General features: G+C 41.5%; 2 protein-coding genes across 3 annotated transcripts in view; both read right to left on the minus strand.

The window, feature by feature from the left end:
• Positions 1 to 7,218: 7,218 nt before the first annotated feature.
• Positions 7,219 to 51,777, minus strand: LOC145402894 (neither inactivation nor afterpotential protein C-like). Of its 2 annotated transcripts, XM_080274801.1 has the most exons (31): positions 51,755 to 51,777; positions 50,278 to 50,396; positions 43,513 to 43,655; positions 40,534 to 40,712; positions 39,080 to 39,184; positions 38,560 to 38,659; positions 35,503 to 35,643; positions 34,663 to 34,810; positions 34,085 to 34,175; positions 33,393 to 33,491; positions 32,851 to 32,922; positions 32,493 to 32,606; positions 29,740 to 29,928; positions 28,350 to 28,549; positions 27,709 to 28,013; positions 26,278 to 26,491; positions 23,425 to 23,566; positions 22,519 to 22,672; positions 21,763 to 21,900; positions 21,327 to 21,478; positions 19,346 to 19,623; positions 18,287 to 18,436; positions 17,825 to 17,943; positions 15,733 to 15,792; positions 15,007 to 15,084; positions 14,242 to 14,372; positions 13,579 to 13,781; positions 11,498 to 11,685; positions 10,065 to 10,311; positions 9,053 to 9,197; positions 7,219 to 7,444 (listed from the first exon to the last, which is right to left on the minus strand). In XM_080274801.1, exons 3-31 carry the CDS (start codon positions 43,643 to 43,645, stop codon positions 7,307 to 7,309), a joined length of 4,413 nt encoding a protein of 1,470 aa, XP_080130927.1. In that variant the 5' UTR covers positions 43,646 to 43,655; positions 50,278 to 50,396; positions 51,755 to 51,777; the 3' UTR covers positions 7,219 to 7,306. The 2 variants fall into 2 exon arrangements, with proteins under 2 accessions (XP_080130927.1, XP_080130928.1); XM_080274802.1 differs by lacking the exon at positions 15,733 to 15,792.
• Positions 51,778 to 63,831: 12,054 nt separating this feature from the next.
• Positions 63,832 to 72,089, minus strand: part of Oat (Ornithine aminotransferase precursor) — an 8,496-nt gene continuing 238 nt past the window's right edge. The window contains exons 2-8 of the mRNA XM_080274839.1: positions 71,480 to 71,704; positions 70,389 to 70,612; positions 69,150 to 69,243; positions 67,870 to 68,027; positions 67,292 to 67,384; positions 66,067 to 66,226; positions 63,832 to 64,933 (exon numbers count right to left, since the gene is read on the minus strand). Coding sequence (XP_080130965.1) covers positions 64,773 to 64,933; positions 66,067 to 66,226; positions 67,292 to 67,384; positions 67,870 to 68,027; positions 69,150 to 69,243; positions 70,389 to 70,612; positions 71,480 to 71,704 — 1,115 coding nt within the window. The 3' untranslated portion in view covers positions 63,832 to 64,772. The remainder of the gene's footprint in view (positions 64,934 to 66,066; positions 66,227 to 67,291; positions 67,385 to 67,869; positions 68,028 to 69,149; positions 69,244 to 70,388; positions 70,613 to 71,479; positions 71,705 to 72,089) is intronic.

A 72,089-nucleotide genomic window follows, 5' to 3' on the forward strand; every position in this document is an offset into this window, starting at 1 on the left:
ACCTATCTGCCTACCTACCTGCCTCACCACCTATCTCTCTATCGACATTCCTTGTAACCTATCTACCTCCCTACACACATACCTTTCTACCTATCTGCCTACCTACCTACTCACCCACCCGACTCCCTAATTGTTTCCCTTTCAGCCTATCTCTCTGTCTACTTGTATCTTTACCTATCTTCCTATCAACCTCCCTACCTACCTCTTTACTTACCTAAGTTGTACCCTCCTCTCTGACTCTATACCTACTTGCTGCCTTCCTCCCTATTTACAGAACCTACCTGCCTCCCTAACTGCCTTCCGCCTATCTGCTACCTACCTGGTCATCCGATTCCTTACCAGCTTCGCTACCTACCTACATATCTACCTATCTCCCTTCCTACTTCTCCCTGCTTCATCACCCCTACCTATCGCTTTATCTTCCTGCCTATTTGTCTCCCTCCTTATTTACAATGCTTACTTACAAGTTACATACCTCGCTGCCAGTGCTTCCACACTCTGAAATCACTGTTTCTGAGTTGAACCTCTAAAATTCCTGAGATTCTTCAAAAATTCCTTAGATGAGCTTCTAAAATTCCTGCGATTATTCCTTACATTGTTTTCGATTGTACTGTGTTATACATACCGGTATATATTTTCGTACAGGCAAATTTATGAATCAAGTAACAGTATTACACTGTACATTTTAAGATAAATGATTCCCAAATCTTCTAGCCACAGAAACTAGCAAAGAACTAATACTGTATATGACTTACCTTGCCTCGACACCAAGGTTGTTGATTGTACTCAAGGAAAAACAAAAGCATTGCATACCCTAGGGCATAAAAATATTGGCATTATATGTGCTGCATAATGTGCATTAACAAAATCCAGATCTGTACGGTGTACAGATTTAAGGAGATCTGTATGGTGTACCCAAACAGGTAGTCCTAGCAGCAGCAAGAAACACATGCAATCCATTCAAAATAAAACCTTCATAATAATCATAAAGCACCAGCTGCCAGCATCTAATAATATTATTAATCGATCTACATGCTCCACACACATTCTGTATATCGCTAAACAATCATGGCAACACATAATTAATGTAAAATCATAAGTAAGATATAATTATTGATAACTCACCGCAAGCTACAGGTAACACGTCGCTCAGCTGAAGAGGGATGACAATGGTCCCTCAAACTCTGTTAATTGTATGATTCATTTTCTTTAATTTCTGTATAGAAGACTTACCTAGTTGTTATCCTAAATACAGTTTACAAGACAAGGCGAAAAAGAATTAGTATAAAAATAATTTTTTCACTCTCTTCTTCAACATACGGATGATATGGACAAATTAGTTATGACAAAGCTGTTTTTCCTTAAAATTCCTTAGATAATACAAATTCCTGAGAAAATTCCTGATCATGCTTTGCAAGACCAGAAATTCCTTAATAGTGAAGGGATTAAAAAAAAATCCGTTCACTCTGAGGGAGCATGTATTGGAGTGAGATGCCTTCATATGGTGGCACTGATAAAACTGAACAGTTCTGCTGCCTGGTTGCACAAACATCACTCAACTCCCTCCATATCTTCTGAAAGTAGAGTGGTGGACTGCAGAGGAGAGATGATTTCAGCCTGCAGTCCATAAGGTTCACATTGAGATAAGCCTAGGACCATAAGACCACCACCACCAACAACAACAACAACTCTGAAGGCAAAGCAAACTCCAAAAGTAAAAGTGAGAATGAGGATGTGTTCACACTGAGGGGAAAATCGATGGAAGCTGAGTGGGGATAATGACTGTTGTTGTTTTTGTGGCCCCAGGCTTATCTGAGTGCAAACCCAGTGACCTGCAGGTTGAATTGCCTTTCTGCAGTCTATCATTCTCCTTTTGGGGGACGGGGAGTTGAGGAACGATTGTATGATCAGACAGTGGAGCTTCCTCTATCTCAGTGCTACTGCATTAAGGTGTCCCTCTCCAACAATGATAGTATAGGTCCTTAGCTTGTGTCTACTATGGAATGTTGATTGTTACATATTGACTTCACTGGCGTTGTCGTCTGCTATTAAAACCACAGTACATTATAGAAAAAATGTCTGCTGAAGTTCCATTCTTACCTATAAAGCTGATTTGGATATTGGGGGAGAGAGAGAGAACTGAGCAACTCCTCTGCCTGGCAATACAAATATCCCTCAATCCCTCCCCCATCCCTCAAAAGGGGAATGGTTGAGGGACATTTCAGATCGCAGTCCACTGGGTTCACATTTCAAGTGATTCCACTGGGTTCACATTTCAAGTAAGACGGGTTACAGCTACTACTGCTCATACTACTGCTGCTACTACTACTGCTACTACTACTAAAGCTACTGCCACTACTACAGCTACAACGACAATAACAACCACTGCTACTACAACTAATACTACCACCACTATTATAACAACAAGAACAACAACAACAACTGTCACAGCTTCCAGTATTACCACTACAATCACCATCACCACCACAACAACAGCAACTACTACTACTGCAATTAATCCTACTGCAGCTGCTGCTGCCACAAAACAACAACAACAACTACTACTACTACTACTACTATTACTTCTACTACTACAACTGCTGCTGCTGCTGTTTCTGCTGCTGCTACTACTACTACTACTACTACTGCTGCTGTTGTTGCTGCTGCTGTTGCTACTGCTGCTGCTGTACTGCTGCTGTCACTACTACTATTACTACTACAATTCCTTTACTTTAACCTGACGGAAGTCTTCGTCCCTATGAGGTGCCATATTCTGTTCTTATTCTAGTGTCACAGGTCAGTGGTAGCTCACAGGAGAAGGCAGAGAAGGAAAATTGCTCCACATTATTTCTATACTACTTATCTATGCCTAGCACCACATTCTACTGAGAGTCTCTACCTTCAAGATGGAGAGATAACAATTACATTTACTTAAAAAGAATAGAATACGTGTCCCCGTCCCTCCAACGTACAGCAACAGCCATTGCTGCTGCTACTACTACTACTACTACTACTACTACTACCAGTACAAAGCCAATCAATGAATTTGTTTACTATAAAAAACAGTGTGTGCGGTACATCGAGTAAAATTAAATGGCAAATGAATAGTCTTTAACGGATGTAGTAAGTTGTAAGGTTTATGAATGAATGTACAATGCTGTAGTTCTGTCATATATCGCGTAAGTTGGTCAGTTTCTTAAGAGCTGAATAAATTCACTCAACTACTTATAAATTACTTGAAATCAAGTACTGAACACCAACAATAAGAGAAATTAACTTGTTTACACATTTTTGAAAGAATCCATTCATAACTCCCTCCAATCAATTACTCTGTTTACTAGTGTGTACGGTGTAGTAAAATTAAATGGCAAATGAATGGGCTTTAACGGACGGTAACGTTTATGAATGAAAGTGCTATGCTTATTTTTCCACCATATATCGCGTAAGGTGATCGATTTTTTATGTGCTGAATAAACCCACACAGCTATTTGTACATTTAGAATGAGCTTATACTCTGAAATCTAATGTAGAACACCAAAAACAAGAGAAAACAACATGTGCTTGTATTTTTGAAAGAACCCATTGATAACTCCCGCAAGAACCTTGCCATACGGGAGTCAACATTACTCTCACTCAGATTTACGTTAACTCCGAGGTCTTGTCATTGTAGCAAGTATTTTATTATGTAAATACACGTATTCTGAGTGTATTTTTATTAGAAACAGGTGTTTCTTTGCCCTGAATACTTACTATAAAAACCCTCGTATCTATTTTCCTGGAAGTATCTGTTGAGTACGGCGGCCATTGAAGCCGTCACAACTGCCTTGGCAGACGTAGGAGCAACACCCATACTCGCTCAAATTTAAGCAGTCTGAGGTAGTTGACGTAAATATTTTAATGTATAAATAAAGCTCTACTGAATACGGTATAAGAGTAAATTATTTTGCCACGAATACAAGCTAAAAAAGCCATAGAGATAAATAAGAAGGAAGGTATATGGGAAGGCAGCGAGCAGTGTTTCCACTTTTAAGGAATTTTCCTGATTTTAAAGTGTTCTCTTCATGTAGATAAAACTGCTTGGTTGGAGCTAGAATACATTATCTGTCTTCAGACTGAAGAGGTGACAGTATACAATACCAATGTAATTCATAGTACACAAGTGCAATTATGCATCAATACAAGAATGTCAATCTTGCTACTATCTGAATATGTTAATTAGCACTAAAGAGACCCTTACAGCAGATATTCAGGACAGAATCCAGAATTTTGGAAAAGCAGGGGGGCATAATTCCTAGCAGAATCATTTAGTGCAATTGAACAACCAAAAAATCAAAATTAACTTTCATTTTACTTGTCTTACCTATAGAAGTACAATAATTTAGGTACATATAAGTGCAACTGTTCTCTTACATATAATCATTGATCAGTTGTAAATATGGGGGATGTGCAGCCCCCCCATGCTGCCCCACCCCCCTGAAATCTATGCCTCATATTTGACTGGGGAGAGAAAAATACATGTAGTGTGTGAATATACATATATATTTTTTAGGAACAGTGGTGCTACAATTCTCTTGAAGGTGGAGGGAAAAATTAACCCATTAAGAAATATTAACAACTACGTAACCACAAAACACAGTGAGATCCTTGGGTCATATTCTCATCAGCTAAGGAAGCTCCCTGCCACATCTTCTTAGCCATTTTACTTCTTATGACATGCTAGTATTCTCTTGCATGTTATCCATGTATTTCTTATACTGACACAGACTGGATAAATCATATCTATCAGCTGCCTTTATCCTGGAAGAGGTGGCCACAAACAAATCACATCCATCTCATTCTTTCTTCCACCCTCACCCTCATGCTTTCGTCTCTAACTCTGACACTATGTACAGTTGCTCAGAACAAACATAACTAAGCGAGACTGCACTTGTAGCTGAACATTTCCAGCCTATGAGTAATGATGGTGTGGCTAGTTGCCAAGCTTGCATCCATACTTCATTCTCAGGGTAGTACCTCTCAGGGTTGATGGCAGCCACCCATCTACTACTTCAAAGCATTTCATATGGACAGGTAGTAGCAGTTTTATGTTAGGTGAGAGCAAGCATGCTATAGTGTTTCCCATCACACTGTAAATTCTCCTTTACAACTCAATGAGCTCAGGAACATATATTTCATTACACTCTTGCTGTTTTCTCATACTTTTATTCAGCTTAGGATAGACTCTTCATGGGAGGGGTGATAACTATAATATAACCAAATGACATCTGATGGGTTAGTGTGGTAAGGCACTCCAGCTGGATGGAGCCTGTATGGGTTCCATATGAGGAGTGGATGGGGTTTCATGCTTGTGTAATACCACTCAGGGACAAGTGAAACTGACTTGAATATTGAGGCTGAGTAGCCCAGCCCTGGGCCACTAGGCTCCTATTTACATGGGGTGAAATGGGATTGAATGTTGCTATTGCTAGCTGGATACAGCCTTAATAAACTCCAAAAGCTGAATAAAATAATCTATTAGCAAGAGGAATTGTTAAAAAATAAATAAATAAATAAATAAAAGAATATCAGCCTGTGTCACAGAGTTAATGATCCCTCACTCTCAAAATGAATACCAATGTTCTGTACTGCATTTAGCAAGTCACTACAATTTTCATCCCATTTGTTGTTATTTATGTTTATACAGGACATAACACATTCTTAACCTATCAGTATACCTGTATTATAATCAAAATAATAAACTCTAATTTAACAACGAACACTGTCCTTGCAGAAGGTATAATAACAATTAATCTGTTATATTCATTCAACTTCAAATACCAAGTTCATGACGCTTTAGCCTGAATAAATTACATTACATTAAAAAGTGATATACGTATAATATTAAAATATCTAGTAGTTAAAGATGACTCTGCCTACTCTCCTGCCTCACAATAAACTCTCAGACATACAACCATCATAGTGAGCAGATGTTCCAATACCTACCAGCAATATCTTCGACTCTTACATTTGGGTAACTTCTTAAAAGTTATATAAATTTGCCCCTTTCACAATTCTTATATGCCCAAACATACCTAGTTCTAAAATACTGAACTACATTGCATTCTTTACTTGAAAAAGCTACATCAACTTCTATTATAACATCCTTATAATTATGATAAATACATTAATTCATATAAGAGGATAATTATACGCAACAACAATCATCTAATGAAACAGGAGAGGTCACAATGAGTCTTATCTGTCTATCTATCCATCTATCTGTCCATCTACAGCCAGACCCTTGAATCACATTGATTGTTTAATTTATTTGTGATATCTACTAATGATTTTATTCAGCTTTAGGAAGCTTCTTTGAAGAGATGTTACCCTTCATTAACTTTTCTGAAGACGCTCTCCTATCTGTCTATAGCCAGTCGCATTTAATCCTGGAATGGGTGGCCACAAATGAATCACCTCCACATCTCTCCGTCCTCCACCATCAGGCTGCCAACTCTCCAATTCACACTCCTTTTGATCTACCTAAAGCAAGACACATTAATCTTGGGATGGGTGGCCACTAACAAACTCCTTTGCCACTCTTTTTGCTGCCATTAGTTTGCCCTCTCTCCAACTCCCTCCCTCATCATTTTTATATTTTTCCACCATATCCCTTCATCTCATCTTTAGTCACCTGAGTAATATCACCTGACAGCAATAATTTTACAAAACAAAATAGCATACACTGGCTGATAGGGTTAAGGCTTGGTTAAGGACAGACAGACAGACATACATATTATTAAGCTGATAAATGCTGCACTATCAAGTTTCAATAACTGCTCCACTCCATCACTCCAACTATACAGAATGGTGATTCCATAATGAGCAATAATTTCTTTTTTTTCTCTTTTGTTCACTCCTTATCAACTCACTCAATAATCTTTTTTTTTTTCTTATAATTTTACCCCTAAATCTTTCATCTTTCCAAGCTTCCTCCCTCTCTTAACTCTTTCCTTCATTTTTCCTTCAACATTTACATAATTAAATTCACTTTCCTCCTCTTTGACTTTCCCCCCCAAGTTCTCTCCTTCTCCCACCTGTGCCTTTCCCCCTTTTCTCTCTTTCCCTTGCTCTCTCACTCTCTCCCTTCTTTTCCATCCCTCTCATGCCTCTTTTCTCTCCCTTCTCTACCTCCTTCCTCCCCTTCTTTCTCTTCTCCCTTTTCTTGTTTTCCTCCATGTTTCCTCCATTTTTACCTTGCTTCCCTCCCTCACTCCCTTGGTTCTCTCCATCTCTACCCACTTTCCTCTCCCTCTTTCTCACCTCCTCCCTACAGCATAGCCTCCTCAGTCTCCTCATAGAAGGTAGGTGACTGACATGTTTCATCCCCATTGGAATAGCCACTGGATCCACCACCCTCCCCTCGCTTCATGCTCTGGCGGGAGTGGCTCGTCTTGCGCAGCATCCCCTATGGAGGAGGTAACATTAATGTCATCATTAACATCATCATCACTGTTACTAGCCTAACAAAACTGACCAAAACACACTACAACACTACAGATCATACAGAACAAGGCCCTAAAAATAATCACAGGCTGCACAGCTACCACACCCACAGACCACCTACATCAAGAAACCAAAGTCCTCAAAGTCAAGGATCACCTAGACATGAGACGCACCCAGTTTCTTGCTGCAGCCTCCACAGACCCACAACATCCACTACAGTACATGGCAGCACATCCACCCACACCAAGGAACATCAAAACAACACCCAGCACACGATACCATACACAAATACTGTCATCTCTCCCCCCTCGCCCACCTCAGACCAGCATCCAGAAGGATATCCACACTCAGATCACTCGCCGCTCCATTCAGTCATTTAAAGACAACACACAGCTGCATGCATGGCCTCCTGACATCCACCCTTCTGAATCCTATCTTCCTCGTGAGGACAGGGTCCACCTGGCCAGGCTGAGATGTGAGCACCATCCAGCCCTCTTAAGCTACCAGAAGAGGCTGGATGACTCCGTCGCTGATGCCTGTCCAGGATGCAACACAGCACCCCATACTATTAAGCACATTATGGAAGACTGCATTGCACACAATCACCTACGCCAACAACACAACATACTCTCTTTGAGAGCTCTGTGGGAAAGCCCGGTCTTGGCCATGGCCTTCCTAAGGGGCTCGGGGCTGTTCGGCCAGACTGCCTAAGGAACAACTACTACTACTACTACTTGTCACTCAGTGTAGAGCCAAGGTGAAGAAAAAGAAAAAAAAAATCACCGTAAGGTATTTTCACCAGAACGCATCTCTCTGTGTGTCCTGATCTGTAGTTTCTCCATCTTAACTTGGCTCAGATTTTCATCCTTTTACAACTTATTTCTTAGGGCCATGGCAGAAAAAGACAATGCTATAGCTCTACCTTCTCTCCATTGCATTTTTTCACAACCAGGATCATATTCGAGTGTTGTTTTATTGTTACAACACAGCTTCTGTGATGGAGAGAAGGAAATATTATACACAGAGCCATTTCAACTCTTAGTTCATTATCCTAGCTCAGGACTGGACCACAAGGACAGTTGCCATTAAATGAGAAGACCTACACACACTATACTATTTTCGCTTCAACTTGGCCTACAATTACCATCTCTCCATCTTCAATGCTCGGTTATAACATTATATTAACAAAAGAATATGATGCTATACTGCTTTCACTTTAACTTGACCAAAAATTAGGGTCAAGTTAAGATGAAAAACTATAGCATGATCAGTGGTCTCTAAGTGTAAATATTTCTGAAAGCAAGTTCAATAACCTCTGAAAAAGCATTTTTAGGCAACCCTAACCCCAACTTACCTGCTGCACTACAAATGGCTTGTAGCCCAATGCATAAATTATTGCTGTGGGAACCCTTTTTTACAGGCTTTGTTAGTACTGTACACAGAAATTCATTTCTCACAAGCATCCATGGGATGTGACCCCTACAAAGGATGAAGGCTTACTGTACCAGATAATTTTATAAAGTTGACGGTAGGTCACAGGGGTCTGTGAGTGTTAATACCACCAACCCACCTGGAAGTTAAAGGAGCCATCCCCTTCATGTCCGCCCGCTGCCGCCGCCCGCTCTTCCATCTCACGTATGGCTGAGCGGTTGGTCTTACGCAGGTTCTTGCGGAAGTCATGGGTGCCCTGATCATCTTCCTCTGTGGCTGTGTTGCTATGGAGAGAAGATATTTATTTGTCTGAGTTCCTCTTCATCATCATCATAATCATCATCAATGTCATAATCATCATTATCATCGTCACTGTCTTTCTCATCCTTATCCTCATCCTCATCCCCCTCGTCATTGTTGCTGTTATCACTGGCACCATTATCATCATCATCATCATCAGCCTGATCTCTTTTTCCTACCAAAGTATAGGCTGAGGCAGGGTCCTGAGAGCAGGGGAAGAGAAAAACACAACAGAGGGAAAGCTAATCAGCAGCACACCCATCCATCTTTCCTGGCTCCACCTTCATCTCTCAGTTTGTGGAATCCTGATTGCACCACTGCCTCCACCCACCCCCAGTGAGTGTGATATAAACACCTGCAACCAAATGGCTGTCACTGGCTCCATGAGTTAACATGCATGGGTACAGGAAATCTGAGGCAACAAGATAAAAAAAAAAATACAGCATAAGAATGAAGTAGTTAACTGTACCTGTAATCACTGTACATTAGTCTGGCTAGGTGTACTCATGTCTCTCTGGGTGCAGTAGTTTCTGGGGAGTGGAAATTTGTTGGGGATGCCTGAAGAATGCTACCTAGATGCAGGTTATGAGTGGCTGTGGTGGATATGCGTTTGTATGAGTGTGCCTGTGAAGTGTAGTATTGGGTGGAGGAGAGATGTGATTGCATGAGTCATGCTGTGAGAGGCAGAATAAAAAAGCCTTGGGAAGAGGTCATAGAGTGTGACCTCAGGGATACGGGACTGAACATAGAGGCTACTAGAGATTAAGAAGAGTGGAAAGCCACCATTAAGTGACCGAGGATATGTTGGAGCCTTTATAAATGAAAGAAAATTAAATGATGCAAGTAAATACCTGTAACCATTGTGTTGTCGTTCACTCCACGAGTTAACCACCACAGGAGGCTTAGCTGATGGAGGCTTGAGATAGCTGGTTGTGTACTGGCTATAGTTTGGTGGTGACCTAGCATTGGTACTGCCAGCAAAACGGTTGTATGGGGTGGATGGCTTGTTACTGGAGCTGCCAGCAAAACGATTGTATGCCGATGAACCAGTTGGCATGGAGGTTTCACCGTATTGGCTGTAGTCATTGTAGTTTTGGCCTGTGGAATGGTTCAGAAGAATAGACTGGGAGAGGTACACTACAGTAATTCCTTGTTATAAATTATCTATCAAGACATTCTCCTTTGTCATTTAGCCATCATCATCATCATCATCATCATCATCAACATCATCACAACCTTTTCTCCCATCAATGCATGGGGTGAGGTAGGATCCAGAAAACAAAGAAAAAAGGAAGTACGAAAATGGAAATACCATCAACAGCACATCCAGTGAACTACAGTGCATTTACTCCAATCTGAAAAAATCCATAACCTCCTTCAGGTTAGCTGACAATCAAGTTATGTTTGGCTGGAGTGCAAATTTGACTAATAACCAAGATGATTCATCCCTACCTCATAACTAAGACTAATCGTATTTCAAGCAACGACAATTTTGTATTTACTGGCCCAGGTCCCTCAAATGAAAACAACTTCAACTACAGGTCACACAATCTTCCATATATCATTTAAGCACAGAGTATCCTGACTCAGCCTCACAGGCAGAACACCTGTACATATTTGGGAGTACATTTTTCCTTATAAATAATACAGTACTTCAAATACATCTGCCTCAGAGAAGCAATCCATCAAATATCCAAGGAGAAAAGCAGTGCCAAATCCTTACTGTGTGTTCCTCTGTTGTTGTTGTTGTAGCAGTATCAGCAGCAAAATCAGGCTCATCTAAATGAGAATCCAAAGGACAACAGGTTTAAATTGCCCTTCTAAAGTAAACCATCCTCCTTTTGGGTGATAGGGAGGAAGCTGAGGGACAATTGAGTAACAGGACAACAGAGGCAACCAGTTACATCACCACAAGAAGGCATCCCTCTTATACAGAGGATTAAGTGGGTAAATGGCTAAAGATTACAACACACAGACAGCTAGCAAAGAAAACTAACACATGCTACACTCTTTTCACCTTCATGTGGCCTAGATTTTCATCAATTTGCAGCTTATTTCATGTACTTCAGTGGTAGAAAAATGCTGGTACAGCTCTACATCCTCTCTATTGCATTCCTTCATGACTAGTGTCATAGTCTAGTGTTAATCTAGTGTTACAACTCAGCATTCAGTATGGGGAGATGGCAATTTTAGGCCAAGTTAGAGTAAAGGGAGTATAGCACAGTTAATGGTCTAAGCATGAATGAAGACAATAAGAATAAAATTGAAAACAGAATCACTGTACCCTGATCAAACATGGCCGTCCTGGATCGCACATCAGAGGGCACATATCCTGCTCCACCAAAGTCTCGCTTGCCATGACCCCCCAGCCCGGCTCCATGCTCCTCATCTAACCCCATGTTGGCTGCTCGAGCTGCAGCTGCCCGGGACTTGAACGGTGCCTCCCAGTCATCATCTTGTTGACGGCCCTTCCTGATGGGGGAACTATCAATCTATCTATCTATTGCCAGACGCCATTATTCCGTGAGGGGTGGCCATTTGACTTTGAGTTATTTGTTTTACGGGGAGGGACACTAACCCTCCACCAACCCACTTGTTGACACGTAGGGAGCATGTATGGTTTGGTATGAGGGAACAAGGGATTAAAATAAACAAAAATGTTAAAAATACAAAGTGTTGTGAAAATATAACATATACTGTAATTATGTAAGAAGTATGAATAAAAATTTCACTGTTTTTATCATCATTATCATCATCATCATCATCATTTTTTTTTTATTATTATTTTGTTGTCTTGATGGGGGAACAAGGAATAAAAATAAATATAATGAACAAAAAAATAACAAGAATAAATAAAAATATGAATAATTAAAAGTAAAAACTATCATAACGTTGGGTCTGGTTAGTACTTAGATGGGTGACCACCTGGGAACACCAGATGCTGTTGGCATAACGTTCTCCCTACGTGTCAAGTGGGGTTGGTGGAGGATTGGTGCCCCTCCCTGTAAAACAATTAACTCTAAGCCTTGTCCACCCCGTTTGGGATACGTGGCGTCTGGCAATGAATGAATGAATGAAAAACTATCATCGTCACTATCACCAAGTCATGGCACTGATATGACCAGACACCAGTGCTGCCTGGTTATACAAATGTCTAACCATTCCCTCCCTATCCCTTGACAGGAGGATGGTGAACTGCAGAAGAAGTATTGCTATGGCCTGCAGTCCACTTGGTGCACATTCAGATAAGCCTGGGACTGCAAATACTATACCTACTTATACCATCTTCATCATCATCATCAAATTTTATTACCATCTTGTTAACAACCTTTTCAAATGGAGGACAAGCAAGTACAAAAAATTTATCACCAATATCATTATCAACATCATCATCATCATCATTATCCATCCATCTCATTCTTGCCAACTTCTCCTTCCCTTTCCAACTCATCCACTCTTATTCATTACCATCTCTCCACACTGTCCATAATCCACCTCTCCATCTTCCATCCATCTCACTCACACACCCTCCATCCAATATCATCCCTCACTTTTCTGCCATCTTGTTATCACTCTATCTCTCATTCTTCTTCCAAAACCAAACTCATATACCCTCATCTCTCTCTCTCCACTTCACTCACATAAACTCTCATAGTCAATTTCTCATTCATCATTCTCTCTCCATAACCATACATTTCTGGGTACTTCTCCTAATACCACACTGACCCCTATTTTTACTTGAAGTCTAAACCATCTGGATGACTTACTTAGCTCAGCTGGGGTCAGAGAGGAGAGAAAGATATATGAAAATGAGGGAGGGAGGGAGAAGTACGAACGTACGGTAGGGAGAGGCAGGAAAATAAGGAAGAGACAAAGAGAAGCATACATATGAAAGCTATCATACAGACCCTTCTTTTTATTCTTGGTCTAAACCTTCTCCTCACTCACTGGGTTCAGTTGAGGTTGCAGAGGAAGACGGTATCGAGGAAAGTTATCATGTAGTAGAAAGCGGGTTTAGGTAATGGCAGCGTCTCTCTTACCAGCAACTGTTTGTTTGCCTCTCCTACTCAGTTTCTTATGTGGCCTATCTTGGTCTACCTCATTACCTGGTCTACCTACCAGACTCACATATGACCTCCTAGCCAATCTCTCATTCATCATTCTCTCTTCATGACTCAACATCTCAGGGTGCTTACCACACTGGCCTCTCTTGTCATGCGTGATTTAAGCCATTTAAAATTATAAGAAGAGAGGATAACTGCAGTAGGACAGCTGGCCCAGGCAGCTCATACAAGAGTGTAACTAAACTACTGGAATAACACAAGAGAAGAAAAGAAGAAGGCTCTCCTCTCATGGCTTACTCACTTGGCTCTGCCGGGGTCGCAGAGGAAGGTAGTGTCAAAGTAAGCATTTATCATGTGATCGAGAGCTAGTTTAGGTGGTGGCAGCTTCTCTCTCGCTAGCAACTTTTTGTGTGTGCCAGGAGCCTCATTCCGGACATTGGATAAGTCTAGGCGATCATTTAGCCGTTGTTGCTTAGCCTGCATCTCCTGCCCATACAGGTGGACCTGAGAAAAACATGGAAAAACATGCATTAATCATCACCAACATCATCATCATCACAATCACCATTACTGGCATCGTCATCATCATCATCATCATCATCATCATCATCATCATTGTCATCCCAACCTCTTTTTCCCACCTAAGGATAGAGTGAGGTCGGTTTTGAAATCAAGGAATGAGAACACATAACAGATGGAGAACTGAGAACAACATGCCCTATAATAACTATTTATATACCTACCAATCAATCTATCTATCTACTAACTATTTTTATCTACCTATATACCTAGCTTTGCATTTAAGTCAAGAGCAACCAATCATTCACACCTTGAGTGGTATTATCTAATAAATCCCAAGTATCCCTGGCATTAAACATTATGGACTACATCTAGCTGGAGCATTTTTAACTCACTAGAATGCCAGGCATCCAATAACACTAAAAAAACAGTGACATATGCTTACCTGTTGTGAGAAGTATACAAGATGCTGCTGTTTATCTGCTCGGTATATCTGCAGCTGCTGGAACATAGTACGCATCTTCCACTTGCGGTAGTAGTACTGCACATACCGCGCTGCCTCACCCTCTATGGTCTCTGTTGGAGTGAATGTGAGTTAGAGTGAGTCTGAGTGAGTTACAGGAAGAGGGAAGCTAGCAAAGTTAGGTTAAGTTAGGATGTCTAGGTTGGATTTGGTTTGGCAGATCTGCTGGGTTAGTGGAACGAGTCAAAGGAATGAGGAGGTTTGTGAAGTTAAGTTAGATCAAGTTATGTTATCTTCCATTTACAGTCATAATACTGGACATATTGAGTTGTCTCACCCTTTACAGTTTCTGCTGGGTTGGTGTAGAACGTCAGAGAACAAGAAAAGTTAGCTGCAAGTAATGTGTGAATAATAAGAAGCTTAATAACAACTCAATAAAGAATTAAATAACTACAGTAGGTGCACAGATCCAGCCAAGTAATGCACTCTCACTGCGTTTCTCTCCAGCTCTCTAATACAAGAGTTAGCAGAGTTGCTCTGTCAGTTTTGCAGCAAACTCTGGTACTGTGTTTCTCAAGCTATACTGATTATAAAAACATAATAGGTCCTTGCATCTCAAAATTAATAAATCTTGATTAGATCCTGTTTTGTTTCTCCTGAGAAGAGCAACATTTGCAGGATTCCAGCCTTTTCTTTGTGTCTGGAATTAAAAAAGTAAAAAAGAATGGAACATGTACATGTACTCACTCTCACCAAACCTCCTACGTTCTCTGATCCTGTTGGCTATTTCAGGATTCTCTTGTCGAGCCTTGAAGCCTCGGAAATCTGTAAAACGGAAAAAAACCTTAACTCCTTGAATACAATCACATATTTTTTTTCTTCTTGCAATTATGTATGAGTATTAAACATGTTTTTAATCTTGCTATCATCAGACTGTCTTACTCTGCTTTGGGTGGACTTTTGAACTAACCAGTACTGTACTAAGGAACTCTCCTGATCTTACTGGCTGTACATTTTACAATACAGAATAACACACACATCATATACCAAAATGCATATATTAAGAGAAAATCTGGAAAACAAAGGCATAATAACAATGCAACTGAGATGGGAAGCAATGGATATGGAATAGAAGGTGAGAAGCAAGGAAATATTACTACTAAGAGGAAAACTTACATAAAACAAAATATAATAAGTTATAAGAAAAGAATGGAAAATATTTACTTATAAAAGGAGAAAAAGAAATAGCACAAAAAGCACAAAAGAAAGTCTACAGCAATATGAAAGGCAAGAAAAACAACTAATAAGAAAATAATATGACTATAACACAACTCTACAGCACTATGAGACTGCCTGATCCTGACGCCATTATGAAACCTCTACGAAACTAACATGAATTCAGTATGAAACTGTTACAAACTAAAGTAAAACAAAACTACTATGAAGCTATCATGAAACTAATATGAGACATACTGCTCTGAATCTTAGTAGCAGCCTCATCTTGCGTCATCTCTCGGGCACGTTTCACTTTTTCTACCGCAAAGAAAAGAAAAAAACATAAAGAACTCAGCGTTGCAAGAAAAAAACACAATAAATGATACAGTGAAATGTCTTTTAGGGCTGCCATCTTGAAATAACACTTACATTACGTATTTAGTGATGGTAATGAATTGCAAAAGAAATGGTTATCATGGTGTTGGTTGTTGTTCTGGATATGAACCTAGTGGACTGCAGACAGTCCACCATCCCCTTGACAGTGGACTGGGAGAGAGATGAGGGACATGCCCATTTATATCAGTGCCAGCACATGAAGGCATCTTTCTCCAGCACCAAATGGTACAAAATAAGACAGCATCCACATATCTGCCTTACACTGAAGCCTGTGACTGAAAGCATTAAAAGAAATACTCTGAGGAGGTTTGGTCATGTGGAATGGGTGGAGAATAAGAGACTGACTAGGAGAGTGCATGTGAGTGATGTGGAGGGAAAGAGGGAGAGGGGGAGACCAAGGATGAGATGGAAGGATGGGGTGGAGAGAGATAAGAGAGGAGGGGGTTAGCTGGAGAGAAGGTAGCCAAGTGGCAGAGCATAGGGCAACATGGAAGTGATCTGTTTGTGGCCACCCATTATGGGCTTAATATGTCTGGCTATAGACAGATAGACAGACAGATAAATAGACAGGCTGACTGACTGATTGACTGATAGATAGACAGATGGAAGCATGTGTTGGGAACAAGTGATTCATCAATAATTCACATCATTTGAGTTTCCAAAGCAGAGCTAGCTCAAACAGACATTTCACTTTATCAAAACACAGCAGAAACAAAACATGTCACACAGCAAAGCTTCCCTCACAGCAAAACATAACAAAAACATTTTCATATAAAATAATACAGCAGTGATATGCATCACACACAGAAGCTCTGAGTGCTGAAAAAACTCATTAAGTTGCCAAATGAAACAACACAGCTCCATATAAACAGTAATAGCGAAAGAAATTTTACTCCAAACTCTGTAAACATACATATGGAAGAAAAAAAAATGTTTTCCAAAGACATATGATCCCTAACTTCTAATAACAGGTGTGGGTCAAGCTTGGCGAACAATCAACCTCTTTCCCTTGGTGACATTATCATACATGATTAATGAACCTCCAGTCACTCCTAGGGCATCAAATTTACGAAAGGCGATCACTCCACCTGGGGTATTTTACTGGACCACCAGGCACTTCACTATATGGTTTATTAGTCTAATCTATCCCATGATTCAAGCTCTGCAGCAGTACTGACTCAGTCTTTCTATTTGCCAACATCCTCCAGTCTTTCAAATCCAATATTTTAAGGCAACTCAAGCTGAGCTGATACTGAGTTTGCCTCTCATCTGTCTGACTTTACTTAGAATAAAAAACTTTTACAGGCTTTATGTATTCAGTTGGCGGTAGGAGGTGGTAACCATCATCCACTCACCTGATGTACTGATGCCTACTTCTTCCTTCACCTGCCTTCCTCTCTTCCTGTTTCTCCCTACCTTCCTGTAATTTTTTATTACTCTTCTTTCTTTTTCAGGTGGCTTCAAACTGAGTGAGAAGCCTAATGGTTTTTTGTAAGCAGGAAGTCACTTACAACACTGGGTGGTAACCATATAATCATCCTATATGTGTTCCTCATGTGTCAACAAGCAGGTTGGTGGAGGGTTAGTGCTCCTCCCCATAAAAAAACTAACTCAAAATCAAACGACCCCCTCTTATGAGATTATGGTATCTGGCTATAGACAGAGGGATAAAAGTATTCAGTTCCATCTTTTTTTTTATGTATAAATATTCATACTCCTTCATTGGGTACCATATACACTATGGCAGAACTCAACATATCCACATACTCTTCAGTATGTAAGTCATGTAGTGTTCTTCCATCAGCCACTCAGTTATACAAGTCCATCCATTAGTCAGTCAGTAAGTAAACCTTTTACCAGTAGGGATGCACATAAGTCAGTCAGTCAGTCAGCCAGTCTTCCTGTGAGTCAGCCTGATCCCACTTCAAAAAAGCACCAGCATACATGTACTCACTCTCTCCACCCGGTGCTGCTCCCTTACCCTGCTGACCCTTTTTCTTCTTCTTACGCTCCATGTAAGCTCGCATCATTGCCTGGATCTTTACAATCTTCTTCACACTGGATTCATACAGTCTGTTTGAGCCAAAAGATTATCATCATCATCAACATCATCATCATCATCATCATCAATCATCATCATCATCATCATCATCATCATCATACCCACCCTCCTCCTCCTCATTATTTATACTGTACTTCTTTTTGTACCCTTGGATGGGGTGAGGAAGGGTTCATACAACAAGAAAAAACCTGATGGAAGGAGAAACTACCCAAAGGTCTGCCCAATTAAGTGGGCCACATTCTCATTCACTCACTACATTCAAGCCCTTGGAATTTGGACTCCACATTACAGGCATCCACATCCACTAAAATACAGTACTCAGATAAAGAAGAAGAAAAAAAAAGAAAAACTCACCGAGACAGGAACTCCTCATTGTAGTACTTGAGGAAAACCTTGTCCTTGCCAATAGCCCATCCCTCCATCTTGAGACGCACCAACAACAGTCGCGCATTGTCTTTCGTCACATCTACAACCTCGTCGAATTCAAACGCCAAGAATTGGTATCTGTAAAATGGTACCAGTACTGTATTAACACCCAGCTATACTCCTTCTCCATACTCTCCACATGGTATAGCAGGTTATTTACCAACTTAATAATGGTATGCTATAATAGCTTGATTACGAGGTTTCCTGAGGCAAGGGTGCTGATGAGGAGCCTACACATGGTGATACTATGCACCCCAGATGGAGCAGTTGTGGTGTTCAAGCAAGAACATAACTTCTTCATATTTCACTGCACCCTGCCATGAGAAGGACCCTGGTCTGTCCCTAGAGAGGAGTTGTCTACAAAAAAGGGGTGCCAGATTGCTACGAGAAGTATGTATTGTAATGTACCTGTAGGAGGATCCCACAAATGCAATGGCTACCAGTGGTCTACAGGTCTGCCTTGCCAGACGTATGGGCGTTAAACAACAACAGTAACAATGGCAGGTTATGGTATTACTGAATGATGTCCTTCCTTTCACATTTCTTCACTTCTTTCTAACCTTGAGTTATTTATATTGCACCTGTTCCTCGTTTCCCTCCAACTGATTTTTCTTCTTCCTTCTGATAATCGTTTTCCTTTCCTTTTCTTTCTGGCCCTCTCTTCCTTCTGATTACATCCTTCCATTTTTTTACCTAATCAAAAGGTTCATTACCTCTGCCAAGGAGGTTGTGCTTTTTGTCTTGCTGTGCTTGTCTGTCTGTCTGTCTGTCAGTAACACTATGGAAAATCTATTGGATGGAACTGTGAGAGATTTAGAATAATGACAGAACCATCAGAGGAACAAGTAATTACATTTTGGGTAACAAATGGTCAAAGGCCAAGTCAGAAGGGGAAATGGTGATACTTTGGCAGAAGTATTCTCCCTTTCTCTCTCTCTCTCTCTCTTTGTCTCTCTTTCTCTCTCTCTCTCTCTCTTTCTCTCCCACCTGCGCAAAAACTCCTGGTAGGGTATACGGTGTGAAAATCCTTGCTGACGAATTCTGATAGTGTCGCAAATGGCATGGTACTTCACTTGATGCTTCACCATATCACGGTCAAAAATAGTGCCAGAACTGTCCATATTTGACCGGATGCAGCGAACAAAATGGGGCTGGGAGTTGGTCAGCTTGTAAAGCAGCTCAATCAGAGAGTAGCGGAAGTTCATGCCAAGTGTTTGAACCTGACGGGTTTGGGACATGCGGCCTTTTGACTTCGTGTTGAATCGCTGTGAAAAGTAGGTAGGTTAGAATTAGATTTAGAATTACATCATATTGCGGTGTGTGGGGGCTCTCCCCATCCACTCACTTGATGCAGTGCTGCTGTGGGTGTCTACCCTTTCCTCTTTTTCCTTCCTTCATTCCTCTTCTGTCTTTCTTTCATCCATTCTTTTCTCTTCCTTCTGCCTACAGGTGACTGTACCTTCCCTCTTCTGTCTTTCTTTCCTTCACTCTTTCCTCCTCCTTCTGCCAATGGGTGACTCTACACTGAGTAACAAGCTAAATGATTTCCTGTACACCAGGAAACCATTTACTACGTTGGGTGGTTAACATTTAACCAAATTCGGCGCCTGGTGGTTTAGTGGGTAATTAAGAGGCTCCAATTGGATTGAGCCTGTGTAGGCTTATATCAAAGGGGTGGTTGGGGTTTATTGCTCATGTAATGCCACTCAGGGATGAGTGAGGCTGTTCACCCTCATCTTAAATGTCAGGATCAACTTGCCTAGCCACGGGCTCCTATGCTCCTCGTGGGACAGCATAGGACTGGATGATGGATGGATGGATTACATCATCATCATCATCATCATCATCATCATCCAGACCTCTTTTCTCACCTATGGATAGGGTGAGGTAGGGTCCAGAGGGCAAGAAAAAACTGACAGAATAAAAAATAATCAAAGACTTCCCAATCAACTGGGTCATATCCTCATTTGCTCAGAGCTGAAGCTCACAGAATCTTGATTTCCTGATGTAAAAGACATTTGAATTAGATGATGGTGAATCAACATCTTGGTACAGACTCCCATTGCTGTTGTAGTCCCAGCCTCATCACAATGTAAACTTGGTGGACTGAAGGCTGATGTTGCCCTTCTCTTTCAGTCCACCATCCTCCTTTTAGGGGACAGGAAGGGAGTTGCAGGTAGTGAAGGTGTCTGGTTATATTGGTGCCACCACATGAAGGACTCCCCCTCCAGTAAATAAGCTTCTGAGTGCCAAATGATTCCCTAGGAAAAACTGGTGCTTTTGAAAAACAAAATTCAAGATGATGATGATGATGATAATTATTATTATTATTATTATTATTATTATCATCATTATCATCATCATCATCATCACCATCATCATCATCATCAATATCATCAGCAGCAGCTAATCCTGTGTTGCCCCATGAGGAATGTAGAAGCCCGGGGCCAGGCAAGTTGGTCCTGACATTTTAAATGAGAGTGACCAGCCTCACTTATTCCGAAGTGGCACTACGTGTGCAATAAACCCCAACCACCCATTGGATACAAACCGACACAGGCTCAATCTGGTTGGAGCGCCTTAATTACCCACTTAACCACCAGGTGACATAGTTTGGTTACCGTATATGGTTACCACCCAGCATAGTAAATGGTTTCCTGGTGAACAGGAAACTATTTGGCTTGTCACTCAGTGTAGAGTCACCCGCAAACAGAAAGGAAAAGGAAGGAAAGAAGGAAAGGACACATGAGGATGGATGGAAAGAAGGAAGGAATAGAGGAAAGGGCAGCTACCCGAAAGCAGCACTACATCAAGTGAGTGGATGGTGAGTGCCCCCACCTACCACTATTATTATCATCATTATCATTATTATTATTATGATGGATAGATGGATTATTATTATTATTATTATTATTATTATTATAATTATTATTACTATTATTTCATTCTTTTTCTTATTACTACTCACCCTGGATCCTTTCTTCTCTCCCTTTGCTCCTCCCTTCTGTTTCTGCTTATCATCCACAATCTCCATCGTCAAGTTACCAGTTTTTGTCAGCTTGTTGGTAAACATACCACGAATCTGTTCATTTGCTGAACGCCTTAGCGTCTGAATTAGCTCTGCAGAAATGGAAGATGATAAAGTATAGTAAGAAGAACAGGAAGGTGAAGAGAAGGAAGAAGAAGAAATCTTTTCACTTATGAAGAGGAGGAAAATGAAGAGCAAATGGAACAAAAAATTTCTCCTAGGACAAAACATTTTCCTTGAACAAAAATTTCTTCTACAGCATAACCAAAATTTCTCCAAGGTGAAAAGCTTCTTGAAATTTTTTTTTTCCCAGAACAAATATTTATCAGACAAAGTTTCTTGCAGAGCAAAAAATTCTCCTGGAATATTCCCTCACCTGCAGAGATGGCATCACGGTTCTTTTCTACGGAGCTGCAGACGTCATATTTGACGCGACCAACGTAGTGAGCAATGGCAAAGGTGTAGTCAGACACAGCCTGCAGCTGCTTCTGATTGCTCTTTTGTTTTAGTTTGTCTGGGGAATAGCATTATTATTATTATTATTATTATTATTATTATTATCAGTATCATTGTCATTATCATCATCATCAAGAACTAAGCATCCACACCATAGGTGTGATACATGTCCAAATGAGCAAAGTTGTATTTTTAGTACATTTGGCTATTTTTTTTTAAAGTAGTTGGCACCAACAGATGGCAATTTTCATGACAGTTTCAAAAAGGTAGGACATGCCATGGATGGCCTAATGGCTGAGGGAAAAAAAAAAAAAAAAAGCTTTTGCACTGTTCTTGCCTAGCAAAAATATTTTTGACATTTTTTGGCTATACAGTACTGTATTTGGCCTGTTTTAGGGAAAAGTCTCTTTCCAGAGGGAAAGCAACTTTTATAACACCACTATCATCATCATCACAATTTCAAAATTGTTTGGCATGTCACAACTGGTTCAATGGCTGAGAAGAAGGGAAAGTTTTGGTGCTCCTCAAGCATTATTTTACTAGCCATGAGGGGCAAGAATTTTACATACCAAATACTGCCAGGAATAACAATAAATCCCAACCATTCCTTGGACACAAACCCTTTTACAAAAAAATATCAAGTGTAAACTCAACATGAGTGAGAATATTGTATTACAGGCAAATCCTGCATCACAGCCATCATCCTCTCGGCTGACATCTTCCAGCATTGCCAGGACACCATTGTTTTTGGCCAGGAAAAGCTCAAGGATGTGCCGATTGTCTGGGAAGGTGAAGCTCTTGACTGGGATCCCTTCTTCGGAATAATCTTGCTGTTGGAAGAATATTAGAGGTATTGTTATTACTATTTTTTCTATTACTATTATTATCATTATTATTATTATTATTATTATCATTATTATTATTATTATCATTATTATTATAAAAACTCTCAGATAGAAAATGCTTAGGTCTAAAGGCTGCATGGAAAATGGAATATGAACTGTAGACTCATACTGATAACTAAAGAGAAACTAACACACTAAACAGCCTACAGTATGTAAACACTATGAAATACAGAATATCTTGAAACAGTAATGTATTATCTGTTCTTATACATGTCCATAAAGAAAAATCTGTCTTGTTATATGCACTGATTATGTGAGGACAGGTCATAACAACACCCTTCTATTGCATGAAAAACATAAAAATAAAACTGAAAGACATAGGTTTTTGTAAAACAGATTTTTAGATTTGAGAAGTTTTACTGTACTGTACTCTCTTACTGTGCAACTGAGTCTCTAGAAATGAGATGCAAATGGACAAAAATTTCCATCATATTTAGGTACAGCAAATTTATCCAAATAAAGATAGAGTACTAAAATATCTCCAAGTTGAAGATATACTGATTGTAGTAGTACAACCAGCAGATAGACAGATCAATTGATAGATAGATGGACAGATAGACAGATAGACAGATATATACATACAGACAGACAGATATATGGATATATAAATTGACAGACTAACAAACAGATAGACAGATGGAAAGATAGACTGAGGGATAGACAGATAAAGAACTAACCATTTCCCAGTTAAAGATGTACTGGTTGTAATAGTACTGGACCTGTTCGTTCGCCAGATTAACCAGCATGTTGTCTAGAGTGTTGTGGTCATTGGCCTCAAAGCCAAACATGTCCAAAATTCCGATGGCACATGGGTCACCACTGGGGGGAAATGAATTATAAGCAGGAGAGGGGCAGCCTGATGGCAGAGGATAAGGTGACATGACATTACAGCATCTGGCTATAAACGGATGGGCAGACAGACAAAAATTCATCGTCATCATCATCATCATCAAAACCTCTTTTCCCACTAAGAATGGGGCAAGACAGGGTCCAGAGAGGAAGAAAAACCCTAACAGAGAGAATATTAGCGGAACTCTTCCAAATGAAATGGGCTACACACTTACTCACTCCAGTCAAGTTCTTAGAATCCTGGCTTTACCTCAATGGTGGACCTTCTACATATATGACCTTTACAACTACCTTCAACAACTGTCACGTTATAAGGGGGTGCCAAAACCTTGTCATGCACTCATCCTCCATACAAAATTCATCCAATTGGTCTGATCCCTTGTCAGTCCCCTAGCCTCATCAATCTCCATATGTCTCTTTCTCACCCAGTAATTTACCATATCAATCCATCTTCTTCTTGGCCTACCACATTACCTCCAACCTGCAAATCCACTCATATATACTCTTTTCACCACCCCGTTTATGCTCTTTCTCTCCAAATCACCATACCATCTAAGCACTCTTTCATGGACTCTGGTGTCCACAGACTTCCTTACTCTACACCTTTCATATATCACACTATTTCTTATCCTGTCCACTCTCCTCACTCCCTCACCAATTCGAGTCTCTGTCTATTCACCATCACATCACACTGGGAGTCACCTTTTCTATAAAAAAAAAAACATCACTTTCTTATATCTACATTTACTTTCAGAGCTTGATACTCACAGACATCCACAGAACTCTGCAACATTCAGCTAAGCTCTGTTTTGGTACTGGCAAGCAATGCAGCATCAACCAAATACTGGTACATGAGATATAAGTTACTTCATTTTTCATCATTTCCAACCTCATCCATCTCTCCATAACTCAAGTATTTACCTCTCTCATAATCCAATCTATGTACATACTGACCAGCCATGGGTCATCATAAATAAAAAATGTCCAGTACTCACAATGTAAATCAGATAACACTAACCTTCTAACTGATGACAATGACCAGGAAATACATGACCCTGCAGCACAATTTTTGTGTGAGTGAATTCCTGCCCAGTGTTATCAGTTATCACTCTAAGGCTCCTATACTTACACACACATTCACATATACACATACCCACATTTGTATGTGTGTGTGTGTGTATGTAAGTATAGGAGCCTGAGAGTGATAACACTGGGCAGGAATTCACTCACACAAACACCGTTCTGAAGGGTCATCGTTTTTCTGGTACTGTCATCAGAAAGTTAGAAAGGGAATAGGCAAAATCCACTCAACTACCAACAATTATCACTCACCAGTATTGTAAGTTACTAGAAAAGCTGATAAGAAAAGTTTGTATAAACCATCTAGAAAAATACTGTATGATAATAAAAAGGCAGTTCAAACTGGTTTTAGAAAGTGATAACCCTGTGTTACTAAACTATTAAGCTACTATCATTGAGTTACAGAAACATTACAGAAAAGAGAAGGATTGGTGGACAGTACCTACACTATTTAGATTTCAGGAAAGCTTTTGACAGAGTACCACACCAAAGATTTTAAAGAAAACTGTACCATCAAGGAAGAATCCAAGGCAACCTGTACTGTTCGATGCAGGATTTTCTCAGAAAAAGGGAAATGAGAACAGTACTAAGGGGAAATTACTCATCATGGAGGGAAGGGACATGTGGAGTTCCACAGGGCTCAGTGCTGGCACCAATTATGCTTTTAGTATATATAAATGACACAGACAGTAACACTGGAAATGAAAGCTATCTAATTACGTTTGAGGATGATGCAAAAATACAAAAGGAAAATTACTAACACTGATTCTTGCAATGAGCTACAAGAATAAATAAATAAGCTTCATGAACAGAGCAATAAATGGCAAATGGAATTTAATGTGACAACTGTCCTGTTATTAAGTTTGGTAAAAGTGAAAAAAGACCAGATTGGGATTATAAGTTAGGATGTTGAACCTTACACATATCAGAATGAAAAAAGGACCTAGGAGTGATTATCAATAACAGACTATCTCCAGCTGACAACATCAGTGAGAAGGTATGTACCACGTAGACACTGCTTGCAAATATGAGAGTAGCATTCACATAATAAATGAAGACATGCTGAGAAAAATAATAACATCATTCATCAGACCAACCCTGGAGTATGCATCAGCAGTCTGGAATCCTCATCTCAAAAAACACAGAGATATGATTGAAAAAGTACAAAGGGCAGCTACAAGATGGGTACCAAACTTAAGGGATCTAAGCTACAAAGAAAGACTAGAACAACTGAATTTACCAACAGTACAGGAGAGAAGGAAAAGAGGAGACATGATTATGCTCTATAAATGCAACTCAGGGAAAGAGAAAATAGACATAAATGAATATATAATCTATGGGGAAGCATTGGCATCAGGACACTGCAAAAAATCTACACAAAAAAAGAAATGATAAAGAAGTAAGGAAATTCAGTTTCCCAAATAGGGCAATTGATCAGTGGAAAGCACTACCGAATGAAATAATGTGTGCCAAAACTATTCAAAAATTTAAAGACATGTATGATGAAATTGGTTTAATACACGGGACAGTACGAGCTTGACTCATTCCTGTAAAGATACAATTAGGTAAGAACACACACACACACAAAATACAGTACTCACAATACAAGCCGGGTCACACTGAGCTTCTGGTTGATGAGATTAACAAGGAAATCGAGTACCCTGGAGTAGAGTGTTCGTGCCAAAGCATCCCTGCCCAGCTCAGCCTCATACTGTGTCTTGTGGGCCTGAGTCACTGACTGGTCTGACTTTACCACCACACGATTGCACAGCGCCCAACACAGCTTCTTCTCCTCGATGTCCAGCAGTCGACACACTGTTAAAATAATTCACACTCTCAGGATTCTGCAACTTACTCACAGTTGACTCAAATTGTATGGAATTAGTTGGAACAGAGTATAGGCCAGCCTCAGTATACAAGTATACAACTTAGTTACATTCAAGGAAAACCAAGTGGATAATCTATTGTATATCATACATTCAATCCTCGCAAACCGCGGCAATTTGGGTCTGGACCACTCCCATGGTTTACAAATAATAACTATTATGTGGATAATTAATTAGGGTCTGGACTTTGGCCAACCACCCCCCAAAGCACCCTACCTACACCTATCTAGGCACCATCAAACACAAACATACAAATTTAGAAATATTCAGTGCATGTATTTAATAGAAATAAGCAATGTTAGGGGATCTCACCTTAATCCTATGACGATATTGCTTAAGTGAATGAAGTGGGGTGGTGTTGGGAAGAACTTAGAACCTCTCAGCATGAGGTGGGGGTGCTCTTTCATGCTGTTCTCCCTTCTCCAGCTCCTCAGCCTCCCTTAGGAAGCCTTTAAAGTCTGCCTCAGAGATGACTGATGCTTGATAATGATGGTTGTTGGGTCGCAGTTATCAAATTGAATGCCGCGGTTTATGATTCTCCTCGGAAAAGGCCCACTTTGGTGCCTAGATCCGCGATTTTCATGACTTAACAGCGGTTTAAGGGTGCCGGCAGTCTGACAGCCACTTTGCCGCGGTTTACGAATCCGTGGTTTATAAACACGCGGTTTACGAGGACTGAGTGTATACTGTATATGATTTTCAATGTACGATTGCTACTTATGCTTATACAATCACTACAATCCCATGCAATGCCTCAGCAATCACTGTACAATAGCCATTTTTGCTAATACAATTGCTACAATCCCTATGGAGATGGCCTTTGAATTCAAGTCACTCCGAGGTGTGTCAGTGTCAATGAGTGAGTAATAGTGTGGTGTTGACGTTAAAATGCAGTGAAATCAAATAACTACCACTTTACATGAGCTGAAAATTTATTTTCATATTTACGTTGTGTGGCTGACCACTTTCAAAACTTACCTCCTTTGAACCCATGTTATAATGTATTCAATATATGATCATTCATTATCCACCTGCTCTTCCAGTAATGGATCCCAATCATAAAATGAGGTTTTCTTGTGGACAGATAGGTATTATTCCAATCATAAAGAGGTTTTCCTGATAACAGACAGACAGATACATAGATACCTTCAACAATAGGGTCCATGTCTGCAATGGTGGCCTCATCCCCTCCACTGAACTCGATATTGCCAATGACCAAGATGGATGCCACAACTAAGTATAGCGTATGCATCTCTCGGTCTGTCATTCCAATCACCTGCAAAGCCTCTTCGACTTTCAGGAACTTCTGGGCATTTGAGACTTCATTATCCAGTGCGTGTTTGGCCAGATAAACATATTTCCGGCCCAGCTTCAGACCATAGCGAGAGAGGCGAGAACTCTGGGACAACCCATCATAAAGGTAGTAAAAAATGTGGAAGTTGCTCTCTCCCCTGGGGAAAAAAAAAAAAAGTGGATAGGCTGAGACATTAATTTGTATCTGGTTTTGTGGAAAGGATGCAGAAGGAAAGATTGCCTAGAACAGTCTGTACCCTTAAACTCCCTCAAAGAATCCTGGATCTAAGTACTATACATACTCATTATAAACTGTCTTTTTACTTTTATTTTTATACCGTATTTCAAACTGATAGTACAGTAAATCACAGCTATTTTGGAGAAGGTGATGTTATATTAGACTTACTTAGGTCGATTAGGGAAATCATCATCATCATCATCATCATCATCACCATCATCTTCATCATCATCATCATCATCATCATCATCCTTACCTCAGTCGTTCGGTCACCCTGTATTTATCCAACATCATCATCCACACAATGGCACCGGACACCTTGCCAGTCTTGGAGAAGGTGATATCGAAGTACCGGGCATGACGAGTGGCATCAGAGTTGAGCTGCGTCACTGCATTGCCAAAAGCATCAAGAACTACACACACTTTCTTGATTTTGTCAATGAGACCAGGGTTGCTCTGCAGAAGAAAAAATCACAGATGTTAGATGGCAATAACTAGCCTTTTACTGATGGGATGGAAAGAATGGACAGTTATTTTGAGCCAAAAGTGTCAAGGTCTAGGATCACCTTCTTGCTTCTGTCGATGAGACCAGGGTTGCTCTGCAGAAGTTAACACAGATGACAAATGACAAAAATTATTCCTTTGCAAAATGGGATGGAGAGAATGAAGAATGGGAAACTGACTAAACTTTTTTTTTTTTTTTTTGCATATGCATGCGTGCATGTGTGTGTGTGTGTGTGTGTGTGTGTGTGTAAGTGTTTATGTGTGTGTGAATATATGTTTGTGTTCATTTACATTTTTGATGGCTCCAACATGCTTGCATGCATTGGTCTTGGTCACCTAATGGTGGCTCTCCATGCTGCTCGATCTCTGGAAGTTTCCCTATTTAATCCCTTAACCCTGAGGTCACACTCAATGATCTCATCCCAGGTCTTTTTCGGTCTACCTTCCACTATCCTATCCCCAACATTAACGCTTCTCACTTTCTGCACTCAATTATCATCCCCCATCCTTTCCACATGCCCAAACCATCTCAATCTACCACTCCTCATCACAACACCAATACACTCCAGTCCCATCCTACCTTTCAACTCTTCCATTGTAAACCTAGCCCCCCCCAGGCCTTGCACTCTAGGACACACTGCACATCCACCTAATCACTGCCATTTCTGTACGTTAGAGCCAGCAAATATCCTATTCCTTTACTCCCCAGGTCTCACTACCATACAGCATTACACTTCTAACACATGCTGCATACAAAGATCCCTCAGCACGGAAGAGGAGCCCTCTCAGTGTCAGAAGACGCAACAGCTCTCTGAACTTCTTCCAACCACTCCTCACTCTAGCTGCAGAGCTAGCTCCTGCCCCACCTTCAGTACAAAACATGTTTCCCAAATAACAAAACTCTTCCACACACTCCTGAGACTCACCAGCAAGTTCAATCCTTTCATGCCTGGCAATATCCACATGCTCTCCCAGACACATTGTGTGCATGAAATCAGCATTATTTTGCAGTCTACCTCTAATACCACTACATCTCTTATGCACCAACTTTTCACAAACAAAGGACAAAAGACTAAAAACAGACAGACATACATAATAGGACATCATTAATCCATTAGATAACCAGGCTCCCGGATACTCACACATCCAATATGACACAGCTGACTGACAAGCTGATGGAAGTTGAAGGTCTTTCCACTGCCTGATTCTCCCGACAGGATGATGGTTTGATGTTCCTTGTGGTGCATCATATCCTGGTGAGCACGATCTGCCACAGCAAAGATGTGAGGATCGTTCTGGCTTCGAGACTTGGATTTGTACTTTACTTGGATCTGGAAAAGGAAGGAAGGATACGCTAATATAACTATAATCTTTTCACTTTAACTTGGCCTAAAATTGACATGTCACCATCTTGAAAGCTGATTTGAAACAATATATTAATACAAGAAAATTAATAGCTACCTGTCCCAGAACTGTGCTATGGAATGGATGTACAAGTATATGGCACCATTTTGCTACTGAGTTACAAGATATGTCACAAAACAACAAAAATATGGGACATGTCATGGTGAAAGAACTATGGTTAAATAATGTCTTGGTTGGCGTGATCAACCAGGGTAAAGATGTGAGAATTGCTCTGGCTTCAAGACTTTGATTTTTTTTTTTTACTTAGATCTACTGGAGGATGTCATCACCATCATCATCATCATCATCATCATCATCATTATCATCATCATCCCAACCTCTTTTTTCTACATAGGGATGAGGTACTGGTATGATATAACCAGCCAGACCCACTGCCTGGTTATGCAAACATCCCTTAGCGCTGCCCTATCCCCCCAAAGAAGGATGGTTGACAGCAGACATAGTCCACCCTGCAATCCACTGGGTTCATAATTTAGTTAAACCTGGGGCTACTACAATTACTACTAATACTAATACTGATACCAATACTATACTGTATCACTGGTACCATATTACCCCCACCACACTACTAAAACTACTACTGTACTACACTGCACTCACCTAACTCACTGTTCTGAACTCATGCCGTGAGTTGGAAAAACATGTTAAAAAAAACACACCTTATGGGGAAAAATATATTTGATTCCGCCATGGCGTCAGGTAGCCTAGTATAACATTAACGGAACCCCTCTTAACACCACTTAACACTAACATCCTGTCTCAGAAGTATGTACTGCATATCTTATAATGATCTCTATCTATCTATTGCCAGATGCCTCAATCCTGTTTGGGGTGGCCACAAACAAATCGCCTCCATGTCGCCCTGTCCCCCACCATTTCACTGCCCTGCTCCAAACTCACACCCCTCTCTCATATACCTCTCCACCCCATCCCTCCATCTCATCCTCAGCCTCCCCCTCCCTCTCCCCTCTTCCACCTCACTCACATACACTCTCTTCGTCAGTCTTTCACCCTCCATCCTCTCCATATGCCCAAACCACCTCAGTGTATTCTCCTAACGCTTCCTATCACATCTACATCCACACCACAATGCTCCTTTATATCCTCATTTGTCAGCCTGTCTCTCCATGTGACTCCATAGGCTCCTCTTAAATAACTCATTTCCAGTGCTCTCACTCTTGACTTGTGTCCTTCCAACAATGTCCAAGCTTCACTTCCATACATTAGATATAATGATAATAAACAATATTAAAAGACATTATATATCCTTGTATGATAATAAAAAATACTGAAAAGCATTTACCTAAATCCTATTGATGACAATGCTTACGTTGACAAGAGACAGGTAGCGGTTTCGGCACACTAGCCTAGTTGTAGTACTGGCCACTAGGTGTAGGTGACGTGGGTGGAGAAAGCATTGTTCTGATTGGCTGCACAATCACAAGGACTGTGTGCTTAAGTATGATTGGCTTCCAGTCACGAATTGCAGCTACAATACATTTTCTAGTGGAAAAATGCAAGTTAAAGCATTTTCCGTGAGTTTGGTGATAATGGTGACTTAGATGAGGACATTGTCAGTTAGATAATTCGTGAGTTAGAAGTCCGTGAGTTATGCAAGTGCACTGAACTACTACTACTACTACTACTACTACATCATCAACACTACTATAACTACTACTGCTACAAGTACAGGTGTCCTCCCCTAACACAGGCATTTGCTTCCGCACCGACCTCGCATTAGGCAAACATCACATTAGAGGGACTCTTGAAAACCCCTATTTCCTTTTGCACCCCTGCCAAAGTCCAATATTTCCCTCCTTGTGGTGCAAAATTAAAAAAAAAAAAACAATTTAAACCTCCTAAAAGCATTAATATGGTTATAAAAAATACATTAGGTCTATACAGGACTTTTTTATTTATTGGACAGTACTGTACCTTATGTGAGGAGAAGAGCAGACACACATCGCTGGAGATGAGGTAGAGGGGGAGAACACACACTAAAATCCATCAAAGTCTATTTCACTAGCAACACTCCAAACATCACTTCCTAGATCCTCCATAGCTTCTTCATCCTGCTGTTGCTGGATATCCTCTTGCTGTAGGCCAGTGGCAGCTTGTCTGACGAAGTAACGAGTGATCAGTGACTGTTTACGGCAGTTTAACTGATCTATGTGATTACGATTGTAGATGTTGACTGCATCAACAATCTGCTTAATCATGTTGTTACCTCTTGCAAGGGAAGGGTCACCGTCAAAGATGAACTCCTTGAGAGACTCAGCTCGACTCAGGATTCAAATTATCGCGTTACGTTAACAGAGCCCGTGTTAGAATGTTTATTTCATTCCGCAAAATTGTACAGTACTGTGATTGAGCAATATCGCGCTACAACAAACCGCGTTAAGAGAGGAACACCTGTACTACTACTACTACTACTACTACTGCTACTACTAACCTCACTCCTCTAACTCACCTCCTCATCATACTTGCATCGGCTACTAAACGGATTGACAGACACCAAAACATCCGCCACCCACGTATAAATCTTTCCGTCCTTCCAACGGGCATGTAGTGTCTCCAACACAACCTGTGAGTAGGAAAATGTCATATAATAGGTTGAGAGACTGACTATACCCTTTTGCTCTAACCTGACCTAAAATTAACATCTCTTCATCTTGAATGTTCCAACAGATTTATGACATAAAAATACCCTATCATCAGAGACCAAACAGATAAACGGATAGATGACTACATAGACTGAGATTCAGGCAGAGATATAAATAAATACACAGATATAAATAATGACACAACAGAAATAATTTCCTCCTTACTTCCTCATTGAAGAACTCTAGGCCAGCCAAATCATCAGTAATCATCTTCATCGGTTTCCCTCGCCTCTCCGTCTGAAACAAAACAAACATATCAAAATTGTGCGCATGAAGGAGTGAGGAAGCAACACAATAAAACCAGGAACCCTGTGGTTCATTAGTAACTTCAATATTATCATTACCATCATCATCATCACGTTCATCATCCAACTTCTTTTCCCACTAAGGATGATGTGGGGATGGATCCAGAGGGCAAGGGAAAACTCTGACAAACAAAAACACAAACCAAAAGTGTGCCTAACTTAATGGATCATATTCTTATTCACCCACTTCCAAGCCAATGGAATCCTGATTCCATTCCATATGTATAAACATCAACAATTATGTGCTTCATAAATTATCATCATCATCATCAACACTGTGCAGTAATCAGATTCCATAAGTCTTGCTAGATAGACAGACAGATAGATACAGACAGACAGACAGACAGATAGATAAACAGGAAGATATACAGACGAAAAAACTACACAGGTCCCACAACCTACCTTAAGGAAGCCCTGTCGTGCAATGGCAGTCTGTGGTCGGTCAACTTTGTAGTCTGATCCCATAAGCCTTGCATGCTCAGACATCAGTTTTTTACGCACCTGAAATTATTAAACATTTTCTGAATGCAGTGTTTATTTACATTAAGCTGACCTAAGACTGTCATCTCTCCATCTTGATTTCTGGGTTGTAGACATACCCTGTAGATAATACTGTACTATGGTGCTAGTTATGAGGAGGTGTCATGACAAGGATATAGAGTTGTAGCAGCATTTTTTTCTATCACTTGGCTATGTGAAATAAGAAGCAAAAGGCTGAAAATCTGGACAAACTTAAAGGAAAAGAGCAGAAGCATAAAACTGCATTCTATCCTTCTTAAATATTGAGCTGTAACAATAAAATAACACTAGAAAATAATGCTTTTCATGAAGACGTGATAGTGAAAGAATGTACAGCCACAGTATTGTCTTATTATTTTACTGAGCTATGTGGAATAGGGTGTAGTATAATAAGATGGTATGCTCAACCCTGTAATCTAATCTTATATGCCTCACATTGATGTTCCAGCACTTCAAGCATGACAGAGAGGAAAGGAGGTAAGGAACTAAGGAGATGGCAAGGTAAAGAGGCAGAGAGGAAAGGAGATAGGGAGGTAACAAGGCAGGGAGATAGGGGGATATAAAGGAAAACCAACCTCAGTAGTATCTTCAGGAACGCCTGCAATGAAGGGGTGCTCTAGCATTTCAAGCATGACAGGGCGGTGGTCAGGAGTCTTCACTAGGCACCTGTTGGAATATCATATTAGTTTCCTCTATTTCTCTCTCTCTCTCTCTCTCTCTCCTATCACTACTTAACATGCTGAGATGAACAATTTTGAAAAGTAAGGTACTGGGTAGCTCAATTTTTTAAAAAGGTAAGAGGTAACGTAGCTTCTCAATATGTTATGATATTTATATGCATCAAATTTTTAAAAACCCAACAGGACTTTGTGTACACCCTGAAGCAGTAGTAGATGTAGTTCAAGGTTCATCTGAAATGTAAATCCAGTGGACTTCAGGCTAAAGCTACCAGTCTGTGGTAGTCCACCATCCTCCTTTCTGTGAATATGGAGTTGAGGGACGTTGGTTCAGCAAGCAGTGAAGTCACCTGGTTATACTGATGTCAGCACATGAAGACATCTGTCTCTAGCATCATCACTTCACTTGTGTATATACTGAAATAAATAATAATAATAATAAAATAAAAATAAAAACACCAAGACCCTTTACTCACTCAGCCACAAAGTCAATGTATTCCTGCGTCCAATCAGATGAGCGCTTGAGGGTGGGTGGGGGGTTTCGTACAATCTGCAGGAGTGCACGAACTGGGTGGATATCTGCGTTGGGTGGCTCTCCATCCCCAAGTTCAATTGCAGTGATCCCTGTAGATAAGGAAAATAGTGGAAAGGATGCAGTGATCCCTGTAGATAAAGAAAATGCATGTGGAATGGATGAAGAATGAGAGATTGACTAGGAAAGTGTATGCAAGTCTGATGGAAGGGAGACTGAGTATAGTATGAGGTGGGGGGGTGGGGGTTTCAAACAATCTGCAAGAAGGGCACAAACAGGGTGGATATTTGCAATAGGCAGCGTTCCATCCCCTAATGTGATTGCCATGACCTCTTTTCCCATCCAAGGATGGGGTGAGGTAGAGGAAGACAGCATTAAAAAAAATAAAAAAATAAAAAATAATAAAAAAAAAATAACACAAGGAGAAATTATCAGCCATAGTTCATTTAATGAACTATCCAATCATCCAAGCACTCCCTTAATCACTTAGCTACATAAATGTCTGTCCATTCATCCATCCATCCATCTACTCCCTCATTCAACCATCCACCAGTCCATCTACCTATCCAATCATCCGTCCACTCACTTACAGCCCAGGCATTGCACCCAGTATCATAATCGACATCTTGCTTCCATGTACACATGACCACTCTCATCCATTCACCCCTCCTTCCATCTATCCATTCATCCATCCATCCTCCTATCCAGTCATCCACCTATCCAGCCATCCACCTATCCAGCCATTCACCTATCCAGCCACTCACCCATCCATCCATCCACTCACCTACAGCCCAGACATCACACCGAATGTCATAATCAACATCCTGCTTCTGCTCACACTCAATGACTTCCGGTGCCATCCAGTATGGGGTGCCAACTGATGTATTTCGTTTGCTCATTGTTGCATCGAGGTGTCCACACTGGCCTGGGTGAGAACAGAGTAATATTGAAGTGAGATTACACTGAGATGAGGGTGAGGCAAGCTCTGATCAGAGTGAGATTATTAAAATCAAGTGATATAGTACTAAGACTGAAGTTTAAGTGAAACTGAAGAAATGCACTGAGACTGCATTGAGATTAGAGTGAGGAAATAAACAGGGTTTGAGTGAGATTAGAGTGAGACAAACACAGGGTTAGGGTGAGATTAAGACTGCCCACTGATATATTGCACTTGCCCTGTGTTGGGTAGGTGTCTAAACTAACAATGCTGCAAGACAAGAACAGGATGAAGATGAGTATAGCATAAGATTATTAACCCTTAAACCCTCATATCCAAGGATGCCATTTTATTTTTTTCTTCCCTTCACCAGAGCATCTTATTCAGCTTAGTGAGTCTTTCCAAAATCATGAGGCAAAATGATAAAACAAAGCCTTCATTAACTCCATGGCTGCAAGCGATGCCTCTTAAGCTACACAAGACCATCTGGTGGTGGTCCTAATAAATGCAAAAGACATCACTGGACTGATGGGGTTTTACAGAGTAGCACATCATACAACTTACACATTTTTTTTACTTTTTTTAAAATTATTGTGGTAGGTGGTGATGACTTTTTTTTTTCATGTGAGGAAGAGGGAACCACAGGCCATGAGCCCGCAATAACAGTTCCCTCCAAGAGAAAACAAAATACAAGAGATAGCCAAATTGAAGATCTGATCATTTCGAGATGCCTGGACACACTGCGTTTGAAAGGATAGAGATCATAGCTAGCAGGATATACAGACAGAGGGAGACAGTTCCAGAGCTGACCTGTTGCATAAATGAAGGACTGGGAGTAATGGTTAACTCTTGCATTAGAGAGTTGGACAGAAAAGGGATGAGATTTTGCTGCTAGATGGGTGCTATGCGCCCGTTGTAGAGGTGGAGGAATGCATGCAGGCTGTTCAGAGAAGCAGTGACCACTGAAGCAGCGACAGAAAAGAGATAAAGATGCAACAGTGCGGCGAAGAGACAGAGGTTGAAGGGAGTCAGTAAGAGGAGGAGAGTTAATGTGACGAAAAGCCTTTGACTTTACCCTATTGAGCAGAGCTGTATGTGGGGAGCCTCCCCACACATGAGAGTTGTACTCCACACAGGGGCAGATAAAACCCCTGTATAGAGTCAACAATTTTGCAGGGGTAAAGAAGGAATGGAGTTGGCCTAGCACACCTAATCTCTTGGAAGCAGATTTTACAAGACATGTAATATGATCTTCCTGAGATAAGTCCCGAGTAAATGAAACCCGAAGCATGTTCAAGGATGATGCAGGATTAAGCTGAATATTATTAAATATTAGTGGGGATACCTGTGGAAGATTATGTCGGGTTGATAGGTGTAAGAACTGAGGCTTAGATGCATTAAAAACAACCAGATTATTTTCACCCTGGTCAGAGATACGAGCCAAGTCAGACATTAGGTGTGCCATAGTCTCATCCCTTGTTTGTTGAAGTAACTGCTGAGATGGGCGTTGCTGGAACCGAATGGAAAAATGAAGGGTGGAGTCATCAGCGTATGAGTGCATAGGGTTAGATGTACAACTTAGAAGGTCATTGATGAATAAAAGGAAGAGAGTTGGTGATAGGACAGAGCCCTGAGGAACACCACTGTTGACAGATCTAGGAGAAGAACGATGGCCATCTACAACAACGGCTATAGAATGACAAGAAAGGACGCTAGCGATGAAGGCACAGATAGAAGGATAGAAACAGTAAGAAGGCAGTTTGGAAATTAAAGATTTATGCCAGACTCGATCGAAAGCCTTTGAGATGTCAAGTGCAATGGCAAAGCTTTCACCAAAGTCCCTAAAGGAGGATGACCAGGAGTCTGAAAGGTAGGTGAGAAGATCGCCAATGGAACGATGTAGTGCTGCCTACATCTTCCTTCACATTTATCATTCTTTTTCTGTGTCTGCCCTCCACTCTTCCTATTTCTGCCATCTTTCCTGTCACTTTTTATTACTCTTCTTTCCATTTCAGGTGGCTTTACATTGAGTGACACGCCTATGGGTTTCCTGTAAGCCAGGAAACCAATTACAAAGATGGGTGGTAATCATATAACCTGTGTCAACAAGAGGGTTGGTGGAGGGTTAGCGCCCCTACCTGTAAAATCACTGACTCAAAGACAAATGGCCAGCCCTTTTGGGATTATGGTGTCAGGCTATAGATAGATTAATAGAGAGAACTCTACTTTACTCTATTGGAATCTCCCGTTTTTCCAATTTCCTTTAACTCTGTCATACTGTATACAGGGGCTCTCTTGTCATTCCATTCCCTCTTGCCTGGGCCACAGAAGAGTAAGGCTACTTTGCCCTGCCTCTGCTGGAGTTCAGACACCCTCTTGTCTCCAAAACTGTTATTATTTGATGTAGCAAATGGGTCAGTGGTTGACATCATGAAGATCAACCAGTCACAATGTGCTACAAGCTCCAATGAAAGCCCTGTACAGAGGGCCAGTGCCAGTGTTCCTTGGGAAGTACATGATGTATAACCACAAAAAAATAAGGAGCTGAAAGTCACCACAGCATAACGACAGAAGCAACAGAGGTGTTTTAGGTGTCTATTTGCAGATGAATGTAGAGTTTTTTACTATGCTCTGCACATTTTACAGTACCATCCATCCATCCATCCACTGTCCAATCCCAATGTGCCCCATATAAACAGGAGTGTTGGGAATCATGACTCGGCTACTCAATCCTGACATTTAAGGCAACAGTCACCAGCCTCTTCCAGTACAGAAAACAAAGAAAGGCTTATAGGGAGAAAGAATCACAAACGTGTCCACTGTTTTAAGGCTAAGGTGTATTGGGCCTTGGAAGATGTGCTAAGAAATTTCTAAAGCCACTAATAATACATAGCCGAGACTCACCAAAGTCAACCATCTTGATCTTGCCTTCTTCCGTAATAAGAACGTTCATGCCCTTTACATCTCGGTACATCACATGAGCTTGGTGGAGATCCTGAACAGCCTGTGAGCAAGAACAAACATGGGGTAGAACAGAGAACATCATCATCATCATCATCATCAGCAGCAGCAGCAGCAGCAGCAGCAACAACATCATTCACAATCAGAAGAGCCTGAAGCTATGACAATTACCATAGCTACTGGTTTGGTTAGTTCCATTTATTTTGGCTCAAGTTTTCATTCTTTTGCAGTTTATTTTACAGTACATAGCTCAGTGGTACAAAAAGACAATTCTATGGCTCTAGATCCATCCAAAGCACTTTTTAAAGACTAACTTCATATTCTAGTGTTCATCTCTTATTGCAATATTCATGACGGAGAGACGGCAATTTCTGGCTATGTTAAAGTGGACAGAAAACACCATAATTACAGTTACCTTAAGAAGGCTGAAAAAAAAAATAATAATAATGTAGTGTTTACTTACTTTACAAATTTCTCTGAGAATATAGGCAATAAGATCCTCTGGCATCCTCTCATCGTTCTTCTTGTACGCCTTTGCAAAGTCTGCTACAGTCCCATGTGTCATGTACTGGAACATTAATAATACCTGGCTAATAAAATAATGAAAACAAATGGTGATATACTGCAAAAACTTTCAAATCCAAAGTGTTTGGTTAAATAGATTTTATGGCAAATGGAATACCTGTATATTGGAAGTGGAATCATACCGCAATGATAACTATGTGAAAAATCATGTAATAACTAGTCTAGAGTACTACGAACAGTAATACAATGTAGTACCTTGCATTAGTTATTGATCATCTGCTCTTATACATGTAAAGAACTTTGTCTTCAAATAAGTACTGATTGTGTGAGGACATGCTGGTATGATATCAACACCCGTCAACTGAATGAAATTTTTTTGGGGAAAAATGGAGGTTTTGGAAACTGAATGTGTGGACTGGGTAGTCTGTACTGATGTGCTTCAAAATATTACCACTTTTCATGTATAATATATGAAATATTAGTAGCTGAAAGTCAGCAAATCATTATAATTATAATCATCATCCCACCTTCCTTTTCCTGCCAAAGGATGAGGTGAGGTAGGGGCCTAGAAAAGAAAGAAAGAAAAAAAAAAAAAGAGGGAAAACTAACAAGCTACTGGTACAAACTCATCAACTATAAATAATACTGTACATAAATGTTTGGCATACTAGTTGACTACAAAATCCTGCTAGGCTAATAAAAATTCACTGTGTGTAAATGGCTTAACATATTAGTAGTAATAATTGTGGTCACAGGTTTATCTGAAACATGAAGTCAGTGGACTGGTGGCTGAAGTTACCCTTCTCCAACAGTCTGCAATTCCTCTTCTATGGAATAAGGAGATTAGTTCAGGGATATTTGCATAACTGGGCAGCAGAGCTGCCTGGCTATATCAGTGTCACCATATGAAGGCATCCTTCTCCAGCACCATAACAAAGGCTGAGATGTAGCATCATAATATAAATTAATCTTTGGGAAAAAAAAAAAACTTTAAGAGTAGCTCTTTAGCATGGAAAAGCCAGAACTGAATATGCAGAGGCATTTACATGCAATAAAGTTCTGTAAACCCAGCAGGCTATGTGGACACCCTGTACAGTACATGTACATTGTTTCAAATGATACAAAAGATTGTAATCAGTGTATCTGTATGAATTGAATGTTACGTACAGCCCATAAGCAATTTAAAGAAATGTGTATATTGAAATACCTGGTAAATCCAGAGTGAACTGTATCAACACTGACCCTTTACATCACATTCTGTCTGCATAAGAATGAACAATGGAGTGTTATGTGAAATCTGATCCCATCTAAATTAACAGGAATATAGTGAAATGTACATTAGGGGAAAGCATGTTCGATGAGAAACTACTGGAACACAACACATAGACATACCTCCATAACAAACCATATCTGATGTTCATCTGGGTTGCCAAATTTCTTCAAGAAGGTTCCAGTGAACTGTGGGAAATTTTCATGCATGCTGAGCTCGGATAAGACTCGGTGTTCTTCCTCAATCTCTTCCAGATTCTCCTTGATGTTCTCAATGATTTTGATTGCCACTCTTCTGTCTCCTGAAAGATAAATACCTGGTATTAATAGGGAAAAAGCTGTGTGGAGAGAATGGAAAATATGAGATTCACTGGGAAGATGTATGTGAGTGAGGTGGGGAGGGGGAGGGAGAAACCAAAGATGAGATGGAGGGATGGGGTGGAGAGGTTTATGAGAGGAGGGGTTGTGAGTTAGAGAAAGGGCAGCCTGATGGCAGAAGACACGTTGATATGGAGGCAATTTGCTAGTGACAACCCTCTTTGGGATATGGATGTCTTGCTGTTGACAGACAAATAAGCAGAAAAATAATATTAATGAAGAAAAAAAAGGTCATCATTTTATTTGACTTTCCCAGCACCACAACCATCATCAGCAGCAACCCCTTTAATCTCTGCCAAAGTCTCTTTAATGTTTCTGATGATTTAACCACTACTTTTTTGTCTCCTGCAAGAGACCGCTAGATAGATTTTAAAAATGATATCCAGAAAGACAGACTAGATAGACTGGCAGAAGCTAACCACACAGACAGGTAGACAGAAGAATACTGATAAGGAAGCACCATCATCATCATCATCATCATCATTATTCTATTTCAGTTTTCTATCATCTTATGCTCTTCACTCCAGCATACAGAGCCCTTCCCACAACACATAAAACAGCAACAGCTAACCCCATTCTACTCCCTTCAAGATGTAGGGGCACAAAGCTACACTACAGTAGTCTTTAAGGGTGAAGGACCAACTTACTTCCCTTGATAGCATTACAGGGAATATGCCGCCATTCACCTTGGGGGGGATCAAATGTGTGCATGGCTGTCACTCCACCTGTGACATTCTAACCAGTGTACTACAAGATGCAATACAGAAGGTTGTAGTAGTAATAGCTGCAACCCTAATACTGTAGACTGCAGGCTGACTTTACCATTTTCCTATAGTCCATCCTCCTTTTGGGGTACTGGGGGCAAACTGAGAATGACCAGGCAGCAGAGCCTACTGGTTATATTGGTGCCACTAAGTGAAGGTGTCCCTCTCCAGCACCAAAACAGGTGCAGTATCTAAGACACCCTGTATAGTCAATCCTAAACACACACACACACACACACACACACACCGTGATGGAGTAAGATGCGAATATACAACATAACAGGTCAGTGGAGCTGCCTAGTTATTCATATATGCCCCTACTCCCTCCCTATCCCCTGAGAGGTGGATGCTAGGCTGCAGGAAAAGTGAACCTACACCCTACACTCCACGAGTTTCACGTCCAGTCGAACCCTGGGATGCTACTACTACCAATATCCATAGAATGGATATTGACTACTACTACTGCTACGGTACCCACACACACATGCAGAGAGAGAGAGAGAGTGATGTATACAGCACGACAGCATCCATGTGTTTACAGCCGAGCTCTTTAAATTTACCGGCATTTAAATTCATCACCAATAATCTGTAATAACCTCTTTTGAGCTTTATAATTCTATCAGAAGCCTTCAACTAACTCCCTTAAGTCACTAAAACTTGTTATTAATAATAAAAACCGCCTTTCCATTTTGGAAATAAGTAAAAGAAGGAAGTGACACTGAGATGAACTTTAAATGTATTTGTTGACACTCTGCATCCGAATCTGTGGATGCTGTGTTCGGATAATAATAATAATCTATCTATTGCCAGAGCCTTGATCCCATACAGGGTGGCCACAGACAAATGGCCTCCACGTCGCCCTGTCCCCTGCCATTTCACTGCCCTGCTCCCAGCTTACAACCCCCTCCCTCATATACCTCTCCAATCCTTCGCTCCATCTCATCCTTGGCCTCCCTCTCCCTCTCTCCCCTTCCACCTCGCTCACATACACTCTCCTCGTCAGCCTCTCGCTCTCCATCCTCTCCACATGGCCAAACCACTTCAATGCGTTTCTCCCAACGCGTCCTATCACAACCACAGCCACACCACAACGCTCCTTCATCTCTTCATTTGTTAGTCTGTCTCTCCATGTGACTCCACCTGCTCCTCTCAAATAACTCAGTTCCACTGCTCTCACTCTTGACTTGAGTCCCTCCAGCAAGGTCCAAGATTCACTTCCATACGTTAGACTTGGTATCACAATACTGTCATGTAGTAACTTTTTCACTTCCATGCGTACTTCCCTGTTTCTTATAACTGCTTTCAAGGAACCAGCAACTTTTTTTTCCTTGTTATACCCTTTCAAGCACTTCATCCTCCAAACTTCCATCCTTACTCATCACACTACCCAAGTACTTAAACGAACTCACATTCTCCATTTCCTCCTCATTCAACCTCACTGTACAGTCATTGACTTCACTTCTCTCGAAGACCATAACTTTACTCTTCCCTACATTGACCTTTAGATTCCGTTTCTTACACACTCTCCCAAACTCATCCACCAAGCCTTGCAGCTCCCCTTCGTCTTCACTTAACAAAACAGTATCATCTGCAAACAACAGTACAGGGAGTTTCCAAGCACTACCCTCTCTCACCAGGGCCACTCCAACATCCACTGCCCTACCTTGTACCTCTTTTATTACCCCATCAATGAACAGATTGAACAACCATGGTCATCCCAAACGGGATTGAGGCGTCTTGCAATAGATAGATAGATAGATAGTAATATAAGAACTGATGCCATCGGTAAAAGGAAATGTCATTGGGAAAAGAACTAAAAAATGGCATCAGGTTGAAAGGAACTGAAAAGACAGAATAATAGAAAATATACTATCGGCTTTCTATTTTATGAAGGGAGTTTGGGTGGGGCCTCCTAAGACCTCACACCAGAAAGAGTAAACAGAAAAGAGTAATGACTCACCATTTTCCTTATCGGTGGCCAGATGCACCTCGCCATAGGTTCCTGTGGCTAAAACTTTCTGAAGACTGAATCGTTCCCCAGGGTCAGGCAAGGAACGGAAATCTAGGTGCTTGCTGAGACCTTCGTAAGACATGTTGGCAGGCCTGTAAGAGAGAAAAGAGGATAATTTAGCCCTACGATAAGAGGTAGATATACTGTAGAGATAGAAACGCTCATGTGCCTAAGATTTTTTTAAAAAGAATGAATCGTTCTCCGGGGTCAGGAAAGGAACAGAAGTCTGGGGGCTTGCTGTGACCTTCGTATGACATGTTTATGGGCTTGTAAGAAAGAAGAAAAATTTTTAAAGCTGAGAGAGGAAAACGGAGCTAAAGGAGGAAGAGAAAGACCGAGAAGGGGAGAGAGACAGGGAGAGAGGGAGAGTAATGAAAACCTAGGTGCACGCTGAGAGCAACGGGAAACATGTTGGCGGGCCTGAAAGAAAGAGATAGGTTAGGAATAGCTGAGACAGATAGATAGATAGATGGATTAGACAGATAGATAGATAGATAGATAGATGGATTAGATAGATAGATAGATAAATAGATAGATGGATTAGATAGATAGAGATAGGCAGGGATAACTATACAATAGAGAGAGAGAGAGAGAGAGAGAGAGAGAGAGAGAGAGAGAGAGAGAGAGAGAGAGAGAGAGAGAGAGAGAGAGAGAGAGAGAGAGAGAGAGAGAGAGAGAGAGAGAGAGAGAGAGAGAGAGAGACAGACAGAGACAGAGTCAGGGAAAGTTATAATAATTTCTTTAATTTGGCTCAGATTTTCATCCTTTTGTAGGTGATTTCACGTAGTTAAGAGGCAGAAAATGACAGTACTACGGTTCCACATCCTTTCCATAAAACATTTTCGTGGCTAGCACCATATGCTAGTGGTAATCTATTATTACAACTGAGTATTCAAGATGGAGAGATAGTAATTTTAGGCCAAGTTAAAGAAATAAGAGTACTGGAGTACTTTGAGATAATTTGGACATATGAAGAGAATGAAGAATGAGACAGTGACTAGGAGAGTGTATGTGAGTGAGGTGGAAGGGAGAGAGAGGAAGGGAGATGCCACCGAGGATGAGATGGAGGGAAAAGGTGGAGAATTATATGACTGAGAGGTGTTTGAAATGGAAAGAGGGCACCTTGGTGGCGGAGGATAGGGTGACATGGAAGTGATACGTTAGTAGCCACCTCTTCTGGTATTACTGCTTCTGGCGATAGACAGAAAGACAGACTGATACATACATACATACATACATTCTTACATACATACATACATACATTCTTACATACATACATACATACATTCTTACATACATACATACATACATTCTTACATACATACATACATACATTCTTACATACATACATACATACATTCATACAGATTAACAGATACGTAGATTGAATGATTGATTGATTGATCGATCGACTGAAAAATGTGTATAGATTGACTGATTGACTGAAAACAGAGGCAGAAATAAAGACAGGCGGAGATGCAAAGGAGAGAAGAGAGCCAGGACGAAATTCAAAGCGTTTTCTGTGTGTGTGTGTGTGTGTGTGTGTGTGTGTGTGTGTGTGTGTGTGTGTGTGTGTGTACGAGAGAGAGAGAGAGAGAGAGGGGGGGGGCACGGATGATCGTGGGCGTGGAGGGCTATGCACTCCCCTCTCCCCCATATTTGGCTGACATGTCACAGGGTAATCTCACACCTGTATGTTAGAGTAGACACTAAACCTCCCTCGTGCAAGCCTCTAGCATCAGTCACACGTAGACTTCTGCTTCATATCAAGCCCATCATAGCAAAAGCCATTTTCCTACCCTGTGCCACTCTACTTTCTACTTCCTTTGCACACATATCTCACTTCTCTATCACTACACCCAGGTACTTGAACTCTCACTGATTCAAGTTTTTCTCCATTCACCACATGATCACACTGGGAGTCTCTCTCTCTCTCTCTCTCTCTCTCTCTCTCAGCAACCATCACTTTCTTTTCTTTCAAGGCACAACGCCCACAGACATCTACCAAACCCTTGCAGGGCGTTTCAGCCTACCACATAATAAATTACACTTTGCGCAAACCATAAAAATTCTTATCCTTTGACTTCCATAAGTTATAGCCTGCTGGCTGCTAGTTCTTCATACTCAACGATATAATATGGCGTTAGCTTAAATAGATTCCTATCGTTCTTTCACCTTAAGCTGACCCAAATTTTCCTCCTCCTGTAGCTAATTACACGCAGCTCAGCGGTAGAAAAAGATGATGTCAAATCTGCATCCTTTCCAAAATTCTTCGTGGCTAACACTATATTCTACAACTTAGCCTGAAATACGGAGATACTGCGATTTTACTCCTAGTCGAGGTGAACAGAGTATAGGATTAAAATTGCCATCTCTCCATCTTCAGTGTTGAGCTGTAACGAGATTAATACCAAAATATGGCCTAAAAATGCAATTTCTCCATCTTGTATGCTGATTTGTAACAAGGGATTGACACCAGAATACAGTGCCAGTCACGAAGAAGTGCTATGTAAAGGATGTAGAGCCGTACCACAAAACTATGTGAAATACCCTGCAAAAGAGACGAAAATCCGGGTCACGTTAGGGTACAAAGAAGGTGGTCATGAGGGGTTCTGTGGAAAGGATACTGAACCCTAATATCGTATTTTTCTGCCACTGACCTGCGGATAAAAGGATGCAAAATAACGAAAATCTGTCTCGAATAGAAATGATTGAAGTATAGTTATATTAATCCTCCAGTCTGGCTGCATTTGACAATCAACAGATGAAAGGAGTTGGCGATGTTTGTCGCATTACAACAAATGTACGATAAGTGTACGGTCCCTCCCCCACCCTCCTCTTCTCCCTCTCAGATTTCATAACCGCTGAATGTTATACGAGGAGGGCAGCTAAACTGAATAATATACCCGTGTACAGCAATAACAGCGAAAGTCTCTCTCTCTCTCTCTCACACACACACACACACACACACACACAGACGTAAAAATTTTCTGCAATCACGCTGGTACACATACGCGTACAGTTTTTGAGCACACACACACACAAACACACACACACACACACACACACACACACACACACACACACACACACACACACACAAGGCTTCTCGCCAAAACTATTTATGTACTCGTATTCACACCTCTGAAAGTCATAAGTAATATACAGGTACAGTACGCTACATATAAGCATTCAGGCTCCAGTTCGAATTGATAGTCTGGCGTTAGATGGCACAGCATTCTGGAGTTGTCGAGGGCTGAATGGTGACAGGATTAAAACTCTCAGGCTTCTAATATTCACTCGTACTTTTACAAAAATAACTATTTTTTTTTCTAATCATCTTGCGGTTGCTAGAACAGAACCCGTTGTCCTGACTATGAAAGAGTTAATAGGGTAAAATGTTTTAACCTCCTAATCGTCGTCAGCTCTGGCATTCTATTACAGATAGTGTCAGACGATTTTATTCAGCTGGGAGTGAGTCATGGGAGCCTGAGGGGGTTAATACTGGCACAATTAACCCTCTCACGGTCGGAACAGTTCTCTCACATAAACCATGGGGGCGGATCTATCATTTGCCAAGAAGAGAAGGTTGGGAGGGGGAGGGAAGGAGTCAAAAATTTTCCCTGGATAACCTTCAACGGCAATCATGCATTCATAATTTATAGGAATAACAGTAGTAGTAGTAGTAGTGGTAGTAGTAGTAGTAGTAATGGTTATAGACTCTGGTTCATCTAAAACGTGAACCCAGTGAACTCCAGGCTGAAGTTGCCCTTCTCATTCAGTCCACCATCCTTCTTTCAGGGACAGAGAGGGAGTTGAGGGACATTTGTAAAACCAGACGATGAAGCTGCCCGGTTGGACTAGTGCAACCACATGAAGGAACCCCTTTACAGCACCACAAAGATAACGAAAATGTATATATGCATTTTAGCAGTTTACTGTTCAGCCCAAACATGGAACGCTTCGTGAACAGGATAAAACTTATCCGAGATGATTTAGCCATGTAGGGAAGGTGGAACATGAGACTGACAAGGAGAGTGAATAAGTGGGGTGGAGGGAGGGAAGGGGAAGGGACTACTAACTATGATGTGGAGGAGTGGGGTGGAGAGGTATATGGGAGAGAAAAGTGTGGCTTAGAGAGATAACAGCCAGATGGTGGTAGACAGGATGATATGGAGGTGAATCGTTTGTGGTTATCCCTTACGGTAGGTATATGATCAGCCAACTTCCCGTGGTGGCATTATGTAATCGAAAAACCCCGTCACCTCTTAGAATGGAGCCTATATAACTACTAGAGCTTATTCGCTTGAACTATATTCACATTAACTATACTTCTTTCATCTTAACCTGGCATAGATTTTCGTCCCTTTACAGCTTATTTCACATAGCTCAATGGCAGAAAAGACAACGCTGCGGCTCTACATCCTTTTCAAAACACTTCTTTGTGATCAACATCGTATTCTAGCGTTCATCGACTGTTACAACTCAGCATTCAAGATGGAGATAAGGCAATTTTAGGCCAAGTTAGTGTAAAATGAGTATAGGCGTATCTCTCCATACTGAGTACCGAGCTATAATACGAGACTAGCACCAGAATTTGGTACTAGTCACGAAAAAATGCGGTGGAAAGGATACGGAGCCATAGCATTGTTTTAGTCTGCCACTGAGCCATGGGATGTAAGCTGCAAAAAGAAAATCTCATCCAGTTTTAAATGAATGAACTACTCGTATAGGCGGAGACTTTCGTCCTTTTGCAGCTTATTTCACGTAGCTCAGTGACAATGACAGAAAAATTACAATGCAACAGCTCTACATCCTTTTATTAATACTACTTTGTAACTAGCCACATATTCTAGTGTTACTGTTACTGCTCAGCATTGAAGATGGAGAGAGAGAAATTTTACGCCTAGTTAAAATGGACAGGATATAAGTGCCTTAATAGCTGACAGGTGAAAACTGGGGGGCTCGAACCCCTACCCCCTCCCCCTGGCCTGGATCCACCAGTGAATCTCCTTATCAGTTTGGGATAGTATTCTGTGTGGCTCAGGAATTTCATAACACTTCTATAGCGATTTATTCTGCATATTAATCTTCGACCTTCTCTTGTATGTTATTGATGAAACTGCGTCGATATTAAGTCGATGTAAATAGCATATACGGGAGTGTTAAGAATTAATAACCATAATAAATCACTAAGGAAGAGATGGAACGAAGCCTTCTATGACACTTAGAATACGGCAGTCACTTTCAGCGCCAATCAGACTGGCGGAAATTCCCAACTATAATACTGAATGGCCACATTAATGCAGCCCTATTCTTTCATTTTCATTTGACCCAGATCTTCTTCCTTCCGCAGCCTGTTTCAAGTAACTCAGTTGCAGCAATACGACAGCTCCACAGCCTTTCCATGGCACCTCTTTGTGATTGGCAGTATATACTAGTGTTAAATTACTGTTAGAACTCAACAGTCAAGAAGGTTGGTATTTTTAGATCAAAGTACGAGGTAAAGATAAGTCTTCATCATCACCATTATTAAGTCCATTTCCCTCCATATACACAGGAGCATAGGGCCCGGGGCAAGGCTATTCAATCCTGACATTTTAGGCAAAGATGACCATCCTTACTTTTCCCTGAGCGGTGTTACGCGAGCAATAAACCCCAAACACCCCTGAGATAGAGCCCTTACAGTCCCCACCCGGTTAGAGCACCTTAACCCACTAAACCTCCAGGCGTCATTTGGTTATATGCTTACGACCCAACGTAGTAAATAATTTCCTGGAATACAGGAAACTGTTTGGCTTACCATTCAGTGTAGAGTCACCTGAAGAGAGAGAGAGAGAGAGAGAGAGAGAGAGAGAGAGAGAGAGAGAGAGAGAGAGAGAGAGAGAGAGAGAGAGAGACAGACAGACAGACAGACAGACAGACACAGACAAACAGACAGACAGACAGACGGACAGAGAAATGTCGGGTGAAGAAACATAAATATTATTAACATTCTCTCCCCTATATGTTATATGGTTTCCTTCCTAACCCCTCCGGTGCTGGGGAGGGATGCCGTCACGTGGTGGCACCGATATAACCAGGCGGCTCAACTGCCTGGTTATACAAGCACCCATCAGCTGATTCCCTATCGCCCAGAAGGAAGATGGTGGACTGCAGGATGAGGGCAACTTAAGCCTCCAGGGCCCAACTCTGTGTCCGTTCTAAACCCGGATAAATGGTTAGAGTTGGCGTCAGGAAGGGCATCCGGCAGTAAAACCCGCTCTCTGAACCTTATTATTCTCTTGTATGATATTCAGGGCAGGATCCGATCTTTGAAGAAAGGAGAAAGGGGGGGGGGGCTTGATTTGTAGAAAACAATGAATTAGAACAGTAAAAAATAAAAATGTGCTATAATTTTACTTGATTTAATCATACAAATACAATAAGATATTTAATGCATATATTTCAGTAAACAACATTGTTCTTTATTATAAGTAATCACTGGTCTGCCGTAAATACGGAGGAAAGGATGTATGTTCCATAGGCCATCCCCCCTTCCCCAAATCCGTGCATGTTATATACTATCGTACTAATCTTGGCTTAAAGTATTTGCATCAGTAACATACAAGAAGATACTGAAGTAATGAGCAAAATAAGTCGTTAAGGGAGAGCTACTACGAGATATCCAAAGCCACTCTGAATGCACTAAGGTAAATAACTGTTTTTACTTACCTTGAAGAGTGAATCAGTTATAATAAAATGCTCCAGCTCGGTAATGGAGAAGCAGCCATTGATTCCAGTCTTCCTTTAGTCACAGTCCCTTACTGGGAGATTCTTAGATTCTTCAGTCACTGCGTAGAAGAAAGAGGGCTTAGAATAAATGCCTATATGGATGCTATTAAGGCAGATTTCCAATTCCAGTCTTCCGCCATTCACATTTCCCATTACTAGGATACGTCATTCACTGAGTACAAGGAACAGTTGATACTCTTTTCACCTCAAATTGCCCCAGTCATTCCTCGATTCTAATTTCAGCTTATTTCACGTAGGTTAATGGCAGAAAAAAAGACAAAGCTACGGTGCTACATACTTTCAACAGCACATCTTTGTGACTAACATCATATTCTAGTGTTACTCTGCTGTTAGCCTACAGTTCAACGTCCAAGGTGAGGAAATGTGTTTTAGGCCAGGTTAAAGTGAAAATAGTGACGGATTAAGTGTCATAAATCTAGGTCGGAAAGGAGGCTTCGTCGCACCTCCTCCCTAGCTGTTTATTCTACACGGTACACCTCAATATCTATTGTATGTTACTGATGTCGATATTAAAACGATATAAATAACATCAAGAGACTGTGCCAAGGTGTAATATTGCGCATAAATCGCAAGACAAGAGATGCCATGGTCTCCTATGCCACCTACAATACGGTCTTCAACATACATCGACCACACGAGGCAGTCAGGCAGGCATTCGGTTTTTGACAAGTCAGAGAGCCATATTATAAGTGGCATTGAGTTTCATGGTAACATTTCCTCTTTGACGATGTATTCTACTTATAACACTTCATTATCTTTTTGGAAGTTGTAGATGTAAAACCACGTCGATATTAAAGCGAAATATGTAATCTGTAAGAGATTGTTGAAGTGTAGTATCCAAAATAAGTCGCTAAGGAAGAGGTGCTACGAAGCCTCCAATCCCCCTCCGAATACAAACCCACTTTTCCCACACACGACATGCAACCGTCACTTAACACTTCAAAGTCCAATTTAGTTCTTGTTGCGAACAGGCTGGAGGTCACCTTTTGTTACGTCAGATCGCGGTAATTTAAAGGTTCCACTTGTAAAATTTTAAAATTCATAATGCACCACAAATTTCCATTAAATTTCTTTTACAGTAACTTGGCTGAGATTTTCGTCCTCAGGAGGGCAGCTAGAATTTTACAAGTGGGATGGCCAAGGGGAGGCCAACCTAAATATGGAGTGGCCAAGGGAGGACTGTTCAGGGTGGCCATGGGGTTTCCTTCAGAAATTTGGGGTGGCCAATTAGGTTGGCCAGACGCTTATAGCGATGGCTTATTTCCACAAAATGAATGTTTTTATACTGTAAAGGCTGCACTCAAAGTTTTTGGTTATAATGTATTGTGATGGTTCATTAAAAACCAAAACTTAAGAATTAAGTATAAATCTTGGAGCACATTGCTGCCAGACAAACTATAGAGTTGTAGACCAGTAGAATACTAGTCGGTTACTGACTCTCAGAAGCTCACAAAAGGGCTTCCGAGCTGACCCGACTAGGCTGCCTTCCGCATTCTGTTTCAGACATTATTTTTCCCGTTATTTTTCGTTCTCGAAGACTAAAGGTTGTTGGAAATTGTTTGGGAAATAGTTAACTTTATTTTGTGGGAAGGATTTGATGGTTGTCCCTAATACAAAGGGAATAAATGGGTTTTATAACAGAAACAAATGGCCTCTGGCCTAACCCAACGCCCCTTTCTTCCGCATTTCGTTTCATTCTTCATTTTGTTGAGATGTTATTCCTTCTGGAAAGTTAATGACTGCTAGAAATGGCTGGGGAATAATTCTGCTTTACTATATGGGAATCTTACTGAGGTTGGTCTTGATATTGAGGATATAAAGTAGGTTTTATAAGGGAAGCCTCCAGTTTTCGTGGATTGGAAGGTTAAGCTTGTTAGCTAGGGTGCTGGTGTAAACTCTCTCCTACCTGCCCCTCTCTCTCTCTCTCTCTCTCTCTCTCTCTCTCTCTCTCTCTCTCTCTCTCTCAAAGGCCTTTTCACCTGCGTACATTTTCAAAACGATCTTCATTTATAGTGCGTAGATACTGAGAAAGAGAAGGGGGGAGGGGGGAGTGAGAGAGAATTCAGTGTATTTTGGACAGTACTTGTTCGCAGAATTGATTTTTTTGAAATAAAACGTGCACACTTGGCTTACCAATAGCTGACGTGTAATGGTAATGGAGAGGGACACCTTCAGGTGGTAGCATTAACGATAATAACTTGGCGGCTGCACTGACTGGTTATACAAATAATCCTCAATGAACCCTATCTTCCGAAAGAAGGATGTTGGCTGCAGAATAAGAGGAATTTCAGCCTGCAGTGCACTGAGTTCACGTTCAGATGAGCCCACTACAACAATAAAAATCAGTATTAATAGTGAGACTTACTGTATATTCCCGCATGTCTAAAGACAGAAATATAAGCAATATTTTCTTCATCTTAGAACTGAACTTATCAAGTATTTTATAAATGTAAAAAATAACCTTTGAATGTCCAGATACTTTGAATATTTCATTATAAAAAGTTGGATGATCATTGAAGTTCATATCGTCAGAAGTTATTTTATAATAAAAAGAAGTGTGTACCTTTGCTCGCTATTGTGCACATAAAAAGCTACACAGTCCGTTCCTTGAAGCCCAGCAGTCGTACCCCCACCCGTTGGGGGTCACACTTTCACACGTCGTTGTATGGGCGCTAATACAAACCGTCCTTACTGAACACATACGAGACTTCCTTCATTCTGGGCTAAATGAGTTTCTTTGATTTAAGTTTTCACTGTCCCTTCAACTTTCTCTACGTCTCCCCACATAGCCTCTCACGAAGCCTTACACACACACAATCTAAAGAAAATGGGGGAGGGGGAGGGTGGTAGAGTGGTAGAGGAAGGGAGGGAAGGAAGAGCGAAAGAAAGAAGTAGGAGAGAGATAAAGGACAGGGAGGATGTGTGCAGGTAGGAAGAGGTTGAGAGCAAGGAGTAAATAGAGGGAGAAGGAGGTAAAGGAAAGACAGAGGAGGAGAAGAGATAAGCACGGAGGAAGGGAAATATACAAGGGAACAGGGAGGGAAGGGAAAAGGGAATGAGGGGTAAAAGGGGAAAGGAAAAAGAAAACAAACTGTGGGAAGAAGGTGAGAGGGAAGTGTGGGTAGAGGATTAAAAGTGTGTGTGTGTGTGTGTGTGTGTGTACGTGTGTGTAATTCACCGGGTCGGTCAGGATCACTTGATGGTCGTGATCGTCAGCTTTTTACCCTCCCGGAAGGGAGCTGAGAGCTCATATAGTCCGATCTAAGGGCAAGGCTGCGACCTTCACACACGCACACACCCGTCCCCTTGCTCAAAGGGGACAGTAACCACCCACTTCGTCAGTGAAACTTTTCGCAACCTGAGCGAGGCGCGAACTCCCGTCCACCAGTTGGCAAGCGAGAACGTTGCCACTGCACCAGCGTGTGTGTGTGTGTGTGTGTGTGTGTGTGTGTGTGTGTGTGTGTGTGTGTGTGTGTGTGTGTGTGTGTGTGTGTATGTGTGTGTGTATGTGTGTGTGTCTGTGTGTGTGTGTGTGTGTTTAAGTAAAGCAAGGTAAATGACTGCAGAGAGGAGAGAAAACAGGAATAAAGATATTGTTACATTAGTGGACGCTGTTATAAGGCAGACCATGAGTCATCTGTTCTGTTTTATAAATGATATTATCCACTGTACAAGCTATCTACAGCACGTGTACAAGTTATCTGTGGCTCATGTTACATATAGCGCATGCCACCATTTCAACATAGCCACAGTCCATATCTAATACAGGCTAGAGATGTCTCGCTCAGGACTGGTGCACTGGTATCAGCGGGGGTGTTTTTGTCATGTCATCACTTGGGCACAAATACCCAGTGTCCATACTGAATACATGCTATTAGGACCTCTCATTCAGGACTGGTGCACTGGTATTAGCGGGGGTGTTTTTATGACATATCGGTGGATCTTGTGGGGGATCAGTAAAGTCTGTTTTAGCGAGATTCACTTCATCAAGTTGTCCCTGTCCTAGCCTGGGATTAAACTCTCAAACTCGCGTCATTTCATACGAGAGACGGCCTCTCTAACCACTCGCTCACCGTCTTCCCAAAGCTAACTGATCTACAATTTGCTTATAAAGGGGATATAATATTGCAGGCGCTTTGAACCCCTCTGTAGGCCTATCTAAAGAGGAAGGCAGTAGAGGGAAGAAGGGGGGGTGAGGCAGGGTGAAGGATGGGTGAAGCAGCGTGATGTAATAAGTGGTTGAGGAGAATGGAGATTGGTGGAGAGGTGATGCAGGGAGGAGGGGTGAGGTAGGGTGAAGTAGAGTGAGGCACTGAGTGAACGAAGGGGATGAAGCTCAGTGGGGAGGTGAGGCAGAGTGAAGAAGTGAGACAGGGCGACGAAGGGTGGTTAAACGAGTGGATAAGAAGGATGAAATTCAGTGGAGAAGTAAGGTAGGGTGAAGGAGGAGTGAGGCTGGTGAGGGAGTGGATGAATGAGGAGGATGGGTTTCCTTGGAAAGGTGAGGATAGAGAGAGAGAGAGAGAGAGAGAGAGAGAGAGAGAGAGAGAGAGAGAGAGAGAGAGAGCAGTGGCAGTAGTAGTGAAGCCACATAAATTCAAACGGGTAGCATCCACAGCAAAAACCATTAGTAACCAAGGAGACTCTACCTACACATCACTGAAGTTAAGGTTCGTTCAAGGAGACCTATGTCATGTTAAATTTTAATACACTTTAATAGCAGTTTTGACTAGTAACCAAGAAGATTATCACTACACAAGGTAACATACTCGTATAATGCTTAATTTTAAGTCCTCAGGTGCTCGAAAGGGACGCCTTCACGCGGTGGCAGCGATATAGCTTAGCAACTACTCTGGCCAGAAATACAAATGTCCCTCAGTTCCCTTCCTATCCTCCGAAAGGAGAATTTTGAACTGCAGGATGAAAGCAACTAAGGCCTGCAGTCCACAGGGTTCAGGTTCAGATTAGACCACCAACATCACTGTTGCCACTACTACTACTACCACTCCTACTACTACTACTACTACTACAGTACTACAACTGCTGCTGCTGCTGCTGCTGCTGCTGCCGCTATTATTACTATTACTAATAATAAAGATAATAATAATAATAATAATAATGATAATAATAATAATAATAATAATAATAATAATAATAATAATAAATAGACTTCCATTGTAGTACTTATTTGAATAGAGTTTAATACCAAACCAGGTCATGTCCTTAGTATTTACAGCAGATTTGACTAGCAGAGACTAAGCCGCTAGAGGAACGCCATCACGTGGTGGCACTGATATAGCCGGGCAGCTCCATTACCCTGTCATACAAACGTTCCTTAACTCTCTCTTTATCCCCCGGAAGGAGGATGGTGGACTGCAGGAGGAGAGCAACTTAAGCCTGCAGTCCACCGGGTTGATGGCATGAAACGAAGTGAAATGACCTGAAATGATGTGAGACGACCTGAAATGAAGTGAGATGAAGTAGCATGACCTGAAATGAAGTGAAATGACCTGAAAGGAAGTGACAGGAATTGAAATGGTCTGAAATGAGGACACGAGGTAAATTCTGAAGGGATAAGGGAGTAAGGAAAATGAGAAATCCTTTGTGAAGACTTTAAGAGTTAAGTCGACGAAGCCCATGAAAGTCCCGTCAGTGTCTGCATTTAGACTCGCTGGCAGGGCGAAGGAGTGAGCTGTTTATCTATCTGTCTATCTATCCATCCATCTATCTATCTGTCTATCTATCTATCTACTTATCTGTCTACCTATCTATCTATCTACCTACCTATCTATCTATTTATCTATCTATCTGTCTATCTATCTATGTCTGCCTGTCTGCCGACGTATTTATCGATTTGTTTATTTCTGTTTATCTATCCTGTATTCATTATGTTTATCTATTTATCTCTGTCTGTCTATCTGTTTGTCTGTCTATCCATCCAGCTTACTTCTGTCTGCCTGTCTGTCTGTCTGTCTATCCATCAATCTGTTTACATATTCAGGTATTCATTATATATACCTACCTATCTATTAACAGTATCCCTGCAGCCATCCACTTATCTCATTATTCAATCTATCAATCTCAGTCTATTATCCTGCATTCACTATCTATCTATCTATCTATCTAGCTATTTATTTATCTATCTACCTATCTATCTATCTGTCTGTCTGTCTTTGCATCCTGTATTCATTATCTATCCATCTAAAATATCTATCTGTCAATCTGTTTATATTCTACAGTCACTATTTCCATCCTTTTATTTATCTGTCTCTCTATCTCTCTATCTGTATCATAAAAACACCACGGCTAATACCATCATACCAGTCCTGAGTGAGATACCTCCAGCACGTATTCAGTATGGACGGTAGGTATGAGTGCCGAGGTGGTGACATGTGAAAGTGTGTGTGGCACGTATGAGGACCACTGGACCTCGGTGAACAGACTATCAGATCTATGCCCACAGTTTCTGGACACATGAGAGAGAGAGAGAGAGAGAGAGAGAGAGAGAGAGAGAGGATTATCACAAAGTGTCTACCCCAATGACGTTATTTTTCTAAGTTTATTCTTCCTCCCTGCAGACGATTGTATCCAGCTTTGGAGAGACGATTTCCAGATATATGGTTAGAAACAGCCTCTTCGTAGTTTCGTAAAGATAAGGCAGCGCGCAGCTTATCAGCGTCTCATGACATGTGGTGGATTCTCAAGATGTCCTCAGTTCTGAACTCTTCTCACATTCAGTTTCCTGCCGCTACTAACGCTGTTCACATCGCCATTATAGTTTCCGAGTTGATGGGTGTAACTGGTGAGTCAGGAGCATTAAAGGGAACGTACTGGTTGTATTTCTGATACTGTAAAATACTGAAGAGATAGTGTATGTGAATTGTAGGGGAGAGGAGGAGGAGGAGGAGGAGGAGGAGGAGGAGACCAGGGGTGAGATGGAGGGATGAAATGGAGAGATGTTTAAGAGAGGACGGTATGAGCTTGAGGTAGGGCGAGGCCAGGGCTACACAGAGGCGATTTGTTTGGAGTCACCCTTTACAGAATTAAGGCGTCTGGCAATAGATGGATATAAATGCTGTAGTGCTATCTTCATATGGCTCTACAGTGAGTTACAAGCTATAATTAGTTTCTTGTAGGTCTGCAAACCAGTTCAAACGTTGGGCGGTAGCCATATAACCAAATGGACTCATGACGGTCTAGTGGGTTAATGCACTCGAAACGAATGTGACCGATAAGGGTTTTCATCTGAAGGGTAGCTGAGGTTTATTGCTCATATAATGCCAGTCGGGGATGAGTGGGGATGATCACGCTTGCCTTAAATCTCGAGACTGACTAGCTTAGCCCCGGGCCCCCACGCTCATGATTTGGTACTAAAGGACAGATGATTGACAGATATAATTAGATAAACATAGGTTGGTAAGTAGGTGGGTAAGTAGGTAGGTAGATAGGTAGGTACATAGGTAACAGAGAGAGAGAGAGAGAGAGAGAGAGAGAGAGAGAGAAACACGAAAATAAAGACAACACTGAAAATATAAAACAAGCTTACTTATTTTTCAGATTCGTTAGGGCAAGATGAGAGGACCGCTGTTGTGTATGGTTCTGGTTGCTCTTCAGTCCTACAGCCTTAGAGCCAATGCCACGCATGATCAAACGGCACAATGGTAAGCTTAAATGCCCGCCTACATAATCAGTGGTTCCGTGTGGTAGTGGAGACTTTGAGGGCAGCGTTTCTGTAATTCCACTTTGGCTTTGGCGTCACTTTTCCACACGTTCTCGCGTAGTGGCCAGGATGAGAGAAAATGTGATGTTGGTACAACTAGCAAGATAATTATTAGTTATGGACTTATGGGTATTGCCTGACTGAAGTACACGAAGGTTAAATGGTTAAGATACCCAAATAAAACGACCAACTAAGAGACAATCATTTCGTCCACACCCAAAGGATAATAAGTCATTAACCATACAACACTGAACATTTTCTGACTAATGTGGGTAATGACCAGGAAAAGGTGAGAACCTCTGATCAGTGTTAACTTTGTATATTTAGATGGGGTGAATAACCCGCCACAGGCTGGAAGGCCTTAGTTACCTAGAGTAACACGTAAAAGGAGGTAACTGCAATAACTTGCATGATTCAGTGGCCTTGTATCCCGGGTTGGTAGCTGAATAACTCACCACAGGCTATGAAAAAGGTTAGTTAGATGAGTATCGTGGCTACGTATCTCACAGCTACTACCTCCATGTTTGCCTTTACTTTCTTCTCAGGATAGAGGACGAAAAGCTGGCGTGTGTTGAGAAACGTGGGCAGATGGAGTCCGGGGCTGATGTACAGATAAACTTGGAGGACATGGATCCAGCACTGTTTGAAGACTTAGAACTTCAAATAAGGGATGCCCTGTTGGCAGCTCTTGAACAAGTGAGGTGAGTGAGAGGATGATGATGAAAGACTACAACGCTCTATAATTTTGCACCTTAACAAGATGCCAGTCGTATAACAACAAAATTCTGTTGTAAGTTCGGTATATTCTGAGCTCAACAATAAAAAAAGAAATCTTCACATCCATGATTATTTTTATGAAGTAAGAAAACTATGACTGCTGTGGGTGAATATATTATAGAAGAATTCTAGAGTTGTCCCTAGTCGGAGCATCTTGACCCAAAAAAACCACCGGGCCTCCATTTACTTGCTGTTGAAAAGAAAATACTTGAGTCATCGCAATCATGACAGATTAAAACCCCAGTCGGAGGACTTGATCTCAATATCAAACATGATGGAATTATCCGATCATGAGACACTTAAATCCTCAGTTAGAGCACCTTAACCCATTAAACCTCCAGGCCCTGCTTGGTGAACCCACTTTATGAACCTCCACAGAGCGGGTATGACATCAGGTTTTCCAGCACTGGGCATCCCGCCTCTAGATCCTTTTGTCCTAGGCAACGTACCATTCAATGTGACGTGGAATGATAACATGTAAGTATTTCTGTCTATCTGTGTATCTGTATTTATCTATGTATCTGTCTGTATGTATGTTTACTATTCCATCCAGCTATGTCTCTCTGTCTGCCCATCTGTCTATCTGTCTCTCTGTCCATCAATTTATTCTTTGGTACTTGGCATCATCAACAAGTGGGTTGGTGGAGGGTTAGTGTCCTCCCCGTAAAACCAATAACTCAAAGTCTAATGGCCACCCCTTATGGAATTATGTCGTCTGGCAATAGATAGATAGATAGCTAGACTTGGCATCATACTCTTTAACGTGACATGGGATGATAATGTGTACGTATCTCTGTTTATCTGTCTAGCTGCCTGTTTATTTATCTGTCTATCTTGACTTCATCATGACATGAGGATGATATTATGTGCATATAATGTTTGCCTATATCTCTCTATCGGTCTGTCTAGGTGTGCCAGCCTGTTTTTTCTGTGTGTTTGTCTGTCTACTTACCTGCCTACCTATCTATTTATCTCTCTATCTGTCTCTTGTTCCTCGGCAATATTCCCTTCAATGTGAAATGGAACAATAACGTGATGGTACCTCATAACATTATGTTGGAACGCATTAGGAGAAGTACACTGAAACGGCTGGCCATGTGAAGACACTGGAGACTGAGAGATTAACTAGGAGAGTGTATGTAAGTGAGGTGGAGGGGGAGACCGAAGATGAGATAAAGGGATGAGGTGGGGAGAGTTAAGAATGAAGGCCGTATGACGTGGAGAAGGGCAACCTGATAGCTGAGGACAGGATAACATGGAGGTGAATTATTCGTGGCCACACCCTCTGAGCTTAAGACGTCTGCCTACACACACACACACACACACACACACACACACACACACACACACACACACACACAGCTCAGCATAGAGATAAGTAGAAAGGAATTTAAATAGACAAATATGTATGATAAAAGTCCTTACCATACTGTCTTTCTTCCTTGTCCTTTACAGGGTGTATGGTAATCTAAACAACACTGAACTTCATGGTCTCTCACACTTCATCCCCACACAGGTAAGAGTGGAGAACAATGGAAGGTGAATACACTGGCTATTCTTGGACACACACACACACACACACACACACACACACACACACACACACCAAACATCTTAATCATGGAAGGGGTCGCCACAAATAAACCGTTTCCATGTCTTCCATGCCACCCTGTCCTCTGCTATCTGGATGCCATCCCTACAAATCACATACAGCATCCTCATTCTTATATCTCTCCATCGCATCCCTACTCTCCATACTCGGTCCTCCTTCCCCTTTCCTCCTCCACCTCGCATACACTCATCCATATTCTGTTCACCTCAGCTAGACGTAAAATTGCCATCTTTCCATCTTGAATGTAAAGTTGCAACAACTGATCAGTACTAAAATACGGTGTTAGTTGCAATGTTAATCACAAACAGGTGTTATATAATTAGGATTATGAGCCGTGTTTTTTTCTTATTCTGCCACCGAGTTACGTGAAATAAGCTGCAAAAGGACAAAAATCTCCTCCAAGTTATATATATATATACAAAACAGTCTCTCATTCTCTCCACAGGGTCAAACCATCTCAATATGTTTCTCATACACACAGATGTTCGTGAATGTCCAATTTGCGCTCTTCATCAACATGACGGTAGAAACAGCGACCATAGAACTGAATGGAACTTACGACATGGGTGGAAATGCACTTGGGTTGGATGTTACGGGAGATGGAAAATATCGGTGAGTGACAGGCAGACAGATAAACAGAGAAAGATATATGGGTAGATAGACCGATAGATGACTGAGTGGTGTGTGTGTGTGTGTGTGTGTGTGTGTGTGTGTGTGTGTGTGTGTGTGTGTGTGCAGACGGTCATCCATGTAAGGTGGAGGCGGATTCCAGAGGAATTTAAATGGTGAGTGAATGAGTATGTGGCCCATTTCACTTTCCATGCTGTAGATTAGTTCTGTGTCTAGCATATTTTTCCCCTTCCCTGCTCTATGGACCCCACCTCATCCAGATCTTCGGTGGGAAAAAGAGGCTGTGATCATTGTGTCAAGTGGGGTTGGTGGAGGATTAGTGCCTCTCCCTGTAAAACAATTAACTCTGAGCCCTTGGCCACCCCGTTTGGGATACATGGCGTCTGGCAATGAATGAATGATTATGATGATGATGATAATGAAGACGAAGACAAAAATGTGGACCATGATGATGATGATGATAAAAATGAAGGCAAAGATGAAGATGTGAACTGATGATGAAGACGAAGATGTGGACTATGATGATGACAGTGACAGTGATGATGATGATGATGATGATGATGACTGTTCTTGTTCATTTAACCCTCCCATTCCAGCATCGACTTACACGACCTACGGTTCATGTTCTACACATTCTTTCGCCTAGCACACCTGGGCAAATTCCTGCAGGTTGGAATTATGGCGGCTGATTTTGTCCTGGGGGATACTGAGGTATGGCTAAATATCATCTGTATGTCAATCTCTGTGTGCATTTTTCTGTCTGTCTGTCTGTCTTTATCTACTTATCCATTTGTTATTCTGTCAGTTAATCAGTCCGTCCTAAATATCTTTTTCACTGTCTCCTACATGTCTGTCTATCTCTCTGTCTATTCTATCTGTCTGTCTGTCTATCTATCTGTCTATCTGTTTATCTATCTATCAACTCTATCTATCTATATATATCTGTCTGTCTGTCTGTTTGTCTATTCATACATACACCAATAATCAATCAATCAGTTTACCTCTGTCTATTTATCTGCCTGTCTAATTATCTATCTATTTATCTTCTTGGACAGGTTAGAGGTATGGTTGACTTTTTTTTTTTTTTTGAAACTAGCAAAATCTTTTTTGGCCCATTTAGAGAATGTGGATTTAGAGCTTGTCTGTAGGTCATTCACTTTAAACTGGCCGAGGTTTTCAAGCTTTTGTAGACTATTCCCCGTAGCTCAGTGGCAGAATAACTTACAATCCTACGCCCTTTCAGTGCACTTACTCACGACCAGCACCATATTCTAGTACTAATCTCACCTTGTAGCCTAGCATTCAAGATAAAAAACGAAATTTTTTACTCCTACTTGAAGGGAACAGAGGTTTGTTTTCATATGACGGACCTGCATCACTCCCTCATTTGAATATTAAGCCGTGGTTGCATAATACTCAATGAGCCTTAGTTACCACATATGTAACATATGTAACATATGGTTACAAGTCAGGTCAACTTTATAGTCTACCCACACATGGCCACCAACTAAGCCGAAAAGGGAGGCCGAGGATCAGGTGGAGGGATGGGGTGGAGACGTATATGAATGAAGGCAGTATAGGGTGGAGGTAGGGCAACCTGATACTAGACGACAGGGTGAGATGAGGGTAATTTGTCTGTGGTCATCCCTTCTGGGCTTTGACAGTGACAATGGTAGTAGTGATGATGATGATGATGATGAGAGTACAGTAATGGCTATAGTGATGATGATGAACTATCCCCTTCAATTTACTTCCAGGTTCACTTTGAGCACCTGATGGGCGGCGGTGTAGTAGGGAATCTGATCAACAATGCACTCAGTGCAGGGTTACCGGTAATTCTGAAGGGGCTGGAAGATCAGCTGCTGCCACCTCTCATCGTGGCCCTCACAGACAGTGTTAACGAAATTCTTTGTCAACATCCAATCCTGCCATTTATTCCGTAGTTCTCTGAAAAACTCCTGCCATTTCTTTCTTATGGTGGTTCTTTGAAAAACTCCTGCCATTTATTTCTTACAGTAGTTCTTTGAAAAAATCCTGCCATTTGAGTAGCATTGTTTGAGCAGTAATCCCCAACCATCCCTCAATTACAAACCTTTACCAGCTGCATCCAGTTGAAGCAGCTTAACCCACTGTACCACCTAGTAAACTACAACAATTTTAATGTATCCCACATCTAAGATATGACAGCAAGAAATAAAAAGGTATTACTGTGTGCAGTACCGTGCTGTGTGTCCTTTACCTGTTCTTGTTGTTGTGACACCATGCTCATCTGGATGTGAGTTTGGTAGACTGCAGGCTGAAGCTGCCCTACTCCTCCTTTTGGGGGATAGGGAGGAGAATAAGGGATGCATGTACAACCGAGTAGCTCCACTGCCTGGTCATACTCGTTCTAGTGTCAGTACGTGAAAGAGTCCCTCTCCAGCACTGAAGAGGTGAAAGGTAAACTTACTGATAAAAACCTTGGGCAAAATCACTAAAACTCCATATTAATTATGAAATATTTATTCCCCTACAAAAGTTGCATTTCATTATCAGTTCACCTTTCTCATTGTGCATGCATTTACCTTTCGGCAGTTTATGAAGTATTAATTTCTAAAGTACTTAATGTTATTTACATGTCATAAATTCAGCAATCTCTAGCACATTATTCACTGCCTCCTTAAGACACTACCAAATGAATATGAAGGTTTACCATAAGAAAAAAGTTAGCTACTAGGATATTCCGACCATACTCAGTATTTGAAAATCTCTATGAAACTAGTATTAATTCTACTGAAATTCTTATATGATAACAAACAGGTCTACTTTCCCATACCAAAAATATACTTAAAAAAAAACTCTAGGAAATCTGGTTATACAAAGGCAATGCAGGTACAAAATATGAGTCACGTGGCACCTTACCCTCTTGTATCATGATGCCAGTATTTTCAGTACAATGTAGTCTTTCCACAGCGGTACCAATGTGAGCAAGAATGAGGTTGGGAGGAGCTCTGGTAGGCCAAGAAGAAGGTGGCATGATATGATTAATGAGTGTGTGAGAATGTGAGGTATGGAGGGGGGAGAAGCTCTGTAACCTCGATATGGTGTGTGAAGATGCTAGGTAACCAAAGTATGGAGGGGTGAAAAGGCTAGGTAATCGAAGCATGGAAGGTGAAGAGGTTAGGTAATGAAAGCATGGAGGGTGAAGAGGTTAGGTAATCAAAGTATGGAGGGTGAAGAGGTTAGGTAATCAAAGTATGGAGGGTGAAGAGGCTTGGGAACAGAGGTATGAAGAGTGTAGAAGATAGGAAACTATGGTATGGAGGGTGAAGAGGCTAGATGACTATGATATGAAGAGGCTTAGCTCCCAGATGGATTCTGCAACTGCTTTCCTCTACCCAGGGTGCACTGTGCCACCACCTGTAATCTTCTTATCAGTGCTACGTGCTAGTACGATCAGAGTAGGGGGAAGACTATGTTCCTTAGCACTACGGCCCTTAGGTGTCTCTCTCTACCGTGACTCCCTGAAAAATTCTCCTTGGGCCACCTATAATTAGCCTTGGCCATCCAATTTTTACAGTTCTAGCTACATCACCATTCAGTGGCATGATGATACGAAGTTTTTATACAATGTCAATATTTCCATCTAATTTAATTTTCAGAACCATCCAAACCATTCCAACTCATCAGTGCCACTTAGAATGACATGATAGTGTTTTGTACAATCTCCGCACACTCACGTATTTGCTCTTCAGTGATGCACAGGGGAGGGGCAAAGCGGATGATGTCGCCGTGTGTTGGTTTGGCAAGCAGTCCGTTTTCCTTCAGCCTCAGACACACCTCCCAGGCATCAAACTCTGGTGGAGAAATGTGACGTGTTTGTAACGAAGTGGATAAAATCTATCTATCTACAGTATCTATCTATCTCCTTATTGCCAGATGTCTTAATCCCATAACGGGTGGCCATAAATAAATCTCCATGTCTCTTTGTCCTCTTCCATTTGGCTGCCCTTCCTCCAACTCAACTCTCCCTCCCTTATATACCTCTCTACTCTATTCCTCCACTTCATCTTTGGTTTCTCGCTCCTCCTCTCCCCCTGCACCTCACTCACACACACTCTCCTGGTCAGTCTCTCATTCTCCATCCTTTCCACATGACCAAACCATCTCAGAGTACTTCTCTTATCACTTTCAGTCACATCCATATCACCACCACAATGCTCCTTTACTTCCTCTTTTGTCAGTGTGTCTCTTAACGTGACTCCTCATGTTCCTCTCAGATAACTCATTTCCACTGCTCTTACTTTTAACTTGTGTCCTCCCAACAGGGTCCAAGCTTTGCTTCCATACATTAGAGTGGGACACACTCACAGCTTGAACACAACGTAGTGACTGCGTAAAATTCAATATCCAATAATTATGAAGAAAGAATGAGTCTCCTTGATTACTAGTCAGATTTATCTTCCTATCTGACTGCTTGCTATTGGCTCAGTCCCCATTCTCTCCACATGACCAAGTTCAAGTGCAGGGTAAAAAAAAACTGAGGTTTGCCTATTCCTTCCTAGTCTCAAGGTTAACCTTTTAAATGCAGGTGATATCCTGCTTGGTTTATTCTTCTTGCTCGAGGGATGCCTTCACGTGGTGGTACCAACATAGCTGGGTGGTGGAGCTGCCCAATTATGCCAACGTTTCTTAGTACCCTCCCTACTCCCCAGGAGGAGGATGGTCAACTGCAGCTAAAGGGTAACTTCAGCCTACAGTCCACCAAGTTCATGTCCAGATGATCCTGGAGATGCAACTACTACCACTACCACTGCTTGCAGCTCCCAGAATTTAATCAACTTAAAAAAGATCCCTCATACTGGAGGAAGCTTATTAATGACACCTTTAACTCCTCCAGTTTGAAAAGGCTGCCTTCAGTTGAGTACAATCATTAGGATATGGCAAAAAAAAAAAAGAAAATGTTAACCATCACTCCACATCAACTTACTCTGTTTAATGACGATAGCATTGAGGAGTCCTTTCCCTCTCACCAATGAAATAACATCCTGAGGCAACTTGGACAGCTCATCACGTAGGATTTGACCCATTTTCTCTGCATTCTCAGCCAGGTTCTCCTCCTCCATCACCTGTAGGGCTGCCATCGCAACCTAGAATGAGAGTTTGGTTATTTTACTTATGTATATATTTGCTGCACCTAACATACACCCAGCCGGAGGGGGAAAGAATGAGGAAGAGTGGAGGGAAAGAGAGGAAGACTGCAGGGAAATGGAGGGATAGAGTAGGAAGAATGGAGGAAGAGAGACAGGGAGGGTTGTGGGAAAGAGAAAATGGTGGAGAGAAGCAGTGGAGGGAAAGAGAGAGTGGAAAATTGGAGGGAATGATCCAGGAGGAATGGAGATAAAAAGAAACAAGGTGGAGAAAACAGGGAGAGGAAGAGTGGAAAGAAAGAGACAAATAGTAGAGGAGGAGACAGGGAGTGTGAAGGGAGTGTGAAGAGAATGGGCGAAGAGTAAAGCGAAACAGAGAGGATGAGCACAGCCAAACAGAGGAGAGGGGATGATGGGAAGAAAGAGCCGAGAGGTGAGGGAGAGGGAGGAAATAAATGTGAAGGGGAGGCAGCTGAAGAACAAAAGGAGGGAAGGAGATAAGGAGGGAAGGAGGCAAGGAAGTGGTGACTGACAAAGGGAGGGGGGAGGGGGAGAGGGGAGAAAAGAGGTGAAGACTAGAGGGAAAGACAGACACAGAGGAGGGGAAGTAGTAGCAGTAGTAGTAGTAATAGTAGTAGTAGTAATAGTAGTAGTAGTAGCAGTAGTAGTACCGGTAGCAGTAGTAGTAGTAGTAGTAGATGCAACCCCAGGCTCTGCTGGATGTGAACCCTTTGAGATGCAGGCCAAAGTTGCTCATTTCCTGCAGTCCATCATCCTTCTTGAGGGACTGTGAGGGAACTGAGGGACACTTGCAATGGAGGCACCAGTTATGTCAGTGCCATCACATGAAGGTATCCCTTTCCAGGTGGGTGGGGAGAGGGGAGATGAGACGAGAAAAAAGTGTGATGTAGAGAGATATGAAGTAATGGACAGAAGAGGGATAAAAAGAGAAACACTGAAGGGAAAGAGGGGGGAACAGTAGAGAGAAACAGAGAGAAACAGGGAAGGGAAAGAGAGAGGAAGAATGTAGGGAAAAAAAGAGAAGAATAAAGAGACTGGACTTACTCTACATGCCAGAGGGTTTCCACCATAAGTTGATCCGTGCTCTCCTGGCTTGATGCACAACATAACCTCATCATCAGCCAGCACTGCAGACACCTATAAAAAAAAAAAATCAGTTTTTCTCATGGTGTCTCTCAGATATGATGTCATGTAAACAGCGGTAGTTAACACATTAACTTCATCAGCTTCAAGTGCTGGAGAAGGATACCTTCCCGTGGTAGCAATAACTGAGCTGCTCCACTGCCCAGTTACACACTGGTGCCTCATCTTCCTCTCCATCCCCCAAAAGAAGGATGGTGAACTGCAAGGGAAGGGAAACTTCAGTCTGCAGTCCACCAGATTCATGTTCTGATAGGTTTAAGGCCACAACAAGCTGAATGCCAAAAGGACAGACCAGCTAACTGGATAGAAACTTCCAAGCCGATCTTTGCCTAGGATGAAAATGTCTGGTTTTGGCTTTTAATGGTCAATGACCAGCCTTCTACTGGTTCTAGTTAGACCGCCCAGTTATAACGGTACCAACACGTGAAGGCATCCCTCTCCAGCATCAGATACAGAGATAAGGGGATAAATCAACTAACCGGATAGACGCCTCCAGACAGAGCCTTTCCTAGGACGAGAATGTCTGGTTTCACTTCTTCATGGTCCACCGCCAGCCTTTTACCAGTTCTGGCCAAACCAGTCTGAACCTCATCCGCAATCCACAGCACGTTGTGCCGAGTGCAAATATCACGAATACCTGAAATACATAATTTATTTGCCTCTCAAACCTTGCAATGCTCATTTCGTACCGTGCACCTCACCCTCACATTCATCTCTTGCCTGTCTGCCTATCTGTTGTCACACACCCTAATCCCATAAGGGGTGGCCACAAACAAATTACCTCCACATCGCTCTGCTGTCCGCCATTTGGCTGCCCTATTTCCATCTCACACACCCCTTTCCCATATATCTCTCCACTCCAGTACTTCACCTCATCCTTGGACTCCACCTCCTCCTCTGCCCCTCCATCTCACTCACATACACTCATCAAGCCAGTCTCTCATCATCCATCCTCTCCATCTTGAGCAGTGAGTTATAACAACAAATTAACTGTACAATATGGTGTTAGTCAAGAAGAAGTGTTATGGAAAGGACGCACAGCTGCATTAATGTCTTTTTCTGCCACTCACCGGCAGTCCACCAAGTTCACATTCAAATGAGCCTGGGAGAGCAACACTATAGGTCATATGTTTTCACCTGATGGAACTAGGCAACTTTCAGCTTGAATGCTACATCATGGTTGCATGAAATTTGATTAGTCTTAAGTTATGAGGTTGGAATGAGTCTCCTTGGTTACTAGTCAAATTTAAGCTCCAGTCTGACAACCCCTGGCCAACAGTGAAGCAGAAAAAAGATTAGGGACCTTTGTCAGCGGAAAACAAACAATTTTATTTTTACTTTAACTTGGCCTAAAATTGTCGTTTCAGTATATTCAGTGATCAGTTGTAACAAGTCCAGCAATAAAATGTGTTGCTAGTCACGAAGCAGTGCTACAGAGAGGATTTAAAAGTCACAGTGCCGCTTTTTTCTACCAATGATGTTCGTGAAACAAGCTGCAAAATGACGAAAATCTGGTATGGTGAAAGAACTGTACTCATTTACATTAACTTGGCCCAGATTTTCGTCATTTTTTGGCTTATTTCACGTAGCTCAATGGCAGAATAAGAATCCTGTGGCTCTACATTCCATTCAATAGCATTTCTTGGCTAACACCATATTCTATTGTTGTTCTCTTGTTACAACTCAGTACTTAAGATGAAGAGATGGCAATTTTAGGTCAGGTTTCAGTAAAAAGGATACAACAAACTGAACCAGTCACCTTTGAGATATCCAGTAGCTGGCACCACCACCCCTGCCTCCCCCTGAATGGGCTCCACCATGAATGCAGCAACTGTTGGGTCTGATGCTGCAGCCTGCAACAATTACTAAATGAATAAATAAGTAAATAAAATGATAATATGAGTAACACCAACAACACAGTAGTAGTAGTAGTAGTAGTAGTAGCAGTTGTATGAGGAGGAGTATATACCTGTGGTAGTAGTAGTAGTAGTAACAGTAGTAGTACCATCGGTGATATAGCAGTAGTAGTAGTAGTTGTAGCAGTAGTATAGTAATAGTACTGGTGGTAGTACCATCGGTGATTTAGCGGTAGTAGTAGTAGTAATAGTAGTAGTAGTACTAATAGTAGTAGTAGTAGTAGTAGTAGTACTAATAGTAGTAGTAGTAGTAGTAGTAGTAGTAGTAGTAATAGTAGTAGTAGTAGTATAGTAATTGTACTCGTGGTAGCAGTAGTAGTAGTAGTAGCAGTATTAGTTTTAGTAGTAGTAGTAGTAGTTGCAGTAGTAGTAGTACCATCGGTGATATAGTAGCAGTAGTAGTAGTTGTTGTGGTAGTAGTATTAGTTTCAGTAGTAGTAGTAGTAGTAGGAGAAGGAGAAGGAGGAGGAGGAGGAGGAGTTGTGGTAGTAGTAGTAGTAGTAGTACCATCACTGACGTAGTAGTAGTGGTAGTAGTAGTAGTACCATCAGTGATGTACTAGTACTTGTAGTAGTAGTAGTAGTACCATCAGTGATGTAGTAGTAGTAGTAGTAGTACCATCAGTGATGTAGTAGTAGTAGTAGTAGTAGTAGTAGTAGTAGTAGTAGTAGTATAGGTAGTTGTAGTGGTGGTAGTAGTGGTAGTAGTAGTCGTAGTACAGGTAGTTGTAGTAGTAGTAGTAGTAATCATCATCATCATCATCATCATCTTAATCCAACCTAAGGATGGATGAAACAAGAAAAAACCTGATAGAGAGAACTAATCAACAGCACAGCTAACTGTAATCAAATCGAACCGTGAAAGCATCCACAGTTGCTTGGGGCTCGAACCCACCTCGCCACTGCAGCTCTAAAAGGTACAGTAGGTGGTTTCCATTTGATGAAGTTTTTCCTTCTTTTCGGATCCACATACCCCGACCTAGTGCTATGTGTCCCACGCAAGTAAGAGTGATTTCACGACTACTGAAACGGGCCACACACACTCATTCATTCACCACTCAAGCCCCTGGAATCTTGTCATACCTCTAGGGCCTGCAGGTCATCATAGGGGATCAGTGAGAAGCCAGGCATGAAGGGGCCAAAACCAGAGTAAGCAGTGGGGTCGGTGGAGCTGGAAACAGCAGACAGAGTTCTCCCCCAGAAGTTGTTGCGTACGAAAATGATCTTTGCCTGGTCCTTTGGGATGCCTTTGACGAGGTAGCCCCATTTACGTGCTAGCTTGCATGCCGTTTCTCCACCCTCCACTCCTGTGATGTACGAAAATTAGCTCATCATCACTGGAGGAAATCAAAAATCGTGAGGGAAAGAATCCAGTAAGGAAAAAAAAAAATACCGAAAGAACTGTGGGATGGACAGGTTATTTTTATCTGATGTTACTGGGCTTTTCTTACAACTTTAGTACCAAGCCATAGTTGCATGAAATTCGATAAGCGTTAGTTATAAGGTGGGGTAAATCTCCTTGGTTACTAGACAAATCATTCTTCTGATCTGACTACAACTGATCGTTAACCTAGCTAAACGGGATTACGGATCTTTGTCAGGCTTGAATAAATGCACTACTGATGGTGGGATATTGGTGGTGCTGACGCTACATGACAAGCTACACTGTCAACATCATCATCATCACCATCATCATCATCATCATCATCATCATCATCATCATCATCATCATCATCCAGACCTCTGTTCCCACTTAAGGATATGGTGAGGTAGGGTCCAGCAAGGTAGGACACAAAAATCTAACACAAGGAGAATTTATCCAAAAGTCTACCCGGCTGAAAAGTCAAATCATTCACTCACCATTCAAGCCCATAGAATCCTAACTCCATCCACATTTACGTGCTTCATACCACCTATTAGATAAAGCCGTCAAAGGTGGAAAAAAAAATCACTTAAAGATGCAAGACCAAGGCCATCAAAAGCATAAATGTGGATAATATTACTCACCTATATTCATGGGTATGACAGACAGACAGAAAACTGACAGACAGAAAGTAAGACACAGGCAGAGAGAGAGAGAGAGAGAGAGAGAGAGAGAGAGAGAGAGAGAGAGAGAGAGAGAGAGAGAGAATGTAAACAGACATAATATTATTCACAGATGTAATATTACTCACCAGTATTCATGGGCAGGAGTTTATCATAGCCAAGAAGCGATGTCACAAACTGCTCGTACTCCCCAAGGATATCGTTGTAGAATGCTCGTGATGTGAGTGTGAGTGTGCTGGCTTGCTGGCTGAGTGCTTGGAGGATTTTGGGATGGCAATGGCCTTGATTGACAGCAGAATAGGCACTCAGAAAGTCGTAGTAACGTTTGCCTTCTACATCCCACATGAAAACACCTGCCAAAACAAGTCAATATTACCAAGGAAGGCAAGATGATTTTCGCAGAGCTACAGTACCATGATATACTTCCCCATATTTACGTTGTATGGTCTGAACTCTGTCTACAGAAATCCCTTTAGTGGTTGTGGTGGGGGTGGTGGTAGTAGTAGTAGTAGTAGTAGTAGTAGTAGTAGTAGTAGCAGCAGCAGCAGTAGTAGTAGTAGTAGTAGTAGTAGCAGCAGCAGCAGTAGTAGTAGTAGTAGTAGTAGCAGCAGTAGTAGTAAGAGGAGGTTAACTTCAAATAACCACATATTTTATTTATTATATGATGCCGCAAGTAACTGCACACCAATGCCTGCTGATATATGCCAGTGCTGTGTGTGTGTGTGTGTGTGTGTGTGT

The sequence above is a fragment of the Coenobita brevimanus genome, chromosome 59, assembly GCF_032717465.1.
Source record: "Coenobita brevimanus isolate Jiangsu-jjx chromosome 59, ASM3271746v2, whole genome shotgun sequence".
NCBI classification, from domain to species: domain Eukaryota; kingdom Metazoa; phylum Arthropoda; class Malacostraca; order Decapoda; family Coenobitidae; genus Coenobita; species Coenobita brevimanus.

Bases quoted from the DNA above. Each gene is read 5' to 3' on its own strand.
- LOC145402894 (XM_080274801.1), bottom strand. From the start codon at position 43,645: ATGTCTTACGAAGGTCTCAGCAAGCACCTAGATTTCCGTTCCTTGCCT. The intron at 21,901-22,518 runs GTAATACAATAT...GCTATTCCCCAG, and splicing joins CTGTGATGCAGGATTTGCCT to ACAAACTAAAACAAAAGAGC. The intron at 7,445-9,052 runs GTGGGTTGGTGG...CCTCCTCCATAG, and splicing joins ATGGCTCCTTTAACTTCCAG to GGGATGCTGCGCAAGACGAG.